Source organism: Gracilinanus agilis, chromosome 2, assembly GCF_016433145.1.
Source record: "Gracilinanus agilis isolate LMUSP501 chromosome 2, AgileGrace, whole genome shotgun sequence".
Lineage (NCBI taxonomy): Eukaryota > Metazoa > Chordata > Mammalia > Didelphimorphia > Didelphidae > Gracilinanus > Gracilinanus agilis.
This window is the reverse complement of record NC_058131.1, coordinates 152005542-152077630: the sequence shown is the minus strand read 5'-3', so window position 1 is coordinate 152077630 and position 72089 is coordinate 152005542. Positions and strand designations below refer to the sequence as shown.

Here is a 72089-nt window from a genome sequence, read left to right as displayed (position 1 = left end):
CCAGTCTGATTCGGTCATACTTCAGACTTTGTCATCTCTTAGAATGAGTGGTAGACTCCTCTAAGATCCAGAGTCTGAAATTCTTTCTGATTACAATTCCCTTTCCTTTAACCTCCTTCACTTTCTCCCTCAATCTAATCCTAGCCTTCATTCTTACCATGACCGCTAATCCTTTAACCTCTTCCTATCTGGAGTGTCTCCCCATACTCTGGCTTTATTCACTTCCTTGTTCAGCCATTTTTCAATCATGTTTGACTTTTTGTGACCCCATTTGTAGTTTTCTTGGCAAGATTACTAGAGTGGTTTGCCATTTCCTTTACCAACTCATTTTTCAGATGAGGAAATTGAGGCCTCAAGAGTAACACAGTGTCTGAGGTCAAATTTGAATTCAGGTTTTCCTGACTCCAAGCCCAGTATTCGATCCACTGAGCCATCTAGCTGCCCCTTACCCAGTTCTGATCTCATAGTTGGCTGCTTTAATGTTTTACTACCTAATATGCAACAATCTCTTGCCCCGGGACTTTCTGATATCTGCAACCTGCAAAATCCCTGTTCTTGTGTAACATCCCACAATCTACTTTCTTTGTTCCTTCTCCCAGGCTGCTAAGGAGTTACTAGAAAAATCATGAAATCAAGTGGATTTCACAAACTTACCATTTATGCAAGATAACCTCACCAGGGTCCTCTGCTACTTAATAGTTCTCCCATCTTACTCTCATCAATTCATCTCACCCTTCCATGTCTATCTTTAAAATGTGTTATATTCAATAATCTGGGAAGAGATGGATGCTACCTTGACTGACAGGGATGGCAGTTGAGAGACTCAGAATGCTCCCAGGTGCCATGAGCCAGGGGCACACATCGGTTGGCCCCACCCTATATATACCCCTCACAGCCACTTTAGAGGGAAGTCTCTGGACTGAGAGGTCTCTGGACTCAGAGGCTGAGAACTGGAGATCACAGATCTCTGCCAACCCCGGTGGTTCAATCTTGGCAGTGGGTGGCTGGAAGGGTGGTTGAAGGGTGGTTTAAGAAGAAAAAGGTAGTAATAAGCCTGAATCTATTTCCTGATAGACTATGAGAGCTAGTGAATCATTAACATTAGTAGGGAGAGAGCTGAGAGAATAAAGACCATCAATACATCTGCACCAATAGCCTTCCCTATTTTCTGGCTTGGCTGTGGCCAGGTCTGGCCAGAGATAGAGGAAGAGGTGAAATCTCAAGCCTCCACCTGATCAATAGCCTCCAGTTCTGATTGTTAATCAGTCTAATAGATAATAAATTGATAGAGTTTCCAATCCCCATTCCTTGACCTTGTTATCCTTTCCCTACTTATAGATAAAAGAGTTCAAGGACAAGTACCTTCCTGAGTGGTCTTTCTATTACGGCCCTTGGGAAGGGAGTCAAATGCAGTCAGATCCTGAATGTTATCCAAGGCAGATCAATAGCCCAATACCAATTTATCCAACCCCAGGTTGGGCCTGGAAAGGTTACCCATATATCTAACCTCTCAAGGGTCCTTACTTGGGCAGCTATTAAAGAATCCCTAACAGGTTCTCAACCAAACCAGTTAGAGAGAAGGGGATAACTTATAGCAGCAGCCAGGGTAATAGGAGTAGGTGTTCCACCAACTGCAGCTAAGGAGATCATAGACAGATACACATCATCATCATCATTATATATCTCTATATCTCCCTTATACCCATTATTTCTATAACAAATGTCTTCTCTCTTTTTCATCACTAATCCTGCACATTCAGTAGATGACCTAATCTCCTCCCTCACTGAGAAAACTGAGGCTTCTATCTTGTTCAATATCCTTTAGCTCTGTTCCAATAGGCATTCTCCTTCTTTCATCCATCTTCAATCTTTGCTTCTGGCTTCTTCCCTTCTGCCTACAGATGTGCTCTTTCCCACTGGAATCTCTATTGTTAAAAATGTTTCAGCACTCTTCCTCTCCCCCACCCAAAAAAAAACCCTAACAAATCTACAACTTTTCAGCACCATCTCTACTCTCCACTAGAACTTGGTCTGGGTTCTTGATCCCATTTCTAGACTTTGTTCCCATAATCATATTCTCCTTCTTTCATTCATCTTTAATCTTTACTCCACTCCTGGCTTCTTCCCATCTGTCTACAGATGTGCTCATATCTTTTATCTCTCCCAACTTAAAAAAACTTTCCCTTGATATAAATATCCCATTCAGCTACCATCTCATCTATATTCTCTTTATTCTAACCTTGAAAATGTTGTCCTGGTTATAAAGGAGGATTTCTGGGGGTCCAGGGGAGAAGGTGAGAGTAGAGGGGCTGTTGGGTGATGACATTATTGCTAAAAGAAGAACAGAAAAGAAAATAGCATTATGAAAACATTTTTAAAAATACACAGACAAGAGCAGAAGGAAATCCAGAATGGGACACAGACAAGCAGGAGAGTTTCATGGTGCTTGCCCATGAAATTTAACACACACTTGAAAAAATTATGTAACAAATTCACAGTTTCATATGCAATTTTCTGTTTGTATATTGAGATGTTTATGTTTGTTGATGTTTAAGTTCCTAATAAAAGGGAAATTTCATTTTAAAAGTTATTTATAGGAGGCAGCTGGTTGGCTCAGTGGATTGAGAGCCAGGCCTAGAGATGGGAGGTCCTGGGTTCAATTCTGACCTCAGACACTTCCTAGCTGTGTGACCCTGGGCAAGTCACTTAACCCCCATTACCTAGCCCTTACCACTCTTCTGCCTTGGAGCCAATACACAAGATTGACTCCAAGATGGAAGGTAAGGAGTTTAAAAAAAAAAAGTTGTTTATATTTCATAGTCTCATTCCTCACCCTTACCTCTGCGGAGGGAAAAACACCAAAGTTTGTAGCAGGATCTCACCCAAAGAATTGGAAGCTCAAAACTCTGTTCTGTTCAGGGGCATGAAAGTGTTTATTTAAAGAAGAGGTTCAATGTTGTGGAATGACCTAAGCAAGGGATTAAGGTTTATATATTTATTGAGGGTCTGAGGGCTTGTCACTTCCCATTCCTGGGGATTCTCCCACCTTTTTCTAGAATCATCCTCCCTTGGGCCTTCAGGGAGTTCCAGATGGAAAACCCTGGGAAAGGGTATAGAAGAGGGGTGTGCAAATTCAGGTAGAGGTATGTTTTCGGGTCTCACAGGGGCCATAGGGGAACTTAAGGACATGACAAAGGGGGTGTTAACTTGGAAAAACACAGAACTATTATAGTCATAAAAACCAAGTCTTTAATCTGGAAAGAGATAGGTCCAAAATAATTGGCTGCTACATAGAGCCAAACACCAAAATATTACACAGAGTCAAAACTCTGGGGCTCTGGGGACAGTATCTCTGGGCAGATCAACCTGCTAGAAGAGTCTCCAAAGAATAACAGAATTTGGGGATCTTATATACCTTTTGGGGAACTAAGAACAGAGAAGAATGATTGGCTTTACCATAGCTACAAGGAAATAAGAAGTCCAAGACAGGATTATCAGGGAGAGGCTGATGCTTTATAATGGATACAAAAGGGAAAGGTCCAGTCTAGAGCTGGGCTACCAGGGAGAGAACTTTGATACCATGGGAGAAACTACTAGGACAAAAAGGTATTTAACATTTGATTGGATCTATTAGACCCATGAACTAGGATGGCTAATTATTTTAAGGTCTATTGTTCAGCCTGAAATGGATGATTCTGGGACTTCCCAAGGGTTGAATTCTTAGGTGACAGGGGCAAAATTGGGGTTCTCAAAAAACCCAGTTGATCGGGGCATGTACAGGTTTAAGGGATTTCCCCTGGACTATGAGAGTCTTCAGTGCATATATCTTATTTTCCTTTCAGTTTTCCATCACTTTTCAACCTGAGAGATGTCTCAGTATCCTTCTGGAATGTCTTTATTGGCTGTGTAGGGAACATAGAGAAGGTACAGGATAGTATGTATCAGATTATACAAGAGTATTATAGATACATGATTAATACCTATTTTTCAATGTTTTTTAACTGGTGAAAAATATAAGATTTCAAGACACCGGGATCCCACTCCTGTCACTGTCCACCTCTATCACCTCTTTCCTCAATCTTTTTGTAACCTGGTTTCTGTCACTACTATACTAATGAAATTGCTTCCTCAAACATTACTAATGATTTCCTGGTTGTCATACCTAATGATTTTTTCTCTTTACATTTCTGTTCTTGGCGACCTCTCTTCCAAATTAGACTCAGTTGACCCTCCTCTTCTATTGAATTCCCTCTCTTGGTTTCAGAAATACCACATCTACCAGTTTAATTGTTTCCTTGTTAGTACTTTGGCCACTTCCTGAACAATTACTCAATCAACAGGCATTAATAAGAATATGTGAAACTAGAACAAGTTTTGGTATATGATGGTGATGGAATACTATTGTTCTATAAGCAATGATGAACAGGATGATTTCAGAAAGAACTGGAAAGATCTACATGAAATGATGCAGAGTAAAATAAGCAGAACCAGGAGAACATAATATACAGTAACTGAAATATTGTGGAATGATCAGATGTGATAGACTTTGCTATTAACAGCAATACAATGATCCAGGACAATTCTGAGGAACTTATGAAAAAGAATGCTATCCACATCCAGAGAAAGAACTGTTGGAATAGGAATTTAGATGAAAATATGATTTATCACTTGTTTTTTGGGGTATATATTTTGAGGTTTGGGTTTTATAAGATTATTCATTTATACAAATGAATATTATGGAATTAAAAAAGTAAAGTTTTAAATATAAAAAAAAGAATATGTGAAGTTACTCTGTGCTAGACACTAGAGCACAAAGATGATAGTGAGATAGTATCAGGAAAGACACCATATGCATATATAGACATAGACAGAGAAGATGGACTAGAAGCTGGACCTCTATACATGAATATTTGAATTTCATGAATATTGATAAGGAACCCCCAGATAAAGAAACTTCCTTTATCAATAAAGCTGAAGGACTTCTCTGAAATTTGTAGTATTGGAGAGTGGCCAAGAGCGCTGAGAGTTATTTGATTGGCCCCGGCTAACACAGCCATTATGTGTTAGAGGTGGGATTTGACTTCACGTCTTCTTGGCAATGAGGTCAAAATATATACAAAGTAGGTCCAAGAGGATTTTGTGACTGCAAAGGCAAGAGATTTGGCCTTTAAATTGAATTTTCCCAAGGGTCCATCCTGTCTCATCTCTCTACTGTCAATCTTTTTGACTCCCATGTTTTCAACTATTATCTATGCATCTGACTCCTAATTTTGTATTGCCAGTCATGATCTTTCTTGACCTTGAGATCCACGTCTCCAGTTCCCTTCAGGACATTTCCACTTAGAAACCTAAAAGCACTTCAAACTTTGTATCCAAATGTGAGTTTATTTTTGTTGATGGTGTCATCCAGTATCCAAGGCCCATAACCTTTAAGTTATGAATTCTTCCTCATTATATACTATGTCCTTTATTTAGATAGTTCCGACTGTCCTCGCAAACTTCCTACAAAAGATAAGAGCAAAAAAAGAGAAAGAAAATCAAGATGTGGTACTCCAGATCCTAACCTCAGAACCTGCGTTTATAATTGTTCAACCTGGAAAAACCCATTTAAAGGTGAAATGTGCCCCCCCCCCCCCATTATCGATGTCAGGCAAGTTTCACTTTGCATTCTCTTTGTTTACCCCTAGAACATTTGGCATCTTAGATGTGAATACCATAGCTTAGTATGAGTACAAGTCTGCAGGCCTGATTTCTCATTTAAGATTATTGTGGTTCAGTTGTTTCAATCATGTCCAATTCTTCATGACCCTATTTGGGGTTTTCTTGGTAAAGAGTCTGGAATGGTTTGCTTGTTCCTTCTCCAGATCATTTTATAGATGAGGCAAGCAAGGTTAAATGATTTTGCCCAGCTGGTATGGCTAATAAGTTTCTGAAGGCATATTTGAACTCAAGACCTCTTGCCTCTAGAGCCGGTGCTCTATTCACCACCTAGCTGGTCCCATTTAATATAGTCTTTAAATAACTCTTCAAACAAAACACCCACAAGCCATTTTTTTTTTCAGAAGGGGGATGAAGAGAAAGAACTGACAACTATATAATACTGAGAATAATAACATACAATTGGGAATTGTTTCCTCTCCATCTACAAAGAATGGAACCTTATATTCCAATGCTCTCATGTTACAGATGAAAAATTGGGGTCCAGAGCATGCAAGACATTTCCCCCAGGTCCCACAGGGGCTACGGGGCAAACTAGGACTCGACTTGATTGGTTTGCTGCCTGTAGACACAAAAAGAGCAGTGGGGTGGCAGCTGCAAAGATGGAAATAGGCATGGGGTTGGGAAAAATTCCGAATAAAACTGTTTAAAAACAGAATCCTTGCCTGGTAGAGAAATTGTGGATTTATTGGAGGTATTTGAGTAAAAGTTGGATCATCACTTATCAGTCAGATTGTAGTGGGGATTCATTGTCAGATTAGGCAATGCTGCCGCCTAAGATACTTAAGATGCTTCCAACTCTAGAATTCTGGGATTCTTGAGTCAAATCCAGCATTCTATACCCTATTGTACATGGGATGGTTTTCTTCAGTCCTCGAAGCCTATCACAAACTCCATTAGCCAATGTAGTTGGAAACTGTGGTCAGTGCTAAGCAGAAGAGAAAAGGGGAGCTGCTTGAGGACCTGGCTTGGGGGTTACCTGGTACTTTCCTTTATGTGGAAGCAGGCATGGGTCCTGGGGGACCTTTCCTGTTGCTAGGAAACTAGATTATGAAGTTTTTATTTAAATGGGAGATCTGGCATAAATGGGTGGACAGATGGAAAGCGGCAGCGCTAAGACAACACTAATGTGGCAGCAATGTTTCTAATTGGGCTGGAGTTTAAAGTCCTCTAGCTGGTCGTCTGGCAAGTGGGGCATCGGTGCCAGGGACAGAGGGTGTGTTGAAAAGGGCTCTGACACAAGCCATCAGTGTTGGTGGGGTGCTGCACACACCAGACTGAAGAGACTGGCATCTTCCTTTTAATTGGAACAAGTTGATAAACATGAATTTAATTTATTCTTAACTCGTTATCTTGGCACCCTTATCTCGTTTTCATTGGATTATTCAGCTCTGGCTATAAAGAGCCATTCTGTCTCTAAAGGTAGAGCATATCGAAGCATGCTAGCTTTCACTTCAGGGTATTTATGGTTTTATTTTGGGGTTTGGAGTTTTGTATGAGTGTGATCTTATGACAATGACCAATATGGAAGTGTGTTTTGCATGATAATACATGTATGGCCCAGACCAAATTACTTACCATCTCTGAGTGGGGAGAGGGAGATAGTTTGGATCTCATAATTCTGGAAAGTGTGTGTTGAAAATTATTATTTCACGTAATTGGGAAAATAAAATATCTTTGAATTTAAAAAATCTTAAAAGAAGAAAGAAAAAAGGTAGATTGTGTCTGGGTCCAAGAGATCTGAATTTTGTTATTTTTTTAAACCCTTACTTTCCTTCTTAAAATCACTATTAAGTATCAATTCCATGACAGAAGAACACTAATGGGTAGGCAACTGGGGGTAAGTGACTTGCCCAGCATCACACAACTAGGAAGGGTCTGAGGCTGCATTTGAATCCCAAACCTCCCATCTCTGGGTCCAGTTCTCTATCCACTAAGTCATGTAGCAACCCCCAAAATTGGTTTTTCAATCAAAGATAGCATTGAGTATTTTGCTCCCACGATCCGGCAAGTTCTAAGAGTTGGTGTTCCAGTGAGACCTGTTGTTGTTTATTCATGCCAGTCACGATCCCATTTTGAATTTTTTTTGTGGGGGGTGGGACAGAGATACTAGAATGCTTTACCATTTCCTTCACCAATTCATTGTACAGATGAGGAAACTGAGACAAACAAGGTTAAGTGACTTGCTCAGGGTCACCCAGCTAAAAAGTATCCAAGGCCAGATTTGAACTCATGAAAATAAATTGTCCTGACTCCAAGCCCAGAGCTCTATCCACTATACCAACCAACAAGATCTGATCTTTACTTATACAGTGAAATGGAAAAATATTTATTTGAATGTGCCTAATTTTCAGTAGGAAATGAAAAATAAACCTCTACATAGAATATAAACTCCTTGAGAATAGAGATTGTTTCATTCTTTCTATTTGTAACTCTAGTCTGGCACAGTACCCAGAAACTAGCAGGTGCTCAAGCAATGCTTATGAATTGAATGACTGGCAGGTTCTTAGTCAACAATCATGCTTCAAGTATGTGCCAAGCATTGTGCTAAATGTCAAGAATACAAAGGCAAAAAAACATGGTCCTTGCCTTTAAGAAACTCATATTCTAATAAACTATGAGAATCATGGGTAGCTATTCCATTTATTTACTTACAAACATTTATTTTTCATTTAAATGTAAAAATTGATTTTCGTTTAAATTCCAAATTCATTTCCAAATATATTCTTGGTCTCCTCTCTAGGGAACCCTCCCTTATAACAGAGAAAAAACAGTTCAGCAAAACTGACCAGCCTATCAAATGAGTCCAACTTGACAGTGTTCCTCAGTCTCAGTCCCCATCTCTCCAAAGAAGGGGAGGAATTGTATTTTCTCCTCTCTTTGGAGTGAAGTTTTGTCAATATAATCACATTAATTGTACCACCTAAAAGGGTGCAAAGACTGGACGATATGTTTTAAGTATATGAAAATTGTTGAGTAGAGAAACTCAGGTTTGTGCCTATAAAAGTATATCTACAAATTTTGAAATTATTTCTAATCATACCTGGTGCCTTAAAAATCAAACCAAACCCCCTCAAACCCCAAAATATTATACTGTCTTTACTTCCCCTTCGAGGACTATTAATATGATATCTTCCTGTTGTAAAGCATGCAGAATATTCCTAAAGTATGTTCTCTTTCAACCAAGGTTCACAGGTTAATTTGAAAAATTATTAGTCAGGGGGCAGCTAGGTGGTTCAGTTGACTGAGAACCAGCTAGAGATGGGTGGTCCTGGGTTCAAATGTGGTCTTTAACTGTGTGATCCTAGGCAAGCCAGTTAACCCCTACCAATACACAGTATTAATTCTAAGATGGAAGGTAAGGGTTTTTTAAAAAGTGCATTGTGAAACATATGTGTAACCTATGTTAATAATTATTATTAATTAATCTGCCATCTTGGGAAGTGGGGAGGCATGGGACAGAGAGAACATGGTTCATAAAATATTAGAAAATTATTTTTTCAAAGTTATTTATTTGTGGTTTCCATAGGAAACAATTATTAAAAATTATATTGATATGTATCTGGAAAAAAAAAGATAATGGACTAACATGCAGAATGAGACACATTTTGGATATACCTAAATGGGAGTTTGCTTTACTTGACTATAATAATTTTTTTTAATCAGAGTTTTGTCCCAGATTTAGGGGAAGGGAGGGAAGATGGAAAGGGGAAAAAAATAAAAACTTATCTGATTTTTAAAAAAAAGTAACAAAAAGAATCAGAGAAGAGCCCAAGGTTTTCCCACTTTGCACAACTTGCTAAAGCTGCCTCTATTACTTGAATTTCTTCAAAGCTAATGTGACTGACCCTCTTGAAATTTCCCCAAAATATAGAGTGCCTGTCAGATTATGCTCAGCTTCCTTCTCCTCTACCACAAACAATAGGAGGGAGAAATATCTTCCTTTCAAGCTCCCCATCATTTCATTTCTATCTCAGCAACCAATTCTTCTTATCGATAAGAATCAGATCCAGAAATCAATTTTCATATGTTGGTTTTTCTACTTTTTTGAGATGACATCATTCAAGAAAGTCAGGAAGTTATTAGCTGCACAAAATTTGGCAGAAAGAGAGAGGAGAGAGAAGGAGGGAGGTGGAGAGAGACAGAAAGAGAGAGAGACAGAGAGACAGAGGAGAGGAGAGGAGAAAGAAGAGAGAAGAGAGACAGAGAGAGAGAGTAGGAAGAGAGAGAGAGGAGAGAAGAGGGAAAAGGGAAGAGAGAGACAGAGAGAGAAGAGGAGAGGAGAGGAGAAAGAAGAGAGAAAAGAGACAGAGAGAGAAGAGAGGAGAGAGGAGAGAGGGAGAGAGAGAGAGGGCTAGGGAAAACAAAGAGAGAGAGAGAGCACGCTCCAGCAGATGTCTGGATAACTGAAGTTCCCCCTCATCACTATGCCATGTCTGCCAGGCTTGTGATCTGTTTTCCAGATCATTCATTCTTATTTCCTGCAATGTGCCCCACAGAGAACAATTACAGGGATTTTGAGTTACCACAGCATAAATATAATAAACAAGGGTTTTGTATACGAATCAATATTACTAGGTCCTCCCTTTCACTTTCCCAAATGATAGAGACTGTCCCTTAGTTATTACTCGGTGTTAAATTTCCATCTTAAAAGAAAGGTTTCCAGAGGAAAGAGTTATATTCCATTAAAGCAAACTTAAACAATTAATTCAATTATCCATGCAGATCCATCTGTTTTCCCTGGCTCTCAACATGAATTCTATCTCCTTTTGTTATATTCAAACCCTGAGAAATGTTGGTCTCACCTTGATTGACAAGGGAGGCAGTTGGAGAGATCAGAATGTTCCCAGATGCCGTGAGCCAGGGGCAAAAGTTGGTTGGCCTGAGAGTATAAATACCCCTAACAGCCATCTGGAGGGGGTTCTCTCTCTGATTTGGACTTTGGTCCCTAGATCTTTAGGTCTCTGAATCTTCCTAGCTCTTTAGGTGGTGAAGGGAGGAAGGGAGGTCCGAGAAGAAGAGAGTGGTAGGATTTGAATACTTCCTGAAGGCTGTCAAGGCTAACACATCACCAAACTGATAATAAGAAAGCTGAGAGGAAAGTTACTCCTCTGGTTTGGCAGTGGCCAAGCTGAAGCAGAGGGGTTGTGAAGAACAATAGCTCCAGCTTTACTAAATCAATAGCCTCCAGCCCTGAGTGATTATAGATTATAGATATTAGATTGGCAGGGTCTCCAATCCCCAATCCCTATCCTGATTATCCTTTCCCTAATTAAGATCATAGATAAAGTATTTAATAAGTACCTTCCTGAGTGGTCATTATATCACGACCCTTGGGGAGGGAGCAAACGCAGCCAGATGAATGTGATCCAAGGCTAATCAGAGCCCAATATTAATAATTGATCCAACCCCAGGTGGGACCTGAAAGGGTTACCCATCCACCTGACTGTTTGGGTCCTTCCTGAGCATCTGTTATTGAAAGAGGAAATTATAACAACTAGCAAGGGTGATTGGGGTTGGTGTTCCCCCATCACCAGCACCTAGGGAGAATACAAAGATACATCCGCCTCACTAGGTATCTTTATAACACTTTTTACTTGTTTTCTGGTTGATGTGTCTTATGCTATTGTCTTGCATACATGGAAAAGGCAATTAAGAGTCAATCAATAAGCATTTATGAAGCCTCTGTGTCAGCCGCATATCAAACTACATGAAAAAAGTGTTCCAACTCATAACCAGAGAAATGCATATTAAGGTTAGTTCTGAGATTCCACCCAAACCCATCAGATGGACAAAGTTGTCAAAAAGGAAAATGACAAATGTTGGAGTGCTATGGGAAAACAGGCACGTTGATGTATGTCCTGAAAGTAGAACCATGAGCTGGGCCCAGCCAGTCTGGAAAGCAGCTTGGGGCTCTCCCCTAAAGAAACCAGCCCATCAGCATTTATCAAGAGTTTGCTGGGTGCCAGGCACTATGCTAAGCACTGGGGATGTGAAAAGGGGCAAAAGATAGTCCTTGCCCTCGAGGAGCTCAGAATCTAACAGGGGGACACCATGCAAAGAAACCATCTACAGCCTAAAGTTTTTAATTTATGCCAAGTGTTGTGCTGAACCCATGAGGTACAAATACAAACATGCAGGGAGACAGTTTCAGTTTCTAGAGCTAACATTCTAAAGGGAAAGAACACATAGAGGGAACCATCAAGGTGGGTAGTAAGTAGGTGCTGCTGTTATCTCCATTTAATAGATGAGGAAATTTGGGCAAAGTCTGCCCAGGGTCGTGCAGTTAGTGTCTGGTGCTGGATCTGAATTCAGATCTTCCTGACTCTAGGCTCAGGGCTCTCTCCAGTGCACCATCTAGTTGCCCTATAAGGTAGGAAAAATAATAGCACCAAGCTCTCAGGGTCTTTGTGAGGATCAATTCAGAGATAGTCTTTGTAAGCTGCTTAGCACAGTACCCAGCACGTAGTAGGCACTACATAAATGTTTATTCCCTTTTTGTTTTTAAACCAGTACCATCCATCTCAGAATCAATACTTGGTTCAATATTGGTTCAAAAGCAGAAGAGGGGTAAGGGCTAGGCAATGGGGGTTAAGTGACTTGCCCAGGGTCACACAGCTAGGAAGGGTCTGAGGCCAGTTTGGAACCCATGCTGACTCTGTTAGGCTTAGGCTTGGCATATTCTATTTAATCTTTTCCATAATTTAGTCATTATGATCAATGATAATGCTGTTCTTACAATTTTTTGCCATGATGCACTCAGGAGTACATTTGTTTTTTATCAAATTTAACATTTATTATACTAAATGGTCCCCGAAATGTCCATTTTTATAAAAGTGAAAAGTCCTTCCCCCACCCCATTACCTCCTCTGCATCAACTTTTTCTTTGGGTCAATGGCTACCAGTTTCCTTCCTAAATATTTCTACAACTAAAATGAAAATTAAGAGACTGGATTAGATGGATCTGCCAAATCTCTTCCAGCTTTAAAATTCCATTCTAAGTCACTGTAATTTAGGAAGAACCGAAGGTTTTGAAGGAAACCATAAAAAGCCACGCCACCCCAATCCTACACATCATCCTAAATTGGCCGGTGGGTAGGTGGGTTTCTTCCTGCGACTCCTCTCTCCTCCTTTGCCCTTTCCAGGCTCCTGGCTGCGTTCTTGATGGCTGATAGGGCCCAAATGTGCCAGGGGAAGGGGGCGTTATTGCATGTATGTATATAAACAATGATACCAAGGGCTTTCAAAATCTCTCATTTTATTACTTTTTTCTTTTAGACGTTACAATTGTTCTGGAGGATATTCCCATCTGAGCGGAAGGCTGGGAAGTTGCATCCCTGGGAACAGCGAGGAGCAGCTCACTCCCAGCTGCCCCCTCCGAACGACGGGAAGATTAGGAGACGGGAGAGGCGAGAAAGCCACAATCGCTAGGAAGTCCAACTTGTCCGGCGTCCTCGACAGCTAAAGAATTCGTTTCCTCGGCAACTCCCCCCTTAATGGCCCCTTTCATGGTCCCAAACGACGTCAGCCTCAGACTTGGGTCCCCACCTTCGCAGCTGGCATTTGAATGCTCCTGGCGAGGCGGCTATTATATTTTTAATGCTGATGGACGGTAGAATATTTCTGACGAGGATGTCTTCCCATCGTTAATAATGGTCATGGCAGTCATCCTGCAGGACTTTAAGGTTAATCTCGGATCCTCCTGTCCCTCCTGGGAGGTGGGGAACTCCGATGCCCAAGCGCTCATCTGTGGTCACTCAGCTAGTGACGGCTCCGCTGACTCCAAGTCCGACGCTCTTTCCGCTACACCGGGCTGTCTGTCTTTTGGGGCGTTTAGAAGAGGAAGATGACGGGCAGGTTCTGGGTGAGGCACTTAGGAAGTAAAAGAGTGAACCAATGTAGACAACAGGGAGAAATAAATCTAATTTTATTTTCGCGAGCGTTTGTATTCCAAAAGTAACACAATTAGCCGGCTGCGGAAGGATTTGATCTTGTTTGCATAGGACTGCTGAAATATTTCTTTCAGTTTCTTCCGTAAGGATTCCAGAGAAGGAAGATGGTGACAATCTGGTATATTCAGCAGGACATGAAAAAATTCATTCCACATTTCAGAATTAGGAACCCTAAAAGTGCGACAAAAAATAAATGTTTTTAAAATAAGACCTTCAATAACATCAAAAAGATTAGATTTAATTCATTTCTTGCCTTTTGCTTAAATCCATACTTCAGAAAGAAGCAAATAAATAAAAAGGAAAATTGTGACTATAGTAATACAAAAGAATTTTAAAGATTGTTAGAAATAATTTATTTCTGGCTTGGGAGAGATTATGGCCAGAATCTGATAGTCTTCCATTTGGCCCATGTAATTAACTATAGGATGAGGGGATCAGAATGTGCTTATTTGGGATTCTTATGGTGGAAGTCCAAAATTTTATTGCTATTGCAGCTAGAAAAATAAATCACACCAGGTAACAAAGACCATCTATCTAGATCAGGAGTTTTCTTATCCTTTGTGTCAAAGACCCAACTAGCAAACTGGTGTGGCCTATGGATCCCTTCTTAGAACATTGGTTGTTTAAACTGGAAGAAATGCTAGATTTCACTTAGAGGTTAGTAAAAATAAAGATCTAGATCCAAGGTAAGGTAGAAATAATATGGAGAAGGTGATAAAAATAGTTTGCGCTTGGCAGAAGAGTTTCAGTCAGCTATGATCTGATATTCCCAAGACTCAAATTGAATTTGTTTTGAGGGGTGAATCCTGGTTAACCACATTAGTCAGACTAAAAATATTTAGGGCTATATATGTGACACTAACAATGTGCTATGGTTCAAGCAAGTGACTACAGAAAAACATTTGTTGGGGCAGCAATGTGGCACAGTGGATAGAGCACCAGGTTTATAGCAGGAAGGTCCTGGGTTCAAATTAGTTTAAATCTGGCCTCAGACACTTCCTAGCTGTGTGACCCTGGGCAAGTCACTTAAACCCTGATTGCCTTGCCCTTGCCCTTCTGATTTAAGAGCTGTTACTAGGATAGAAAGCAAAGGCTTAAAAAAAATGTTGCCGTGTTAAATTATTCAATGTAGAGAATTTATTAAAGACATTCAACAAAATACTCTTCTGGGTCTTTTTCCAGGTCAGTATAATCATGATTATATGGAGCTACTATTGAAATAAGATTTTTAAAATCTACATGCATGTTTTTGGTAGATGCTTTTCTCTAGAAATACCTTTTATTTGGAGATCTGGGATCTCGCCCCTGCTGGACATACAGCAGCCCCTGGGGGCCTGCTTCTGCTGTCTCTGCACGCCCTCTCCTGGTGTGGCCTGGTGGCCTCTCTCTGCCGGGGCTCACCGTACTGGTGCCAGACTCAGTGTGGACACCTGGCTTTAGCCCTGCTGGAGCTCATGGCTGTTGAACTGAAATTGTCCACCAGCCTCTGCTTCCACAGTAGCAGGGACTATAGGCATGTAGCACTAATATTTTTTGAAAGCAAAGACATTCTGGCAATAATTTTTTAAATCTTATTTGTATACTTGCTTGCTCACTTAGGTTTTGATTGCTTGACCAAAATGCATAAAATGCATCTGAAGTTTGCATTAAAAATGCAGATCGTAGGGCTTGGCAATAAATGTCTACTTACTTCCGAAATGTGATGATTAAATATTGTGGCAGATTCCTCATTCATTTAAAAACATTTACTAAGGGGGCAGCTAGCCGTGGCAGAAGGTGAGGGTTTTAAAAAAACAAAATGCTAAGCGCAGACATAAGAGAAAAATAAAGAATAAGTCAAACTATATCAACTACATGTAAAAGAATACAGAAAAAAATTAGAAATGCAGCCCGTGAGTACTGATGTCTATAAAGCAAGGGAAAATGGAACGTAATGGAAGCAGATGAGCTCAGCGTAAGCAGAGCAAGGTAGGACAGAAGGTAAAACTGGGAGCTGTTTTGGCTTCAGTGATTTTAGACTCACAGGATGGGGCACAATAAATGTGGATGTGACATCTTTTCTAGGGAAGATATACATGAAGAGTGAGACATGACTTCTGAACGTTAGACCCAAATATTTAAAAAGCAGCAGCACCCCTCCTTTAAAAGGTCCCACAGCAGAACGCTAGCCCCCCAGGCTCTCTTTACAAATGCTGGCATAATCCTGTCAGCAACTACAACAACAAAAAGGGGAGTTATTAGTATATTGTTCTTTAGAGCCTGAAAACGCTTAGTCCCACACTGGGGTGCTAGAGCCCCCATTTTATATGTAAGGAAACAGAGGATTAGGGAGGTAAACTATTTGTTTCACAGGGTCACACAGCATGTATCTGAAGCAGGATTTGAATCCTGACCTTCCTGACTCTGAGTCCAAAACTGTTCACCAGGCACACACTGCTCAGAATGTAAATACCAAACTTTCAACAGAAATATTAAGTCCATTAATAATTAAGCCCCTTTGGATGATGAGATACAGGAGCTGGGTGGAGTCGAAGACCTGAATTCAAATCTTAGTCTCAGCATTTACTAGCTGTGCAGCCTTGGGTAGGTTACTTAACTTCTCTATGCCTCAGTTTCCCCATCTGTAACATGGAAGGTTGGATTTGATGGCCTCTAAAGTCCCTTCCAGTTCTAGATCTATGTCTCCTGAAATTGAGCCAACATTTTTGTTCTGCAGAAAATCGTGTTATAGAGAGGACCCCCGTTTAACTACAGCATCTAACAAACCGCTTATCTTCTTGTCAGTTTCTAGTTCTTCTTTCCTTAAAAAGTGAAGAAGCAATAAATTTTTTTCCAAATGCATTAGCTTCTTATGAATGGACTTATGAATCCATTTCTATCCATGTGGAAATGAATAGATTTTGCTTATATATTTCCTTTTCATGCAACAAAAGGTGTTTTATAACAACAAGATCTACCTTTTGAAAACTCCTTCAGGCTTCCAGACTCCCTGGTCATTTTTCACTTTCATGTAGGTGCCAAAGAGCATGCAGTACGCTGTTGCAGCAATTCCAAAGTAATCAGTCTATGAACAAAACACGTTAGAAAAACAACACTGTTTATAACTTAACCGATTACTTAAAAATCAATTCATAAGGATTTCTAGCTCCTGGGGCAACTATTTAAAAAATGACCAATAGGAGAAAGGGGAGAGATTCCCCAAACCAAAAAATCCAAGTAGCTTTTCCCATGGCCTTAATACTTATCTCTACTGATTTTTTTTTTAAACCCTTACCTTCTGTCTTGGAGTCAATACTGTATATTGGCTCCAAGGCAGAAGAGTGGTAAGGATTAGGCAATGGGGGTCAAGTGACTTGCCCAGGGTCACACAGCTGGGAAGTGTCTGAGGCCAGATTTGAACCTAGGACCTCCTGTCTCTTGGCCCGGCTCTCAATCCACTGAGCTACCCAACTGGCCCCATCTCTACTGATTCTTAACTGAAATTCACTCTCAGAAAGAATTTATGCAAAAGAGCTTTAAAAAAATGTACAAATTAGTCAGAATCCCCAAATCATTCTGAAGGCCTGAGAAAAGAAATACCAAAATTCTCAGACTGAACTAATTCCATACCTGATAGTTCCAAGGTTTTTGACTGAGCATTTCAACACACTGAAAACCAGAGGTTTCACATCTTGCTGTAAATGTTGTTCCTTTAGGGAAAAGGGTCATATCTATACTCTGACCCAAGTCAATTAAAGCCAATCCATGAGATAAGTCATCTATTCCATTGTCTGGCTCTAAGAACCTGAATTTAGTTGAGGGGGGGAAAAAAATCTTGGTTATCATGGAAACAAAGAACAGATAAACAGAGAGTAAGAGGATCTCTGATAAGAAAGAATAAGACTTGCCTGTCTCCAATGATAAAATTGTCAGGTTTAATGTCCCCATGAATGATCTCACAGCTATGAAGTTGTTCTATCATGTGGAGAATTTTTATTGTAAAATAGATGGCCAGCGCTTGTGGCATCACTTTTTCAGGAGTGTTTTTGTAAAGGTTAATAGCATTCTGTAAGCAGAAATGAAGAAATGAAATTCTTAATTAGCAGCATGTGATTACACAAAGACTAAATAGGCTACCAATGCCCCCCAAATCCCTCCCTATTTTTCTTGCAAAAACAAAAACTCAACCTCCAACACTGAATGGAATGATATCAGCCACAAAAATCTATACTTCAAACAGAATTAAATATCCAGCCAAATTGAAAGATATAAGTGTACTTACTAGTAACGTTCCATAACTGTAGAGATCACCAACCAACACACTGCCATTATGGAAGAAATGCGCAGCATCAAACTGGATAAACAGGTGGCGCATGCTGGGAGGGAGTCTCTCTTTCAGCTGGGTTCCTATATAGAATTCCCAGGGGTTGGCAGGCTTCTGAACCTGTAATTAGGTACATAGGAACATTTACTGGAAAACCTATTATATATTCTGGAAAACATCAGAAGAATAACTAATCACAAGGAAGCCAAGTGATTTCAAGCAGATGAAAGAAAGGCAACTCTAAACCTAGAACTCATCACCACTCTAATGGGTCTTGGATGAAGGGCAGCTGCATCAGGGGACGCTATATCTGCTATATGAGTTGGAAAACAGAGAGAACTATATATGCCTGAGCTTAATATAGTCCCCTCTGTATTGGATATAGACCCACTTTTTTTCTTTGGGGGGTAGGAGAGGAGAGATTCCAAAATTATGATTTCATCAGGATAGGAAACTTTTGGAGGACCCTCCCCAAACTTTACTGAGAAACAGAAGCTATCCAAGCTGAGCTCCCCCTTCTCAAAACTCCTTGCCCTCACTCTCCCCACCCCTCTTTCTCCTTCATAATTCAAGCCCTTTCTAGAGAGAAGGCTCTTCTCATCATGCTCCCTCAATCCATGTCCTCTGGCTTTTCTTATAGATCCCCCCATATCTCCTCAACTCCCCCTTTCCCAATGTCTCTTCTCTCTTTAAAGGCTGATTTCTACCCTGCTGTCTACAAATATATCTAAGACTCATTTATCTTCAAAAAGCCTTTATAAGAATCTGCTATCCCCTGAAGTCCCTTACCCTTTCAAAGCCCAACTCCCAGAAACATTCATCTCCACTGTTAAAAGGGAATTTATACGGGTGACTGGGGTTTGACTGAACCCAGTCTAGGATGATGATCTGTCTAAGGTCAGTAGACACGCATTCTGATTCCACTTAAAACAGTAACAGGTTTATTGTAAGGTATTGATTTGGGTAAGGTAAGATATGTGGGCTAGGGATTCCCTATTATTGTTATTGTTATTTAAAAAACCCTTACCTTCCATCTTGGAGTCAATACTGTGTATTGGCTCCAAGGCAGAATAGTGGTAAGGGTAGGCAATGGGGGTCAAGTGACTTGCCCAGGGTCACACAGCTGGGAAGTGTCTGAGGCCGGATTTGAACCTAGGACCTCCTGTCTTTAGGTCTAGCTCTCAATCCACTGAGCTACCCAGCTGCCTTCAGGGTTCCCTATTATTAATAATTACTACCTTATTCCCACCACTGACCCTGCAAAGGGTTGCTTCTGTCCTCAGCAGAGCTGAGGATATTCTTAATCCCTCTCTGTCTCAATTCCCAATCTAATCTAACTATCCTAAGCTAAGCCCACATTGATTATAGTCTCTAGTTAAAGCCACAGATTGTTGTGGAGACAGGAACTGGTGCCAGGTGTGACCTAGTCACCCAGGTGTAGGCAAAGGCCACCAAGGTAACCGAGTAGTTCAGGTCACTGATGCTGGTCACTGGCGATTCCCTCTTGAGATGTCAATAGATGTTATATCAGATTCTGGGACCAAAGCTGTATATCAGGAACTGGCTGATTCCTCACAGGAACAGGTTGAAAATCAATAGTAGGAGAGAGCTTGGTTTAGGAGTTGTTTACTTCTCCAGAGTTCAAAACCAACTCCCTGATGACAATTACCTACTTCAGAATCCTAACCCAGGATTCCAAGATCTTCCCCTGTACTTCCTGGTTTCTTCCATTCCATCAGCCTTCTGTATCTCCACTCTGGTTTATCTTCTTCCCAAATTCCTATCTATCACTACCCATCACCTCTCCTTTCCCATCTCAAACCTTTGTAAAATGGCTGCCGATCCCATCACTCAATAGAAACTGCTCTTTAAAGTGAGCAGTAATTTCCTAAATCTGATAAGTCTTTTCTCAATCTCCATCCTTGACATTTATGCATCACTTATCCCTGCTGACAACCACGACTATCAAATCTATATATTTAGTCCTATCTCTCTCACTCTCTGGCATGCACTTCCAACTGCCTACTGGGATTTCAAACTGGATAACCTACAGACATTTCAAACTCAATATCAAAAACACAACTTATTATTTTTCCCTCTGCCTCCCCCAACTTCTTCCCTTTTTCAAGCTCCTCTCTTTCTGATTATATTTTTATTTTGAATATTTTCCCATAGTTACATGTTTCATATTCTTTCCCTCTCCTCAAGCCCCCCTAGCCTCCCTTAGCTGACACACAATTCCACCATGAAGCTCCTCTCTTTCTGTCAAAGGCACTACCATCCTGCTGATCATTCAAATTCATAGCCACTGAGTTGTCCTTGAATTCTTACTCTCTTATCCTATATCTTTAATCGGTTGACAAAATTTTGCTGTTTTTACTTCATCATCTCTAATATCCATTCCTTTCTTTCTACTCTTTAGTTGTTTTCCTAGATAGGGTTTTCTTGGCAAATATCCTAGAATGATTTGCCATTTCCTTCTCCAGCTCATTTTACAGATGAGGAAACTGAGGCAAACAGGGTTAAATGACTTGCCTAGTGTCAAATAACTAGTATGTGTATGAATCCAGATTTGAACTCAGATTTTCCTAACTTTAGGCCTGGCACTCTAACCACTATACCATGTAGCTCAGTCTCTAGAATCCTCTCACCTGGACTATTGGTCTCCCTGCCTCAATTTTTCCTCAGTCTAATCCACCTTCCAAATATCTGCTAAAATGATTTTCCCTAAATCACAGTCTGAACATGTCATTTCTCCATTCAATAAATTTTGGTGGCTTCCTTTTGGCTTTTAAAGCCCTTCACAAAACCCTGCTTGCCTTCTCAGGCATATTATAAATATTATATTGCTATTACTATACATGTAGTACAATATAATCTAACCTATAAGGTCTGGCCAATTTGATTTTATTGCTTTTACAATGTTCCCTTTGTGACAAAGACTTTGTGTCTTTGTACTAGCCATACTCCATGCCTGAGATGCATTCCTTATTCACCTCCACCTCTTAAAGAATTCCTTAATTTCTTTAAGATTCAGTCTAAGTGCCACCTTTTTCAGGAAACTTTTTCTGATCCTCTAGCTACCATTCTCTCTGGCATTGAGAAGTTAAATGATTTGTCCAGAGTCAGGCAGCTGGTATGTGGCTGAGGCAGGACTTGAACTGGGAATCTCTTGGCTTCTATCCATATCACATTACTAGATAACACAAAAAATACATATACAAAGTACAAAAAGATGTCAAGCACTTGGCTGAAAGAAAAGTCGACAAAGATACTCTGAAATTGACCTCTCTATAGTTCAAGTAACTCACCCCCAAACTCACCTTTAACATGACTTTCTGCTTGATTTTGGTGTCATTCAGATTCCACTGAGTGGCTTCGTAAACGTGGGCAAAAGCCCCCTCTCCAAGAAAGGAATCAACAAAGAGCAGCCAAGGACCTTTGAAATGGGGATATGAGTCAAAATGAGAAAAGAGCTTATACTAGATACACAAAATTTTGCAAAATTATTGCCACATTATAGAAATGTTTTTATAGTCTTGGATGAAGTTTTTGATAAGCAAGCTATTGCTTATCAAAACAGTAGCACTGTTTACCAGAGGATCTAGAAACTGCTAAAGTCCAAGTTTCATAAATGCTCCATTAAGAAAAGAATTTTATTATTAACAGGAATTTTTTTAACATAAGCAATTTTCTACCTGATTTCTAATAATGAAAAAGGGCTATAAACTTCAGATTATGCCTCATTATAAAGTGCAATAAGTACCCAGAGGCTAGGATGCAATAGGATATATTATATAAATGAAGAAGTATGATTTGCAGAGCAATCAGAAACATAACCAACACTAGACTGACTAGGAAACTCCAAATGTGTTCTCTGTTCTAAATACTATCCTATATCAATGTTAACTATTTGGTTATATTCTACAGTATTACAAAAGTAAAAAAAGAATATGCTATATCAATTCTTCATCGGTCCCATAAAAGTTATATTTTTGGGATATAACTTTTATATATATATATATATATAGTTTTCTTTTAAACCTTTACATTCTGTCTTAGTAAAAACTCTAAGATAGAAAGACAAGGGCTAGGCCTGGTACTCTATCTACTATCACTGAGCTACTCCTTAATATACATTTTTTTAAAAAGCCTTACCTTCCATTTTAGAATCAAAATACTATGTATTGATTCCAAGGCAGGTAAGGGCTTAAGTGGTTAAGTGATTTGGGCAGTTACACTAGGACTAGGAAGTGTCTAGGGTCAGATTTGAACCCAAGATCTCCCATTTCTAGGCCTGGCTCTCAATTCTCTGAGCCACTCATCTGCTCTCAAAGTATATATTTTTAAAGAAGGCAAGAAGAAAAGTTAGCAAGCTAATAATAGTCAATGATTAGGGAATACAAGAATAAAGAATGACCAATATGTCAATGATGCAAAATAAATATAAAAAGGTCTATATGAAATAATGTAAAGCAAAAGATCAATATAGGTATTCCTTTCACTAATACAGACACCAACGCATCTTTTCAACCTTTTCAAAATGTGTCTACATCCTTCTATCAAGTTTTTTAAAGGATCTGCTCTAGAAACCTTTTCCTTAGGTCTTTTATAACACTGGGGATTACCATTATCTCTTGCCTTTACTAGATGGTTAGCCCTATTTTCCTCATAAAAAAAAAAATTCTGTTCTGAATGAGTACATAAAAAGTCTTACCCCACTGGATTTCAGATTTTAGTTTGATGTTTGGAAGTTTACATTCCCATTCAAAAACATTGGGATAAGCATTTATTGGTGTAGATAATCGTGATAAAAGCTTCTGAATCAAATCTTCATCCCATGGATTCTCCACAATGAAGTCTTGAAATTAAAAAAAAAGAAAAGAAAGAAAAAGGCAATTTCCCGTGAACTTAAACATGTCAGAAACCAAAAGCAGCATAAAATATTTCCATCATAAAATGGAATTTGGTATAGTAAAACGTCAATCATAGGATTCTGTCTTTAGAGCTAGAAGAGACCTTAACAGTCATCTAGTCTAACTCCTGCATTATAATTATCAGGAGGGGTTTAATAACCTGCCCAAGATCACATTGTTTCTCTTAAATCATGCTATCTTTTCTAATTAGCTGTTATGTCAGGGAATGAGTCTCTGAATAAGAGATTCTCCCGATAACATGTTTAACCCTTTAAGCAGTAGACCACCTGCCCATACCATACTATATTGTGGCCTTCATTTATTTTTATTGTAGTTCCCGTTTCAATACATTCTGACTTGAAAAGATGCCTTTAAGAAACAAAAAGAAAAAGTCTCTAAATATCTAGGTTTAACATTGTGTCAGACATTTGTTAGGTGCTTAAAGGCTGCTCTCCCCAAACCAAGATTTAAGATATATTGTGGGACTATCCAGGGTTGGTCCTATTTTACCCTTTTCAAGGAGACTGGAAAATGAGGCAATTATGGATCTCTTTTCTTGCTGCCAGACAGGGTTATGGCATAGAAGTTTAAATCTTTATTCTAGTAACAGAGTAAAAGCAGCTGGGAAAGGGAGCTGTCAAGAGCATAGAGTTGGCAGAAAAGCTAGAAAATGTCTTTTTTAAAATATCACTTAAATGATCATACTTATGATAATTTGAAGTTTCTTCAGAAAAATAAAGCCTTTGAAATGTCCAAGCACATTCAATAGTCTAATTATCAAGGAAAGATTTATATTCCTATAGAAATGACAGATAAAACTATTTTAGGTACTCGAGAGATAGAAAGATTAACCAAGGCATGGTTCTTGTCTATGTTAAGTTTGCTATCTAATGGGGGACAGGACATATGGTTATAACAGGAAATAATCCACAGTTATAAAATAACTTAAAGGAGAAACAAAACTTGGGGTAGGAGAGGTCATCAAGGGTACATATATTCAATGGAGGCAATTTCTAGAGTCAAGCAGAAAGAACACTAGACTTGACTTTCAGAACACTCAAATTCTTATTTTTGACTGTTGCTATTTAGTGATGTAACCTTGGACTAATTAAATGACAATATTTTAAGGCCTCAGTTTCCTTATATGTAAAATGAAAGGTTTGGACTAGATGATCTCCAAGGTCCTTTCCAGTTCCAGCATTCTGTGAATCTGTTTTTCTGGGTAAATCACAGATTTGTTTATATCCCAGTAGTGATTTTCCTTACAGGAAGATATGACTATGTCACTCCTCTCTATGCAGTAAATTACAGTAGCTTCTCACTGCCTCTAGGATAAACTACAAACTCCTCTGTGCAGCTTTTGAAGTCTCCCTAGCTTCACTCCAGCCCATGAGGCCTTTGCTCTCTTCTTTTTCAAAGGCACCCTTCCTCATCCCCTTCCCTGGGCCTTTACACTGGCCACCCATTATGTCTTCAGTGTGCCATCCCTCACTAATGCCTCGGAGGATCCTTCTTTCTTCAAGAGCACTGCTGAGGTGTCACCTCCAACAATCAGTCATCTTTTCTGATCCCTCCAGTTGATACTGGCTTACATCCTTAACTACAATGTATTTATTCTTTTTCATATTTCTCATATACATATTTTAAGCTTTAAAAGTATAAAATGGCACTAAGACTTTTGGAACACCCTGGATACTTTCTGTCTCCCTGTGAGAACATAAGCTCCTTGTGAGTTAGGAGGGTTTCATTCTACGGATTTCTCCCTGGAGCCTCTAGGCTGATATATACAGTCTCATTACTTAATAAGTGCTTGTGGATGGATAGAAACTTATGATATGTCCTGGATCCATCCACTTAAAACAAATTCTCTACTAACATTCATAAAACTTGCCATCTATTTAAACATCACAAATTTTTAAAATTATGATTAAAGCATTTTACATATACTTCTAATATTACTTTTCTATTTCTATGTAAAAATATGAGTAGACTAGGTATGTTTGTAGGCATTATACACGTACTTAAAAAAAAACAAACAACTCTTACCGTCTGTCTTCGAATTGATTCTAAGGATCAGTTTCAAGGTAGAAGAGTGGTAAGGGCTAGGCAATTAGAATTAAATGACTGGTCCAGGGTCACACGGCTAGGAAGTATCTAAGGCCAAATTTGAAACCAGGACCTCCTGCCTCTAGGACTGCCTCTCTATTTACTGAGCAACCTAGATGTCCCTATATGTATAGTTTTTATAAATTTATAAGAATTATATTTAATAATAGTAAAAACTTCTACAATAAGAAAAATTCTAACTAAGAATAGCAACATTTCTTCCTAAAATAAAATAAGTTGCCAAAAAAATTGCTATTGATAGCAGAAATGAAAAGATTTCATAATACCACCACCAGAGTGACAAAAGCACACTGGGTATATATGCCTAGCATGTGGTTTGATTCCTTAGACTTGAAAGCTTGTACTTTCATTACTGCATGTTACTCTTATAGCTATATCCATGTAACAGCTAGTTGTCTTAGTTCAGGAAAATATTCTTATAAGATAAATAAAAAAAACAACACATTTATCACTACAATAGATTAAATGTTTTAAAGTACCAAATATGTATAAAGAGGTTCACTATAGTTTTGATATCACAGAATGAGAACTGATTGACTTGTCCTTTAAATGCTACCACTATAGGAATTACATGTCATACACTTTTCCTCCAGCAAATGGTAACTTCAAATAATATCAGAAAACAAGTGACATCTGATAACATTCAAATCTGACTTTAAATAATGTCTTTTCTTGACTACTGTCTCCTTCCCCAGGGTTCCCCTCTTGAAGCCCAGAGAAGTGTTTTAAAATGAAGAAAACCATCAGTTCATACCTTGAACACGTGGACTTTCTGATGGTCTACTCTGCATGCAATTGGCTAAGTGCCCAACACTGACTTCTGGTGGTTCCACTTCCATTGCGAGGTCAGTTTCAGTGAGTTTACATGCAACAAGGCCCTCTTCAACACCATCAGTAAGAGCTCTGGCCACCACATGCTGAGTGAGTGGGAGCGACGGCACATTGACTGATAAGAGGCTCTCTATGCCATTTTCTTGAATTGTACTGGATACATACATTTACGAGGCAGAAAAACATTAAACTTGAGTATTAGATATTAAAGCCCAGGAACTAGAATATATACCTGACTTATATATACCAAGTACTTTTCTATGGATTCTAAGGGATTCAAAAACTCCATAATCAAAAAGATTAAATAATTAGCTGTAGACATTTGAAGTCACTAGAATCTGGTCCTTCTATCTACATTTTGAGGGGAACATATCTGACTACCTACTGTTCCTCATTTACAGCTCACTCTATATAGCCCACCTTGATGTCTTTCTTTGCCCATCACTCTCTATACCTAGCTCTGACTCCCAACAAACTCTCAAAAGGTCTGTTAAAGTAACATCTCTTTTATGAAGCCTGACCCTTTGAATCCTTCCAATTCATGATGCCTGCCCCCTTTGGACCTCATATAGAATTTGGTTTGTTTTTTGGCAGTTGGAGGTTTTATAAATTTTTATTCTAATGATTTGTATATATGCCAAACACCCCACTATACCATAAGCTTCGTGATGGCATGAAACACTGTCTTTTCTAAAATTTTATCTAAACTTTCTCTCTTCATCACCTGTGCTCTGCATTCAATTCAGGAGGTACATAGTAATTATTATGTGAATATGAATCACCATACTAATCATCTTTGAATCACTGCTTCAACAATGCTACCAATAATTGCCTGATCTATTGTTCTGTTTCACCCAAGTAAGTTATTTTCTAAGGATGATACCTAATTGATATTTATATAATGCTTTATTTAAAGTTTACAAGGTGTTTTACATATATAGTATTATCTCATTTGAGCTTCACAACAAATCTGTGAGGCAGGTAATGTAGCTTTTTTGGGGGGAGGGGGGATGTTGTTTTGAGATAACCCTTACTTTCTGTCTTATTATCAATTCTAAAACAGAAGGACAAGTATTGGGCAAATGGTCTTAAATGAGTTACCCAAGGTCATATAACCAGGAAGTGTCTGAGGCCAAATTTGAACCCAGATCTTCCCAGTTCAGGCCTAGTTCTCTATCTACTGAACTACCTAGCTGCCTTGCCATCTGGCTTTAAAACCCAATGTTTGTCTCTAGAATGAGACATCCCCACCCCCCAAATCTGATAACAAGGCTGTGGCAGTAATGCTTTCAAATCATCATGGCATGAGGCCAGAAGAGGGTCTACCTGCTGCACTAGCTGGGGGGTGGAAGCCCTCTTTTGTCATGATTCCTCTACCCTGGCTAATTATCCCCTTGGCTTCTCAGCTTTAAAGAGTTAAGTCTACATATCTTAAGTGAAAAGTTTTCAACTGAAATAGGAACTACATATGCAGGTTAGAATTAAATGCTGTATTATAGATGCAAAATTAAAGATACATTTAGAAATGAAGCTAGAGAAATCTTTGAATGTGCCATTACCTTAGCTTTTGGTTTTTCGAGTTCTCCAAAAGTTTTTCCTTACAGGAATCATAAGTCATACCAACACTATTACTTCCGATCATATTTTCTAAAATTCAAAAACAGTTAATTAGAAAAAAAGCACATGATAAAAAAGATGATAGCTTATGATACAGTAACTGTGATTAAGTTCAATTATATTCCCTAATTTACAGTGTATACTGGATGTGAGGATTTAGAAGTGCTACAAAAGAGAGGCAATGTTTTCCATGAGAACTTTAAACTCCATTCTTGTAGTTCAGAAACAAAATAAAAATCATGCATGAGAATCCTAATGTTAACTTTTCACTTTAATAAGAAAAAGAATCTTCCTCTTTCCTTGTTGACTTCTCTTCTCACAATCCCTCAAAGAAAAATGACAAAAACATAGTCTAAACAAACCTTTTAATAGCATACACATTAATATATAAAACCAGAGATCATATTTTTGTTAGAAGGTGACTTTCCATTTATTCTAATGGATTTGAATATTTAAGTAGTCACAAAGGCAATGCCATGGCTCCATCTATTGAGCAAAACTCCTGAGCTGGGAGTTATAGGAAAAACATTTTTCAGAGAGTATCTAGGCTATATTGCTTTGTTTTTATTTATAAAATGCTCATGTAGTATGCAATTTTCTAAAACAAGTTTTTTGAAAACACCAATAAAGCCTCTGATAATGTCCTTTAATCACGTCTTAGTAGTGCAATAATAGTATAATAGTCATTAGTGATCCATTAGGATGAAGAAGTATATGGTTACTAAAGGCAATGAAGCTTTGCTATTCAAATTTTGTTTTAGCACCTGGACCTGAAAAATGCCCATAAATAGAAATAGAAATGACAATGATTCCCACCTATTATGGTTAAAAGCAATTTGACACAATTTCTACAATAATCAAGGCTGAATTATATTGTTGCTCAGTTGTTTCAGTTGTATCCAATTCTTTGTGACCTCATTTGGGGTTTTCTTGGCAAAGATACTAGTGGTTTGTTATTTCCTTCTGTAGTTCATTTTAGGATGAGGAAGCTGAGACAAACAGGGTGAAGTGGCCAGGGCCACACAGCTAGGAAGTATCTGAGGCCAGATTTGAACTTAGGAAAATGAATCCTCCTGATTACAGGTTGGCAAGCTACACAGGAACACCAGTCAAAAGAAGTATATGAAGCCATTCATTCAACAAACATTTACTAAGCACTTAACATTTATAGAACATTGTGTTATGTACTATGAAGACACACCATTGAGATAAGTGAGCTTTTGCTGTCTCAGAGCTTACAGTCTAATCTAGGAAACAAGATGTAAAACACTTCTTTTGGACTGGATCTGTGAGTTCATAAGTGTCAGGAACTCCAAGTAAGGGAACTTTCTTTACAATATAAACTGACATTTTCCTCAATAACTTAAAAATCCTAGAATTGGAGGTAAAATTGGAATTAGGGTCTATCATGGTTAGTGTTAGCTGTGAGGCATTGAAAAGTTAAATGATTTGACCAGGATTCATAGAGAGAATGTCCCAGGCTTAGGAGAGAAGCATTCTATCCATCACACCCTGATTACTAGCTATAGAACATTTATTCTTTAATTTTTTCAGTGAAATACAAGACATGCTATATGGTAGTTAAAAAAAAAACTTTAAAAAATTTAACCTTAAAAAAAAAACCACAACAACCTAACTTCTAATCTTAGTATCAGATCTAAGACAGAAGGGCAATGTCTAGGGCACATTGCTAGGAAGTGTCTGAGACCATATTTGAACCCAGGACCTCTTGATTTCAGGGTTGGTGCTCTATTCACCATGCCATATAGCTGCCCCTGTATGGTAGTTCTAAGAAGAAAAGTTGTTTCTCATGGAGAAGAGGAATCAGAGATTTCCTGAAAGCCATTTGAGTTGATCTTTAAAAAAGGGGGCAATAATCTCATAAAAGAGTATAAGATATATCTGAGGGCAATGTTCAGTTTGGCAGGGATATTGAGTACATGGAAGGAATTAATGAGATGAGGCTAGAAAGGTAGGATAGTGTCAAATTGTGGAGTCTTAGAAAAAAATTTAAATTTGATTTAGTAGGCATCAGGGAAAGCCTGAAGATTTTTTTTTAAAGAGTGATTTTAAACCTTTTGAACAGAGGAGTGAGGCTGACAGAATATTGAGTTCCTTGAGGGCAGGGATTGATTGTTCACTTTTATATTTGTGTCCCCAGGACCTGGCATAGCTCTTGGCACACAGGAGGCACTTAATAAATATTTACTGATCAGATCTGATCTTTAGAGAAGAGAGAGTACTTTGAAAATTGCATGAAGACTATATTTCATTTTCTTTTTTTTTGTTTGTTTGTTTGAAATCTCTTCCACAAAATGACTAATATTGAAAAATGTTTTACGTAATTCCATATATAAAATTCTATACCAGATTGCTTACTGTCTTGGGGAGGGAGGAAGAGAAGGAAGGCAGGAAAAAAGGGAGAGAACTGGGAACTCAAAAAAACAAAGACCCAAATGTTAAAAATAATTTTTATATGAAATTGGGGAAAAAACAAAATATTATTTAAAAAAAAAGAAAAATAATATGAAGGATAGACTTACAGGGATAAATAATGGAGAATTAACCTGCTAATCAGTTATTGTAATATTCCAGGTAAGTAGTAATAAGGATCTGTCCTAGGACAGTATCAGCAGATGGAGAGAGATGGAATCAACACGAGTTGGCTATACTGACTGTATATAAGGTGAGGGAGAAGGTAAAGGCAAATATTTTGCATACAAATGTATTATGCCTGATTTCTCTGGTATAGGAAACTCTACCACTGGAGAGTAGCAAATGTTCTAAAATTTAAGACTTAGAAAGTTACTTGGAAGGCATCGAGATGTTAAGGGTCTTGCTCAGGTTCACAAAGCCTATACACACCATACAGAGATACAGACACAGACAGACAGACAGACAGAAACAGACAGACAGACAGACAGACACACACACACACACACACACTGTACCATCAATTCTCAAACTTGTAGGTCTCAGGACACCTTCACACTTAAAATTATTGAGGACCCCAAAGTGCTTTTGTGTATGTGGGTTATATATATTGATATTTTTAAAATATTAATTAAATGATATGATAGACCACTGTGTTAATCTAAACAACATATTTTATGAAAAATTACTATTTCCCAAACCTCAGTGAGAAGAATAGAACTGTTGTGCATAATATCTTATTATTCTTATGAAAATCATTTTGATTTTGTAGACCCACTGAGAGGATCTCAGGGACTCCAGGAATTTTCAGATCATACTTTGAGACATTGCAATCTCTGAATCTCTGATCATGCCTCTCAGTTCTGGGCCAACATACATGGGATACAAATAAATATAAACTATATCCTTGATCAAGAAACAAATAACTACTATAAAAGATAGTATGTGATAAATGCCAAGTGAATAGCATTTATAATTAGGGCTAGTTTGCTTAGAAAGAAAGGATCATTTCCTAATGGGTGATTAAGGAAGAAGCAATATTTAAGTGGGACCTGGAACATGCTACCACTGAATACATGTCTATGTCAAGCTAGAGTTACTCCTATTATTTCCAGCAGAAACAGTCACCCTAAGTTTATGGAACTGAAATGGAAAACAGAACAGACAAGGGCAAACTTTTAAAAGAGGAGGCCAAAGGAAAGGAAATGCTCATCTGTCAGTCTGTTTCTAAGGCAACTCTTTTGGAGTTTCATTGTATTGTATCCTACTCATTGTATTTGTTAGATTAGGAATAATGTCGTGGGGTCAGATAGAATATTTCAGGGGGCTGCATCGGGGCCACAGGCTGTAGTTTACCCATCACTGTGTAAAAGTGAAATTTGGGAAATGTATCAAACTACATTTCCCGTGGTCCAACGGGTTTCCGTTTCCGGTTTTTGGGCTTGGGAAGGCTTACATCTTGACGCAGGGAAGGGTTTAAATCTCCTGGGTTAGGAGGGAGTGGCCTCTTTGGTGAGTAGGCCATGGCGAGGAAACAGGAAACAAAATGGAGGTGGCGGCAGTTTTGAATGCTTACAAGCGCGTGGTCTAATGATTTTATCTATCAACATGGCTTTAATTAAAATACTAATTTATATATTTATGGCAGCCCTTATCATTTTTAATTCTTACAACTGCCCTAAGGTATTCATCATAAAAAATGCTACCATAGCCAAAAAAAGGAACTGTTGGAATCAGGTTGCAGATTAAAGCATGCCATCTTTCACTTTGTTACTCCTTCATGAGTTTTTTATTGTAGGTATAATAAGTGTCTTCTGTCATGGCATGGAGAACATGGAAATATGAAGCATGAAAGTACTGGTATCACTAACATATATGTTGTAATTTTCCTCACAACATATAGTAGACCATTTATTGCCTTGGGGAGGGAGAGAAGGAGGAAGGGAGAGAATCTGAATTTCAAATGTCAGAAAATAATTGTAAACACTTGTTTCTACATGTAACTAAAAAAAAAAAGGTAAAAAAAGCCTTTAGAACTTTGTTTAATTAATCATACAACAGGTTTGCCTTAATGCTAGACTTTCCTCCATTTTACTGAGATTTAAAAAAAAAAAAAAAAAGTAAGTAAAATTTAAATTTACAAGCTCATAAACCAGAGATTGCGGGGATTATGTTCCTGCATTCTTTGATCAGTAATGATAACTTTAAATAATTGAGGCCAGGAAGTACTGAACACACATTAAAATAGATCATTGTTTAGGGACCTGACCAAAATCCTCCTGGCAGATCTTACATTATTGCTTTGTCTAACTTTTTGTTGTTATTTAGTTATTTCATTTAGTTCTCTCAGTAGTGCCCAATTTTTCCTGACCTCATTGGGTTTTTCTTGGCAAAGATATTAGAGTGGTTTACTATTTCCTTCTCCAGTTCTTTTTATAGATGCAGAAACTGAAGCAAAGAGAATTTAGTGAGCTGCCCAGAGTCACACAGCTAGTATATGAGGCTATATTTGAATTAATGTCTTCCTTACTCCAGGGCTGGAACTCTTTTCACCACTCCAAATTAGCCTCCCCTAACTAGTTTGGTTAACTACTGCTGATAAAAACTGATGTGTCGGAAAAAAAACCTTGACTGTAAGGCATGGGTAATCACTGATGTTGCAAAGTGATAGCATGTGTGAAGGAAGATTTCTGCCAGTTGATAATTAAAGGTTAATGAGCTTTTGGGAGTAGAAGATAAACTTAATGAGAATTTGCTTTAAATTCAAGTAAGTAATGATTTTACAGAGAGAAATGATTGACACTGAAGTACCAGTAAAGCATCCAAGCAGAAGGAACAAGAGCAGTACCCTTAAATACCCTTCAAAGAAAAAGATGAAAGAGAGAACCGCTAAGTTCCTCTACCTACCATGCTGTCTGCTCTTCTCAGTATCATCTTTATTGCAGACATTCTTTCAAGAATTTTAAGTCAATTATGTGATATTTATTGAGTAAATATACTTTTATGATTACCTAGTTTTGACAATTCAGGGAGACAGTAACATTTTAATGAAATGAAATTTAAATAAATGAAAGAGCTATATAAGTTGCTTGTGCAGGTTAAAATATGGTCGGGCTTAAAGTGTAGCTCTCATGGAAGTCAGTGTTAATCTGCATTTAAAAGGAGGCTGCTAGGTGGCTCTGTAGAGAGTGAGGCCTAAAGATTAGAAGAGCTGGGTTCAAAATTAAGCTCAGATACTTCCTAACTATGTGACACTGGGCAAATCACTTAACCCCCCACTGCCTAGCCTTTACCACTCTTCTGCCTTAGAACCGATACATAGTATTGATTCTGAGATGGAAGGTAAGAGTTTTATTTTAAAAAAACAAATTACATTTAAAATCAACAAGATGTACTGTGTATCAGGCATCAAGGATACAAAGACAGAAATGGAATGCCTGATCTCTGACCTCTAGGAGCTCACACTCTACTGGGAAAAAACACCTATGCAGACTTACAGGATGTTTAGATCCCTTAACAAAGTGGATAAGGTAATTACAAAGTCACTGGATCAGGGAGTGAATGGGGTGGGGGGGGGGCAGGGAGGCTTCATGTCTTGAGCAGAACTTTGCATGGAATTCAGGATTCAGAGATGGGGAGGTGAGAAGAACATGAATTCTAGCCACTGGGTACAGGCTGGAAAGAAAGGAAAATTACATTTTCTTTATTTCTTTAAAAAAAAACCCCTCACCTTCCACTTTAGAATCAGTACTATGTATTGGTTCTAAGACAGAAGAGTAGTAAGGCCTAGGCAATGGGAGTTAAGTGATTTGCCCAGAGTCACACAGCTAGGAAGTGTCTGAGGTCAAATTTGAACCCAGGACCTCCCGTCTCTAGGCCTGGCTCTCAATCTGCTGAGCTACCCAGCTGTCCTGAAAATTACATTTTCTCAATGTGATGGATATAGACTTCAATTCTGCTGGCCACAAGACAGTTCACTAATTTAATCAACTGATTTGTTTATTTATTTATTAAGTGCTAGGCACAAAGATTAAGTAGCCCTTTCCCAAAGGAATTTTTATTCTAAAGGGAGAAACACACACCAGGGCAATAAAAAAAATAAATACAAGGTAATTTTAGAGGGAAGGATTAGGAAATAATTCCATGTAGGAAATGGTGCTTGAAGTGGGCTTCAGGCAAAACTGGGCCTTCTAAGAAGTGGAGAGGAGAAGAGGTTCTTTGCAAATGTGGAACACTGAGAGTGAATGGAAGAACCTGAGGTGGCTTTAGAGTAATGACTCAGATTTAGATCTCCTGAATTTGAAGGCAATACTCCTTCTACCGTGCCTTGTTATTTGTTAAGGGATCTGAGAAAAGTGAATGACTGTCTTGATATAGCTGGGCCAAACTAAGATATATGTACCTTCAAATGCCACTTACAGTTTTATTTTACTGGCAACCCAAGATTGCAAATCTCAAAAAAACCAAAACAAAACAAAACCAAAAAAACCAAACCCAAGAAGATCCTATAAATGCAAGAACTACCCATCTATCTACATATATGTGTGCAAATATATGTCTATGCATATGTCCATATATGTGTACAGAGAGAAATGGGAGGGAGAGAGAGAGATCTTAGATGACTTAAGTAGAGAAAAGAAAAAGATACAGAAGCCTACTGAGTTTCTTTCTTATGATTCACACAATCCTTATTTAAGATTTGCAATCAGAACACTAAAGTATCAACAGTGGTTCACAAAGGCACCAAAATACAGTAATACCCACCTTTATCCTCCAGGGCTTGCCATGCATCCATGGAAATTTTGTTAAATGGTGTAGAAGCAAGTTGTGCAGCAGATGTAAAATCTCTTGTACTGTTAGGACTGGGTGCCAAAGTTTTATTACAGCGTACACTCCATATAGTACATTCATCCAAGGACTCTGCTGCCTGAGACCCCTCCTAGAATAGAAGAAAAATCAAAAAGTAATAACCTTCTCATTACCAGTGAAATTTTAAGCTTTGATAGCTTTTTTAAGATATAAAAAACACATGAATCCAGAGGCAATATACACTAACAGCTGCCAAATATAAGAAGTTATTTTAGCCCTATTACCATAAAAGCAGTCAATAATAACTCTTCCTACAATTGTGATTTTGGTTTTTAAAGGTATTATTTGGAATTTAATTAAGGAGTATAATTCTTTTTTTCTTTTAAACCCTTACTTTCTGTCCTAGTAACAACTCTAAGAATGGCAAGAGTTAGACAATTAGGTTTAAGTGACTTGTCCAGGATCATACATCTAAAAGGTATTTGAGGCCAGATTTGAAGCTAGGTCCTCCCAACTCCAGGCCTGATTCTCTATCCACTATGCCACCTAGCTGTCCCTGGTATATTTCTAAGACAACGGTCAAAGTCTGCCAAAAAGATTACAGTAGAGATGAACTTATCTAAGTCTATTAACAGCAGAATATAAAATATCAGAAGGAGATTTAGCATTGTTGTTTTGGGCTGCAATGTTCTAAGGTTATAGTACCAACTTGCTAGCAAACTGGCATGCCAGGCAGGTAGGATGAAGGGGAAATGGAGGGAAAATTTAATACAATTTAATTTACATTTATCAAGGACTCACTATATACAAACCACTTTTGAGAGATAAAGAAAGAGTCAATCAAAGGACTTGAAATCTGGTAAAGGTAAGACAAAAACAACTGTTCAAAATATATCTGTTTTGAACATATCTGTTCTAATAATTTATCTCCTGCATTTATGTAGTGCTTTAAGGTTTATAAAGTGCTTTACAAACATATACTTCCTTGTACTCTGAAGTGTCATTAAGAGGAATATAAATGTAACTACATTTATATATATAACTATAGGGGGGAATTTTAATGAGGGATATTTTTCTATTTTGTTTTGTGGCAGAAAAGACTTCATTAAGAATAGATATTTGACTGGCTGGCAATTTGGAACTATGCCCAAAGGGCTATAAAAGAATGCCTGCCCTTTGATCCAGCCATACCATTGCTGGGTTTGTACCCCAAAGAGATCATAGATAAACAGACTTGTACGAAAATATTTATAGCTGCGCTTTTTGTGGTGGCAACAAATTGGAAAAGGAGGGTATGTCCTTCAATTGGGGAATGGCTGAACAAACTGTGATATATGCGGGTGATGGAATACTATTGTGCTAAAAGGAATAATAAACTGGAGGAGTTCCAGGCGAACTGGAGAGACCTCCAGGAACTGATGCAGAGCGAAAGGAGCAGAGCCAGAAGAACATTGTACACAGAGACTGATATACTATGGTAAAATCAAATGTAATGGACCTCTGTACCAGCAGCAATACAATGACCCAGGACAATTCTGAGGGATTTATGGTAAAGAATGCTGCCCTCATTCAGAGGAAGGACTGCAGGAGAGGAAACATATAAGAAAAACAACTGCTTGAATGCATGGGTCGGGGTGGACATGATTGAGGGTGTGGACTCAAAACTACCACACCAATGCAACTACCAACAATTTGGAAATAGGTCTTGATCAAGGACACATGACAAAACTAGTGGAAATGTGCATCAGCCATGGGTGGGGGGAGTGCGGGGGGTGAAGGGGAAAGTAGGAGCATGAATCATGTAACCATGTTAAAAATGAATATTAATAAATGTTTGAAAAAAAAAAGATAGCATTGACTCAAAACCATAAAAAAAAAAAAAAAAAATAGATATTTGAGATTAACCTGAAAAACTATGTCAGGAAGAAATGAGTCAGAGATGGAAGGTAGGTGAAACGTTTTAGGCAGAAGTTTGAATAGAGGTATGTAGGAAGAGAATAGAAGGTACATTTAAGGAAAAGTAAATAATTTTGTTTAGCTACAGATACCAAGGATGAAGATTTTCTAATCATGATGGCTACAGCAGCTATGGCTTTTAAACAACTAGGCATACCACAAATCACTGAATCTAACTTAGAGCTGTAATAAGCAACTGATCTAAGTCTATTTCCAAAAGTTTGTGTGAGAACACTGGAGGCTATCCCTTTGTCTTCATGCACATATAGTAGGAATGGTTTGTCATGATCAGGGATACCTAGGGCTGGAGCTGATAGAGTAAGTGATTTCAATTTCTCTAATGCATGGATATGTTCTTTATTCAGCTTTAATGGTTCTGGAACTTCCTTCTTGGTTAGCTCTATCAGAGGTCTTGCGATGTAAGCATAACCTGGAATCCAGTTTCTACAGAAGCTCATTATTCCTATGATTGCCCTGAGTTGCTCTTTGGTCTTAGGCAAACTCAAATTTTGTATATCTTGTGTTCTCTTTTTGGAAATTCTTCTGGAGCCTTTCTCTAGGATGAATCCTAAATAATTTACTTTTTCCTTCACGAATTGAAGTTTCGATTTGGAAATTTTATGGCCCCTTTTGCCTAGCTCTTTGATCAAGTGTACGCTATCAGTGTAACAGACTTCAGCAGATGGTGACATTAGCAGGATGTCATCAACATAATGTACCATTTTGCTGTCAAGGAATGTTATCGACTCAAGGTCTCTCTGCAGAATTTGGCAAAAGAGTGAAGCTGAATCTGCAAATCCCTGGGGCAAACGTGTCCAGAAGACAGATTTACCCTCCCAGGAGAAAGCGAACAGCTTCTGGCTGTCTCTGTGCAGGGGAACAGAGAAGTATGCAGAGCTCAAGTCCAGAACAGTAAACCAAGCAGCTTCAGGTGGAATTGCTGCAATGATTTGCGATGGACTTGGTACCACGGCATAGGTCTTTTGCACATGGTCATTTATTACTCTTAGATCTTGAACTAAACGCCATTGAGTCTTTCCATCAGGAGATAATTTTGCTTTCTTTATTGGCATGATTGGTGTATTGTATTGCGAAAATCCATATTTTAATATGCCCTGCTCCAATAAACTCTCTATGATGGGTTTCACTCCTTCTATCGCTTCTTGACTAAGTCTGAACTGAGGAATTCTTGGAGGTAAGCCTTCTTTCACCTCTATCTTTACTGGTTCCGCTGACAATATCCTGCCCACCTCATTTGAATTTTTAGCCCACACATAATCTGGAATATCATCTGGAACTTCATAGATGTTATCAGTTGACTGGTATGATGGTTCCTCACTACATGTGTCTAAAAATAAAATGGGATGGTGTTTCAGAGATCTCTTAGGTATGTGTAAATAAATTTGCCCATCCGGTTGACATTGGATGGTTGCAGCCAATTTGCATAGAAGATCTCTTCCTACGAGGTTTGAAGGACATGATGGCATCAATAGGAAGGTGTGTTCAAGAGTCAGAGGTCCAAATTTTAACATTTTAACTTTTAGCTTTGGGACTTGTTGTGCTACCCCAGAAGCTCCTCTTACTCTTAAACTGCCTTGAAATTGACATTCTTCAGGTGGTTCTCGTAGTATGGAACAAGTTGCCCCCGTGTCGAGTAATCCCACATATTGTTCTCCCCCGATTTCTAAAGTAACTAAGGGTTCTCCACTATCATTGGACTTCACTGGCACTAAAGGTAATAAAGAATCCTCAGTATTCTGTGTACACTTGTCATTGATTCTTTGTTGCGTATGGTCTTTTGTTTCTAAACCATTAGGCAAGTTCAGTTTAGAATCAGGATTACAGAAAGCAGGCTTAAAGAGCATACTCTCATTGAGAGCTTGTAAGTCATTGTTACTATTGCAAATTCCATGTTGGCTTTTATTAAGGGCTTCAGAAATGGAAGTTTGATTTGTTCTATCTTCTACTCTGCTCTTTAAAGAATTGTCAAGCCTCAAATCAGCAATCTCTCCTTCAGTAGTTTCCGGGATTGTATGATAGTTAGATTGTGTTCCCTTCAACACTTCAGGTTCAATTACTGATTCATAAGCTGACTGTTGTTCCCTATTTTGCCCTACTGTTTTTGTGACTGACATTAGATGATTTTTATCAATCACAGTAACAGTCTCGATGTTATGTTCAGCCACACTGATTGTAGAAGAAGGCAACTGTTCCCTATCTCTTCCCCAAAGTTTAGGATGAAATTCTGTAGCTAAGGGGTTGAGAAAGGTGGATTTTGACTTTCCTACACAGCTGCTATTATCTTTTAAATCAGTGGGTTGTTTCTTTAAAATCAAGTTTTTGCCAATCTTTAGACTTTTTTGCTCTTTAACCTCTAACTGTGACATTGTGTCTAAAGCAATTGCATGGGAAAGAACTGTTGCATCTAATTCTAAATTCGTTTGCAAATTTTCTTGATGTGATTCTTTGCAATGGTTTGATTCATGCTTCCCACCCAATGTGTGTGATATGGAATGAGAAAGCTGATCCCTTATATAATCATCCTCCTTAATGCCAAAGATTTCTTTTGCACATTTGCATTATGTCTTCCCATTGCTCATTATCTACCACAGACCTATGTGTATCCTCTGTGTAGATTACTTTAGACACCTTTTCTATTTTGCCTCGATTTCTCATTTTGCTTCCCCCAATTCTCTTAGACTCTGCCACACCCAAATTACACTGATTAATAGATTTTAAATTAGAAATCTCGATTCATAATGATTTTTTCGGTTTCGTGCCCATTTGTATATATTTCTCCATTTCATCTAACGAAGGTGTTTGACTGTACTTTTTGCATGTGTGATTGCAGCAAGTATCTGTATGTTTTTTTTGATTACATGTATTTGATTCATTATTTCTAGCCCACTTTGAATTATAAAATGTTTTTCTATTATTTCTTAGATTATTGGGTTTTGAAAAATCAATTTGTTGCTTATATCTACAAAAACGAATCATGTGCCCGATCTTCCCATACAAGTAGCATCGGGGTGCTGATTTTGATTTTGGGGTGTTGTTGGCAGGTTGTCTAAACTGGTTTCTACTCGTTTGAAGAGCAAAATTCTTCACCTCTTCGATTTCTTTCTCCCGTCTCGACTGTTTCAATTGCTTCTTCAAGTCTGCTATGATCTCATCTTTCTCATTGTCAGATTGCCTAGCCATTCTCACTTCTTTCTGTTTGGAATCATGTATATATGCTGCATGATTCCTAATATCCTCCAGTGGTAATGATTCCCACTGTGGACAACTTTGCCTGAAGTAATTTTGTATCGGGATTGAGGTTCCCTTTACAAATTGTCTCCTTATATGATCGATCGTATCTTGGGAATGAGTATCTCTAAGTCCTAATATCGTTTCAGCAGCTTCAATAACTCTGTCTAGAAAACTGCTCGGGTGCTCTTCTTCCCCTTGCCTCAGTTTCTCAAATTTTTGCCATGCATTTGGCCTTTTTGCAAAATTTCTCATTGCTTCGATAAGATCAGCCCTGCATCTTAACAAGTACCTCATGTTGGCGTGTTGAGTGAAATCTAGATCTTGATGTACTAACGGCCATGATTCTAAATTGGGGTTTGTTCTAGTTTCGGTCAGGAATTTTTCCTTTTCCGAGGGAGTGTAAAATTCCCCCAAAATTAATTCGACATCGTCGAAACTAGGGTTAAAAAGTGTGAACACCTGCTTCAATTCTTTTAAACTTTTGTAAGGCTTTTCGTAGAATCTGGGAAAACGGCGTTTTAAAACCTCCATATCACTAGGAGTGAATGCCTTGTATGTTTTGACATGCACCACCCCCTCTCCAGGTTGCACAATAGTCCTGTCTACTATTGGTAGGACAGAGACCACTGCATTCTGTATTGGTTGATCTTTCTCTGTTTCCTTTTTCCCAAAAAATTTTGATTCTACGATTTCAAGTTGTAAGATGGTATGTTTATCGAGTTCATTCCCTTCATGTAATTGCCTCAACACTTGGAACAGTAGTTTTATGTTCTCAACTAGTTCCTTGTTATCATTTCCTTGTTTTGAATCAGATGCCTTATAATAGTTAAACAGATGAGTCAGGACTGCTTTTAAAATTGCCAAAAAATGCCATATAGCCAGAACAATTGCTATTGCTGTTGGAATGAAGCATATGCATTCAGCTAAAGTGAATGCAAACCATTTATAATAGTCGTAGATTTCTATTAATTGTTGTATCATGTTTGGTACTTTTACTAGCCAAAATGCACACATTCCCTGCATAAAAGACCATATAAGCAGCGATAGACTGCTTAATATAAAAATCAATCTTGTGCAATTCATTTTCTTTTTCTATTCTTCAGAAGATAGGTTTCGTATGACTTGGCTCGCCAGAATGTTAAGAGGGTAATTTGAGGAAAGGTGTTTGGGATAAGGGAATTGAAAGGAGAATGTTGGAGACTTGGTAAGTGGATAAATTAGGCTACAGGTAGGCTGGGATTAAAGGAGATTCAGGGTATAATAGGACTGAAGTCAGGAGTATAACACAGAAGGGAAACAGAGATCTTTTGGGGAGAAGAGAAGTTAAACTAAACAGATTAACACAGCAGGCTTACAGACTGGGACTTAGACTCAAACACAAGCAGAGGGAAATAGACTAGACTGAAATTAACAAACAGGCTTTAGTTAATTTCACAGGAAGGGACCTATTTTTAAGTAACACCTTCCTTCAAGATGGATGCCCCAGCTACCCTCTAAGCCCAAGTATGTTGTCTCTTTCCTCTTCTTCCCTCTTGATAACTAACAGACAAATTACACTAAATAGGACTATTGAAACACAAAAGGATTTATTTGTTTGAAGGATGTTTTTCAGGAAAGTGGATTAAAGGAAAGCCCTATTAGTTATCTCAGGAACCTCAGGTGGGGGAAGGGAAATAAAGATGGAATCTGAGCAAGGACCTGCCTTACTCAGTTTTACAAAATGCTATCTAAAGGGAATAAATAATGATTTGATTAAATTATAAATAATGCTGTCAATTAGATAACTCTTCACAGATTTAACTCCTCTCTAATTTCTCTCCTTATAAACTCCATAGCCACTAAGGTGAGGGAGGGAAGACAGGGTGGTATTAGGAAAGGAAGATATAAAGGGTCTATCTAAAATAATAATTTCTTAAGTAAATATATTAATGCTAGGCTAAATTTCAATATTGAAGCTAGATAATCTAAGAGCTCGCTCATTGACTTCCTCCCTCCACGGAAGATCCAGTCAACTGCCTCTCTCCTCAAGATTCTAAAAGCCTAACTGCTTTTGGAACTCAGCCAAAGCTAGAAAAAACTATATCCCCCAATTCTGTATACTACATTTTGTTTAGCTACAATGGAGGCTATATCTAGGTGAGTAGTAGAAATCTAAAAGAGAAGCTGATGTCACATGATAGTGGGTATTGACATCAGTCTAAGGAGCTTCTATTTCATTCAATAAGCCACTTAAAATTGAGTTGGGGAGAGATAGCATTTGAGCAATATTTTGGAAGAACTGATCTGGCAGGGATATATAAAAACAGATCAGAATTGGGAGGGACTAGAGAAAGGAAGAACAGTTAGGAAGTCTTTGACATTATCCAGATGAGAGCTAATAAGAAATCTGAACTATATTATAGCAGTGGGGATGGAAAAGGGAGGAAAGGTACTGAAGTCTATATATGTTTAAGTCTATAGGCCTTTACAACTGATTAGATAGATACAGGAGGTGAAGAAGAGTCCAAAAATATGGCAGAACTTAGAATTTGGATGACTGGCAGAATGGAAGAATCAATGAGAGAAGTAAGAAAGATAGAAGGAGAGGCAGTTTTGAAGTTGAGGAAAATAAATTTGTTTTTGGACATGTTACATTTTAGGTATTAGAGGGTACTGGGGATAGGGTACAGCAGGAAAACAGAGGCTGGAGGTTGGAGAGAGATCAGGCCTACTAATAGAGATTTGAAAGTTATTGCCATGGAAGTGATAACTGAAACCATGGAAGTGGATGAGATTCCTGAACAAGACAGTGGAAAAAGACCATAGGGCTAAGGACTAAGGTTGAGTACTGGTTAAAAGCAGCAATGCCTTTTGGGTTATTCATGTAGCAAATGTACTGGAGTTTGGTTGATACTTCATAATTTTGGTTTAATCCTCATTTTGTATTTTCCCCTTTGACTTCAAAGTTGAAGTTATATATCATTGCCCAGATGTGCCTTCACACTGCATGTAAGCTCCTGACAAGGAAGGGAGGAAGCGTACCCATTGGGCTTCTGGGCAGAGGGGCAGGTGATGAGAGAAATGTCTTCAGGCACATGTGGAGAGGGGGAAGACAGAAGCCTCCCCCCAACTGGGACATGCATGCTGTAGGTTGGCCAACAATTATATATTTTACTCCATAAATTTATCGTAACTAATAATCTTCCTGCACTTTGAAAGGGAAGAAGAGTGACATTTGGACTTTTAATTAACAGTGAGGAAAGCTTTCAATCTAGGTGTGAAAGAGGAAATTGGGTTTTCTTTCTTATTCATTCTGAAATCCCTTTAGGGATATCTTAACTAAATTCTGACAACTAGATTCATTAGTTCTTAGCCTTCAAATTATCTGTGAATGAACTCAACAGATACTTTTTTTGAAGCTAAAGGTACTAAAATGAATTAGACATTTTTTCACATCTGTAGCTGCTACAGATTTTCGCTAACTTCAAATCCCAAAGTTTCAGGAACCTCATTCCTAAATTGATGCTCTAAAATGTCTTATTTTACAGGCCTTCAAATATACTTATACTTACACACACACACACACACACACACACACACACACACACACACACACACACACATGAACATACACGAACACACGAACTCACACACACACACTCTGTAATTATAATAATTGTCAATCCACTCTCCAGTTTCTCATTTTCAGTTCCAGGGCTATTGAACAATGCTGGAGAAAACACAGGAAATCCACTACAAATTAGGTAAACTCAGCTGGGCTCTTGCTGACATGTGGAAATTCTTTTAACTCTAACCCTCTTTTGCTCATTCTATTGCAAGGTTTTCTAGGCAAAGACAATCTAGTGGTTTTGCCATTTCCTTCTCTAGCTCAATTTATAGATGAAGAAACTGAGGCAAACAGGGCTAAATGACTTACCCAAGGTCACACAGATAGCAAGTGTCTGAAGCCAGATTTGAACTAAGATTTTCCTGACTCTAGGCTTGGTTATCCCCTATGCCACCTAGCTACCTATTATCTCACAGGTCATATTATTTATTATAAGTCTTTTCTTCTTTCCTTTCACCTTCACACTTGATTTTCAAGAGAAGGTTGATACTGAAGTATAGAACTCCCTCATTTCCACATTTTATTTCTCAAAACCTCTTGGCAGTACCAACTACTTGCTCCTTCTCTTTCCCCAGTCATAGGAAGTAATTCTTCAGGCTAATTCTTCTACCTCGATCTTTGATTCCATTCCTTCACTTCTCTCCTAGATCTAGATCCCAAGGTCATCTTCTCTTGCAATCTTTCCCCTGGCTCCTTCTCATATCTTTAGTAAACATTTTTCCCCAAAGGAATGAATGAATAAATAAATAATTATTATGGTTTCCTTGATGGCTGTGGCAAAGCGGTCGAACAGTTTCAAGTTCATTAGTGTATGAATGCTAACTTTCTTTCCAATATACTTACATTTGGTTTTGAAGTAGATCTGCTTGAAGGTCGTTCACCAAAGAATCTGATTCCCATGGTTTTGTTTTTAGGCTGTGTTAATCTAGAAAAGATTGGTAATTTAAAAAATAAGTCTGACAGTTGCACAGAAAAAAAGCCAAATTTGTAAACAAGACAGGTTAAATAAATTGAAAAGATGATTGAAAAGATGAAGGTGATAGGAAAAAAATCAGTTGTCCTGTTAATTGAGATTCTATTAGCATATAGCTATTTTTACTCAGTGAAAAAGATGCATTCGTGTAAAACTTGATGAAACAAAATAAATTTAGTTGATTTTTGTTGTAAAATGAGAAATTTACCCATTTGGGGGGTGGGGTGTTAGGGAATCCTACATATTCCACTAAAAGGTCTGGCACAAAAGAATTAAAGTATGGTGGCAATTTAAAAATCATGTTCCCTCTCTGCACCTAGCAGTCCATTCTCTCTGACTGTCTGTCTGTCTGTCTGTCTGTCTGTCTCTCTCTCTCTCTCTCAAAAAAAAAAACAACACAACAACAAAAAAACACCCTTACCTTCCATCTTGGAGTCAATACTATGTATTGGCTCCAAGGCAGAAGAGTGGTAAGGGTAGGCAATGGGGATCAAGTGACTTGCCCAGGGTCACATAGCTAGGAAGTGGCTGAGGCCAGATTTGAACCTAGGACCTCGAGGCCGTCTCTAGGCCTGATTCTCGATCCACTGAGCTACCCAGCTGCCCCCTCCATTTTTTCTTTCTAAGATTTTTATGTAGCTTTTCCCATCCCTAGACAATGTGACTTTGTCCCAAGTCATCAAATTTCCCATTTCTTTATCTTCATAAGAGAATTTTTAATGAATTAATGGAGCTGGACAATCAGCTATCATCTATTAGTGAAGTATAACAATATTCCCTACTTAGAAAATAGCTTCCTTTTGAAGCTTCAGGTAATAGAAAACCATTTCCTACTTTTTAAATGTCATGAGTCCAAATATTACATATTAAATTTTATTTATAATGATGGATGTTTATGTACTATACATGATATAGTATATTATATACTGTAAGATCAACTGATAGTTCATTGATTAGAGGCTAAAAAGTACCTCTGGTGGCATCCAGTCCAATCTCCACTTTTTATACATAAGGAAACTGAGGCTCTAATAATTTTAAATGATTTGCCCAAGGACATATAGGTAGAAAGTAGCTGATTAATTTGAAATCAGGTCCTTTGAATCCAGATTTAGTGCTTTTCTTCCTGTATCACATAGATTGCCTCATGACCAAGTTTAGACAAGATAATTGCTAAGACTCCTTATAGCTCTAAATCTTGTGATCCTATAGGAATAAGCAATGTTCTATTTTCCAGTCCTAAATATTGTAACTATGTTGTTTTACCCAGCATTCTCTTTACTTCCATCTTCAAAGATGGAAAAAGCAGGTGGCACAGACGGGACATCATTAACTCCCCAAGCTCCAAGGGGTTGTATGGTCTCTGCAAGACAGGTAAGTGTGATCAAAATTAGTATATTTTTTGTTATGTTTTATTAATTAATAAGAAACCAATTAGGTGTTTTGATTTATGAAACCAAAGTAATCATATCAAATTTTCAAGTAACTAGTCTAAGTTTTCTTCTTATAAATAAAGCACAAATCAGACGTTTATAAGTTGCTTTCAAATAGAAATGTGCTTGAAAAAGCTGTATATAATTTTTATTAAATGACTTTTATTTGGCTATGTCTGACAATTTATTTTTGATTAATATTTGACAGTGGCCAACACTATTTATCTTTTAAAATTCTTACTTTCTGTCTTAGTGAATTAAGACAGAGGTTAAATGATTTGCCTATTGTCACAGCAGTTGTATCTTAGGTTGGATTTGAATTCAGGTCTTTCAGACTCTAGGTTCAGCTCTCTATCCACTTAGGCCCTTAGTTGCCTCCTATTGGTCTACTATTGTTCCTTAATTTCTCATCTCACCAACTAAATTGTAATTCCACCCAGACAAGGAAGCATGTCTTTATAATTCTTGATATTCTCCATAGACCTTAGTACATTGTGGGCTCATAAATATGTGTCTGATGAAAAGGAAGTAAGTCATACTTTGGGAATGGTCCTTAAATACATCATCACTTTGATTCAGGGAGGAAAGTTTATCTTCTTCAACAGAAACCTCAGGATGTGAAGTTTCCTGAAACATATTCATTATGAAACCTTAAAAGAAAGGAAAAGTTCATTACAAAATAGGATTGCAAAAGAATTTTCATTAAGCCATGGCAAGATGAAGTCCAAAAGGCCCCTTACCTAGTGCTTCTTTGGTGTGAACTGTGGGTGAAGGCTGGACTCTTGATGGTGTGGCCTGTATCATTCCTGCTGATGTGTTGGGTGTTACATGAGAAGTACTTGCACCAAAAAATAAAGGTGTTTCAGATGCTAATGTAAAATGTTTAAGAAAATGTAGTGTCAGAACAATAAATTAAAACTTTTGGAAAAAATTTATTACTACTAGGTAAATTTTCATTTCAATCACAACCACTTTCATTTATATGGTACGTTTTTCTTCAAGGCACTTTTACAGAAGAATCACCTGGCCAAGAACTTGGACATCTGGACTCTAGTGTCCTCTGTGTCACTGCTTTGTTACATCACCTCGGGGATGGATCTTACCTACTCTGAGCCCTCTCAGCAGTAAAAGGAATAGATTCGATTCAATGAACTCAAACACCCCTCCTTGGTTCCAGTTATCTCTGAGATGAATCTTTCTTTACTCTTACATCATCACTGGGATATAAACTCTATCAGTTTGTAGAGAAGTTCAGCAACTTGCTTGTGACGGCAGCAAGCTAGTGGTAGAGTTAGAAAGATTCCTGATGTCCTGCCTCTCAGCCCAGTGCTCTTCCCACTGCCCATGTATTACACAATGAGCACTTATTAAGCACTTTATGACACTCAGGAACTGTGTTATGTGCCTGGGAGACAAATACAAAAATAAGACAGTCCCTGCCTTGAGGAACCTACATCCTTCAGAGGGGATATTGCATGTACACAGATAAGCAAATAGAGGATATATACAAAGTAATTTGGGAGTGGGAAACATTTAATTAGGGAGCTTAGGAATGATTTATTCAAAGTGGTGGGTGGGTTAAAACTAAACGCTATTTGAAGATTTACCACTTTAAACTGGATCAGAGAGCAGGTGTGATGAAGCAGCAGTAGTTCCGCCTGCTCTCTGATCCAGTATGTTTAAAGTGGGAAATATTCAGGGGCTATTTATTTTTTTATCCCACACAGTTGTAACACTTAAAATTAGTCTTCAGAGGAGCTAGTGGTCCTAAAGTCACAGAGGACAAACAGTCTGTGAGAATATTCAGTACTGAACTGACAATGTAGAAAGACTTATTCATGTAAGAGGGGAAACGAAAGGGTGCTTCATATTTTAAACATTATCAGATGTAAAGCTCATCCCATGTTCAAAGACAGATTAGCTGCCAAGGAAAAAAAAATACCAAAAGTTTTACAACAGTCCCTACATTTTAAGTAAATTCAATCTAACCCTCAAGCTCATTGAAGAATAGAAGTTACTTTTTCCATTGCAACAAAACAGTGTTTTGCAATCAATAATGAATTGGTGATAACTTTTCATAACTTGGTTATATGAGTAATTACCTTCTTTAAATTTTGGTCCAGTATACAGATTTGATTCATAAGTATTTTTATTCACATATCTAATGGAAGGAAAAAAAATAGTTATCTTGAGTATAAACAGTTACTATATTAAGAAATCTTCAAGAAAGAAGTAGTTAGACTACAGCAATAAATTTCTCCTCTTCCTAGCCATTCTTGGTTCCAAACCAGAGACGGAATTTTTTTAGACTTAAGAATATACTTGGATCAATAGAAATATTGTATCTCAAAGAAAAATATCCAGTAATAAATACTTGAGTGGATGTGAGATCTCAATTTGAATGTTTTCTCTAATTCTATGTGTTTTATAAATTTGCCACAGAAGGCACACCCAATGTGCCTGAGGCCTTCTTTACTTTCTCTTAACACTGCATGGAAAGGAGAAGAACACTAGGATTCTCCAATGGTTAGCTCTCATTTCCCTTTCTATCATCTATTTCAGTGACGGCATTTCTACTATTTCTTTGGAGTTCTTTATTACATATTGCAGCCTGCTCACAACTGCCATGTGCCTCTCCATTGTTCTCTGTGTGACATTTGTTTTTAATTCTTCGGAGACTTTCGTGTTCCATGTCTCTTCATCATACACCACCACCAGTGGAATACCAGGCACCCCAAGAAAGAAGTATTAAATGCTAGCCCCAAAATAAGGGATTAAGGGGGCAGCTGGGTAGCTCAGTGGATTGAGAGCCAGGCCTAGAGATGGGAGGTCCTAGGTTCAAATCTGACGTCAGACACTTCCCAGCTGTGTGACCCTGGGCAAGTCACTTAACCCCCATTGCCCAGCCCTTACTACTCTTCTGCCTTGGAACCAATACATAGCATTGATTCTAAAAAGGAAGATAAAGTTTTAAAAAAAGCAGAAATTAAGCATCATCAATGGCTAACTCCAACAATACTTCTAGAGCCAGGAATAATTTGGTAAAAGGAACACTTTTCTAATCCAATATGATTAAATCATTTACAAAGGACATAGCACCAAGGAGAGGAAAAAAAAACTCAATAAAAATATATCTCAATTTAACTTAAATGCCTTAATCATATGGGGCGGAAATTGCCAAGTTTTTAGTTGTTCAGTGAATTAAATTCCATATTATATCACTAAAAAGTGTTTTGGACTCTTCCTAATTGTCTGATTATCTTTTGCCAGATTTTAAAATCAAGTGTTCTGGAGTTCAAAAACAACTGACTTGGAAACAAAAATGGTACTTAGCATATTTGTCACACATTATTTTCAATATATTAGAGACGGATGATTAAACTTTGGGGGATTCCCTTAAATAGCAATAACTGCTAAGAATAAAAGGATATACTGTCTCCTTCTGATGTGAGAAAATGGACAGCACTATAGACAGGCATGCTCTGTCTTTAGAAATTTAGAGAAAATGTGAAGAAATGTTATAGGAATATTAATGGAAGGAAATGAGTTTATTTAATTTGGAAAAGAAATGCCTTTGAGAGTGACTGGCTGACAACATGAGTTGTCTGTAAATAGCTGAGGATCTGTTCTGTGAAAGAGATTAGGCCCACTCTGCTTGGCTCAAGAAAGTAGAACTAGTAACAAAAGGTAGAAGTTGAAGTGGCAGATTTTGTCTTGATATCTAGAAAACTCTGGAACTGAACTATGCAGAAGTTGCCTCAGGATATATACTGGGTTCCATTTCCCAAGAGTTAAGGCTTGATGAGTATGTCATAGAGGGAGTTATTTTTCAGTTATGGGTTAGACTAGACAGCTACTAGATTTTCCTTCAACTCATCTGTGTTAGTTTGGGAAGAAATCTACAGATTGTTATGTGTAACTTTAAATTGATGTACAAATAAATAATTAACATGTACTATACATAAAGTTTGGGGCAGCTGAGTGGCTCAGTGGATTGAGAGCCAGGCCTAGAGACTGGAGGTCCTAGGTTCAAGTCCGGCCTCGGACACTTCCAGCTGTGTGACCTTGGGCAAGTCACTTGAACCCTACTGCCCACCCTTACCACTCCTGGGCCAAGGACGGTCCCTAGCCCGAATGAAAAAAGGAGGAGGGTTGGGCGTGGGGCTAGCAACCCCACCCTGTAAAAACTACATCTGGTAAAGAAACTGCAACCTAAAGTAGGGGCAGCTGGGCTAGCTCAGTGGATTGAGAGCCAGGCCTAGAGACGAAAGGTCCTAGGTTCAAGTCCGGGCTCAGACACTTCCCAGCTGGGTGACCCTGAGCGACTGTGTGTCCCATTGCCTACTGGTTGTGGCCCTATCCTCCTAGAATGGAGACCCAGGATAAAAAAAAAATACATAAAGTTTTAAACTTGTCCCATGTCCTTGATATAAGAGGAAGAATGCTTTTGGCAACAGTCACTCTGGAGAAGTGACTGTACAAGTGACTGTAGCTGTGCTGATAAGGAAGATCCTGGGCAGTTTTGCTTGGGTAGAGGTATGATGATTCCTAGAAACCATAATTGGGGGAAATTTCAGGGATGAAGCAGTTTTATTCTGATTCATCCTTAAAATTTGTGCTATATACATATAGCACAAGGCTCAATGAGAAAGCTAGGAGGCAGATGTGCCACAAAGCTGTTTTCCAGGCAAGAACGTAACTCTGCACAGAGAAGCCTGATGTTAGTAATGTGGGAGCAGGGACTAATTAAGTCCAGGATGCTTTGCTGCCAGACTCTAAGGCTAGTATAAAAAAATTAAGAAAAGCCCCTTGGGCTATAATCAGAACTCTATAAACTATGAGGCATTTTTTTTTGTACTCTCCTTTCATTGCTAGGCTCAAAAATACTTTTGGCTTGAATCTATTGAAAATAAAAGGGCAGCTATCTTAAAGTGGTGGGAGAGAAAGGAATTGGTATGGTGCCAAAAAACATTTATTGAGGTTCTAGAAAAGAGAGAATGGCATATTCTAGGAGAAATACTGGATTTTGGTCTATTCCTTCCTCTTCTTGCCAATAGTCATCCTCATTTCCTCAGAAATACATATAATGTAGAATTAAAACCAAATGACAATCACAGATTTTAATAACTAATACAGTAAAAATTAGAATTCGCAAGTCAAATTCACAAGTCAAACATGCCAACTTGTAAAATCTCTCAAAATTAAAATCAGTATATGGTTTTACTTTGTCAGAGAGCACCTTAGATATTAATCTCACACAATTCCCACTGGGAGACTGAAGGAAATATGTATGAAGAGACTATGAATCAGAAACTTTGTCTGGTTTAACAATTACCCACACATATCCAAGTTAAGACTGGCAAGCAATGATAATTTTGGTTTAACAGTCAGATTTTCCTTAGTAAATATTAAGAAGTATCAAGCTGAGTTTTAATATGGGGAAAAAGTTGGATTCAAGAAGGAACCATGAAGCACAATAAACACAGTGCTTCTTTTAGAGAAAATCTTGAGGTTGGGGGAAGTTTTAGAATAATCTAGTCATTCAGTAATGCAACTGTTTAAGTATGCAAAGTAAAAAGGCTATTTTATACATACTGTTCTTTAAGTTCCAGATCATGAGAAGACACTGAGAGCTTTTGAAAAGGCGCAGGCATAATATTCATGTTACTGCTTTCAGCTTGTACTTGTTGGCAGGCCTGACCCAGACCAGGGTATTCTTGAACTCTGTTGGCATCGTTTCTGTCTTCTTTAAATGTGAAGTCTGTTCCTGGCTGGGGCCTCAGAGTTAGGGGACAGGTAACACTTTGGCTTAACCTTGGTAACAATGAAGTAGCAGTAGTAGTCTTTGCTGGGATTGGTTGAATAGGAGACACCTTTAGCTGTTGGTCTCTTATATTAACTGTGGGCTGTTGACTTCTGGCTTGATCTGGTCCAGTCGGTTCTTGTGGCAAGCCTGCACTTGACCTCACACATACCGGATGAGCCTTTTAAAGTGAATTTAAAAAGGAAATTAAATTCAAAATTACTAAGTGGTAATTTTAGTTCTGTAAAGATATATATTCCTTTAGGTAAAATGTCTCCACCTACTGGATACTTTTACTTTTTTAATTCTTTTTGTTGGTGTTTTTAGTCTGGAACTGGAGAATTCTAATTTTACTCTATTAGTTATTAAAATCTGTGACTGTCATTGGCTTTAATTTCATATTGTATATATCTCTGAGGAATGGGTACAGTTCTTGGCAAGAAAGGGTTTGAAATGAATTACCATTTACAATTACAATTCCCCCCTTCTTCACATATAAGGATAACTTTGGTATCTTCTTAATCACTGATATCCTACAACTATTCTTTCTAATTACTAAATACTCTTCAGTTTAGGAAGCAAAAAAAGTTTCTTCTATTCAATTATTTCATTACTAGTTGCATACAGTAGGTACTTGATTGATGGATTATCTTTGGGAAGAAAAAAATGAAACAAAATCACTGATCCAAAATATGTGTGAAAGGAGGTGTAGATATTTTGTTAAGGGGTGGCTGTATTATTCAGTTTACCAATAAACAAGTAAAATGATTTAATGCAAAGGAAGAATGATTTATAAGTCCAAGATTATTTCTATTGGCAAATAAACTTATGGTCTTGGATTCTCTCTTAAAACAAAGAGAACATTTTTTTTAGACTGTCTTATACTATGGTTAATGAAAAGCAAATTGAACTAGGAGTCAAAAACACAGGACTTGACTTGAGTTCTACTTCTAAAAGTCATTTGATGGTGGGGAGATTACTTGACCTCTCTGTGTCTCAATTTCCATAACTGCAGATTGGATTAGGATCCATCATAGCTCTAACAATCTATGAATAGCAAGGGGCAGCTAGTGGACACAGTGGATAGAGCACCAAGCCTGGAGTTGGAAGGACATGGGTTCAAATCTGGTCTCAGTCACTTCCCAGGTGTATAACCTTCTGAGTAAGTCACTTAATCCTGTTTACTTAGCCCTTGCCCTTTTATCTTAAGCCAGAAAGAAAGGTTTTTTTTTTAAAAAAATCTATGAATAGTAAATATGAGAATGATCAACAGGGAGGAACTTTATAGAAGTCCTAGAGATTTGCTTAAAGCACACAGAAATTAAGAAATTTGCTCAGTCACATAGCTATTAAGTTAGAAGTCAGTTTTAAACCCAGGTTTACACTGGCTCTATTTTATAATCTGATATTTAAGGTTCAACTACAAGTGAAAGTAGAGTCTAAACTCCCTTCCTTATTCTGTTCCTACCCTTACAGTTTGCTGGGGATATCAGGAGAAATTATGGCCATTGCTATCACACTACCTAATCTCTTGTTCAATAGTGACATAATTAATACTGAAACAGAAAAGAAGTCTAGCTGGCTTAATATTGGATTAAAAATTTTTTTAAACTCTGAAAACTACTAACCAATAAAACAGAGCTGCCAAATATTATAATAGGGAGACTAAGGTAGCTTTTAACACTAAGGACCAATTTTGTTTTTAGGAAAAGACATAGTCCTCGATACAGAAGAGGACCGCCATTTATAATTCTAAGGTCAGAGAAGAGTGTCTCCCCTCTGTGCCTTCCTTCTCCTTTTTAGAATCCTTTTCCTCTTTCAAAACTTAGCCCAGGTGCCAGCTTGTCTGTAAGGTACTCTCTCATTCTCCGAGCCTCTCCTTCAGCCCAAAGTTGACAGTAATTTTTCTCGCCCCAAATTACCTCTTATTTTACTATGGTTCTACTCATGCACATACACGCTTAGCCAGTCACTTCTATCCTGTGCAGTGTAATCTAGAGGGTAGGGACACTTTAGTCTTTTTGTCATTATGCTTCAGGGCATCATTCGTAATAGGCTGTTAATGTTTGCCTAGTTGAATTTACCTCATATCTACCCTGGAGAGTAGCTGCATTTCCCGGTTTAGTCTTCATCACTTCAGCCAACTGCTTGTGAAGTTCATCCATTTTCTGTTGTAAAAGCTGCTCCTCAAAAGCATCAGCTTCTTTCCTTTTTAAATATTCTTTATCTTCATTCACTTGATGTATAAATATATTAAAATGTAATAATTTAAAGCTTTACATACAAAACAAAGTCCTTAAGGTATATCAATCTGTACAAATTCAAAAGTGATTTTCAGAATGGAATTTTTTAAAACTGTAATAATTTCTATACTTACTGCTCGTTGATATGTGATTCTTCTCCTGATAGAACATATCAAAAGTCTAAGGAATATAGTATTACGGATACAGATTGTATTTAAAATTTTCATTACATCTTTGTTGGTCTATCCCAATAGTATTTTTAGGTCCAGAGTCTCTTAATTTTATTTACACATGCATGCACACACACACACACACATTTGTTCATCCAATAACCATACATACTAAAGTTCCCAGCAACAAATTTGGATCACCTTAAGAACACCTGCTGTGAGCATAGCATATAACCATAGCAAGTCCTTGAGAAACTCAATGAGAATGACACCTTTATAAGATTTAAAAGGAAATATGGTAATGTGCATTAAAAGATCAGTCTAGAATCGTGTTGGCGAGGATGTGGCATGGGTACCAGGGTGGCATGGAAGGAGTTTAAAAAGTTCACCAATGCTGGTCTGGAATCATTTCTAAAATGGCAATCAATATTTATTCATTACCATGTGAAATGCCACTATTTACAGACTAGTTTTTGACAGTGCTCATAGTTCTGAATCTGACTGAATGAAGCATGTAACTTAATATTCTGTTATTTAGTTTGGGTGTTTTGAGGAGAGGGTTCTGGATTTCATCAGTTGCGGAGAAACTTCCAGTGTGGAAACTTTCTCTACCAACTGTAGATCACTGTGTTTTATAACTGATAATCTTATAGCTGTCTGGAGCCTTGACAAGTTATGTGACTCATCTGTGGTTACAGTGTTTGAAGGTCTCAGGTGAAGGGATTGTACCTAGGTCTTCTTGACTCCAAGCCCTCTGCCAGTAGACTACACTGCCTCTAAAATAATTTTAATAACAAAAACATATTTTTGCTCTCTAGTTTATGCTCACTTAATGCTGCTGACTACCAATTCAGAAGTAACAACTTGTATGTGTGGAGGGGAAGGTTGGGAGGAAAAACTAGAACATAGTGGATAGAATCCAACAGGTTCTCTTGTTCAATGTTTACTGAAATTTGGGTAAGTTTATTTTCCTTCCTTCAAAATTCACATTATCGTAATAAATTCAAAACACACGAAATCCTATGTAATGTTTCTGTATCAGGAGGGGAAGACTGCTGTACAAAGACCACTCTCCATAAGACAGATGATTCAACTCACTATAATTTACCCAAATCCTCAAAGTATTAAAAAAATTTTTTTTCTTTCCTCAGTAACAGTATTTACCCCGGAGAAGAGCCATGAATTTAAATACTAATCATGGAAGTTTTCTTCATATGAAATAATTTAGGGGGCAGCTGGGTGTCTCAGTGGATTGAGAGCCAGGCTTACCCTTACTGCTCTTCTGTCTTAGAACCATATATAATATTGATTCTAAGATGGAAGGTAGGGGTTATAAAAAAATATATAAAAATAAAAAAAAAAACACTTTACCTAGAGATTTAAGAACACTACTTGCAGAAATAATAAGATACTGAATACTTCAATGCAGTCAGGATTTCATTCATGTGTGTATTTTCCTCTGCTGTTATAGATCTTCTCCATCTTCCTAACTGATGAGACGCTTATCTATATCTTCACACATCAGAAACCTTCCTCTTGATTTTTTTTTAACCCTTTAACTTCTGTGTATTAGTTCCTTGGTGGAAGAATGGTAAGGGTAGGCAATGGGGGTCAAGTGACTTGCCCAGGGTCACACAGCTGGGAAGTGTCTGAGGTCAGATTTGAACCTAGGACCTCCCATCTCTAGGCCTGGCTCTCAATCCACTGAGCTACCCAGCTGCCCCCTCCTCTTGATTTTTATATGGCTTGTGGTACCAGTAGAGGGCTAGAAGACTTCAGTTGTCCAATTGCTATTTTTCACTCTTGCTACATAATTAGCCCAAGTATTTCTGGAATAATTATTCCTTTTGTCACTTTTGCATACAAGCCAAAAGAGTCCTGAAACTACTTTATCCAATAAATACTTGAGCTCTTTTTCAAGAGGAGAGGGTTAGCAATGATGGGCAATATCAATTTAGAAAAGAAAGTCATTTCTAAAATCCTACAGAAGAGCAAAGTGGAAGATTATAGGCATTATTGCTTCATAATCCTATGTAAGGTAGAGGAGAAAAATCTATGGTGCTCTTGGAATGAGACCCAACTAAGACAAGCCAAACCAAGTGTAGCACAAATAAAACTTCCTGGGAACAAAAGATAAAGGATAGAGTGTGTCAAACTAAGAAACAAACATTATATCAATTAAACAGAGGAAAGTTAAAAAATTAATTCTGATTAAAATCTTGGACATTACTGATATCAGACTCCTGCTTGCCCATGTTCACTCTTCTCTCAAACTGAAGGTGGCAGTGTATAAGATAAATGTGAGAAAGTTATATATGAAAGCCATGAGTCACTTGTTTTCACCACTATTTTAGGCTTAAATATTGGATGATAGTAAGATTATTCATGTTAGAAGTTCATATTTTAAAACAATGGAGATTTCTCAGGCTTAAACAGAATTCTTAGACTTAAACAAATTTCTAAGATTTAAAATAAAGGAGACAGGAAAGTTGTGGCCAATTTGGTGACATGCAAGTTGATCTAGCTTAAGGAAGTGTTTAAGAGGCATTACTAAGATGGGAGCAATATATTCAATCCATAACACAGTGAACTATTTGGGAAGAAATTCGCTTCATTTGACTCAGGACCCTGACAGAATCTCACAGACTATTCCAGTGAGCCCTGAGCTGCTTATCTTGTTAGGATTTAGGGGAATGCTCCTCAGCTCTCGTGACAGTATCTGAGTGCTCCTCTCTTTAAGTATTCCTAGAACAAGTTATTATGCAACATAAGTTCAATTACATGGCCTCTGAGATAAGGAATAAGATTAAGTCAAATAAAAACACAATTATAAATACCCCATTCTTTTTGTTTTCTCTGCTTGTGCTTCTGAGCTCTCAGTTCCTCAAAGGATAATTCGGAATCTCCAAAAATAAGCTTGTCCTTGCAGTACATACAGACTTGCTTGATATCACTTCTGGATGCCAAAGAAGATTGCTGGACTGAATAACCTGATTTGGAAATGACGATTCGTTGTTCTCTAGAATGGAGAAATATGGCACATCCATTTACTACTGCAGATTTCATCTTATTCTTCTCTAAAGCAAATCAAATATTTATGTATGGGCAGTACTTACAATTTTGATTCTATACTGTTAGTAGATGACTGCATTGCAGAAGGAAGTGGACCCTAAAAAAATTGTAATGTATTCTTGTATTAAAATATATTTTTATCCAATCAACTCTGCCTAATAGTTTGAGATTGATAAAAAATTGAGTAATTTTTCTTTGCCAAGTATGTATGCATATGTTACCACTATGAGTTGAGGTTTTTACTCAGTGGATTTGCCTTATAAAAAGAGACATGTGATACCAGCAGTTAGGAAGCCAAACATAAAATAAAATTAATCTAATAAATCACCTGATGTGGGAGAAGGGTATCTAAATTCTCTTAAGATATTCATCAATGGGTCTTGGGCTCAAATATGGCCTCAGACATTTCCCAGCTGGATGACCCAGGGAAAGTCACTTAATCCCCATTACCTAGCCCTTGCCATTCTTCTGCCTTAAAACTACCACACAGTATTGATTCTAAGACAAAAGGTAAAGACTTTTTCTGTGACAAATTTTTCACCCACCTCTAAGGGGTCCTTTGTAATAAAAAAATTATTTTTTGACACGTAATCTCAGAATACCAGTGAACTTTTAATTAACTACATTTTAAAACTTCACCTTAAGACAAAAATTCTCAAATGCCTACTTGATTTTCATATCCCAAATTTTATTAAGTGATTGATGGGCAACAACTTTGGGCAATACTATTCCTAGTCATCCCATGAATTTCTGACTACCTGACTTTTAGGAAGGCAAGCTGGGTCACCATTTCCTGGAAGTGTTCTTATTGTGGTCATTTGATTTACAATTTGAGAATTGCGAAGGGGTTCTGGGGCTTCAACTGGAGAAAAAGAAATAAATGGAATGATTAGTCAAACAAAAACTCATAAGCAAAGCTATTCAACAAAATATTATAGCTATATGTGAAATAAATTTAATGAGGAAGATCATAAATCATTTATATATAGTCATAGACCACATAACTGCTTTTGTTATTAGTGAACATTTCCTAGAGATTATCTTCTAATTAGTTTAATTATTCTTCTGATCAGTTCTCATCATTGCAGGAAATGAAAGGAGTTTTAAAACATTCTAGTAAGTTCAACTAACAAGGCAGGCCATTTTGAAACTGTTGTTGCAATGTAGTCTTTTCTAGGATTTGAATTTATTAATTAGTAAGTAGCATTCAACATATAATTTAGCATTTAATTTGAACTGAACAAGCTTGTTGATTCAATTGCATCTAATTCTTTTTTATGTTCTGTATTGCCTCACATAGTTCTCTGTTTAATAAATATTTAATGTATTCAAAACAATATGTTCTTAGTAATGACTATTGGATTAGATTCCTTCTAGCATTTTGCTCTGCACAATAAGTATTTGAGTTAAATTTCAGAAACAAGATGGAATTATGAGAAATTATGATCTCACAAATTTATGCTTTTTATGACCTTTCATTTTGAAAATTATTCAATCTAACAATTATTGGATATATAGTAACTACTAGATGCCCAACACTATAAAATATATAATAAATTTAGGCGATCTTTGAATTAAAGAACAACCAACCCAATTGGACAAATGGTTATTGTGAAACAAAAAACAAAACCAACTTTTGAGTTTTTTGAGAATATATTGATTTAGAAGCAGAGGAACAAAGAAACTCTGAAAAGCAGGGGAACTAAGCCCAGAAGCTGGCCTGCCTATCCCCATCTATCACACTCCACATAGCTAAAAACATCTTCCCACGTACATCCTGAATTTTTTCTCTACTTAAGTTTTTTCTTTACACTAATGGAAATTCCAAACACTAGAGATTTAGTTCTGCTAATAAGTATCTTAAAGAAATATAAAAATCCCTAAGATTAAGGTGCTAGCTGCCAATCATTCACACTTAAGTGTGTATAGTGTGAATGAGCAGCCTTATTAGGGGAATGGTATTGTGTTTGGGGGACAGAGAATTAGGTTATTTTGTAAAATGAAAAACTTTCAGGGGGATGAACAAGTAGCGGGTACTGAATTGGGGGAAAGGGGAGGGAGTAACATGAAAACAATAGATATTTAGGGGAAAATATATCAGGAAGTAGAAGGATGTTAAAGAAATTTCATCAACTTTAAAATTTTGCTTAGCACTATCCTTATATCCAGTAATGGAAATCACTTAGGTATTTGGCCCACCTGACTCCCAAGATCCAGATCTCAGGAAAATACCTCAGACATACTTTCAATAGATTTTTACAAACTACCATAGATCAAATTTAATACACAACTGAGTAATTTTGCAACCAAAGCTGTTCATAGTTTCAGAGGCTGACTATGCCAAACATATTCCTTGTTCTTAAAGAATTCTATCTACAGGGAAAGAACCTATATTCTCCTTGGAGGATCCTAAATCATCTAGTAGAGCATTCTAGGTATTTAATAAATGCTTGAGGTGTTGAAAAAAAATAATTCAGAAGAAGACAAATTAAAGCCTATTTTTGCCTAAATTAGTAGCAACTTCAACTTTGGAAATGTAATTTTACCTTGAGCTGGTAAATGTGTTCCAGTAAGTCGGTTCTGGAATAAACTAAATAAAAAAGAGGGCAAGAGTTAAGAAAAAAATACAACCAAAAGCAAATGTTACTTTTGAACATACATTGAAAGGAAAAGGAAAATGAAATGAAACAAGATAACCTATTAGACACTAATAATTTCACATGAATCAATATGGAATGAAAGCATTGCTTTGGAATAAACAAACTTAATAAATGTTCATTATATCATATAGATTAATGGCTCCATTGATGGGTCTTATTGCCAAGAGTACTCTTTACCCTAACAAAGATGGTAACCCCTCTATAATTTATACTATGCAAGTCTTGTCCATGACTTCATATAAAATTATCTATAAATGATCTATCTTAAGTGCTACAGGTCTTCCTCTCATTGTTTTAATATGTCTTAGTTGGTTGTTCAGCCTCTGAGCAGTTCCTATATCTTTTATACCTCCTCATACTTGTTATACAACAAATCATTTTTTTCTGATCACATATGCCCTTAACAGCTTCTTCTTTTTCTTCTTCTTTTTTTTTTTTTTTTTTTTTGGTCACTTATATGACCATAGATTTAGAATGGAAAGAGAGCTCACTTTTTGCAAACAAGTTATTATTGGCAATCTGCTACAGGTTACTTATGTCCCTCACTAATCTTTCATCCCTCTACAATATTGAATTATTTGATACAGTCACTTATAGCCATGTAGAATTACCCCAAGAACACTGGCTACAAGTGACTGTATCAAGTAATTCAGTATTGCAGATGGATGAAAGATTAGTGAGGGAGTGGGGATAGCGGGGTGGCTCAATGGATACAGAGCCAGGCCTGGAGACAGGAGGCCCTGGATTTAAATCTGGCCTCAGACACATCCTAGCCGTGTGATTTTGGTCAAGTCACTTAATGCCAATTGCCCAGCCCTTAATGCTCTTCTGCCTTGTAACTGATGTGATTCTAAGATAGAAGATAAGGGTTAAAATAAATAAATATCTGCAGTAATATGCAATGTAGGGGATCACTGAAATGTTCTATACTTCAAATTTGTGAATACTTCTCTCCTCCTACTCAATTCAGATCCACTTTAATGTCATCTTTAGTGCTTATTTAAGGTAGGCACTAATCAAGCTATCTATTTAACTTTAGGTCAAAATCTTGGCAAATACCTTGGCTTTTCCAATGAGAAAGGTTAAATAGATTTTTTTTGAAAAGACTAGGTCTCACATAAGAAGCCCTTATGTTCAAGGTAATCAACATTTCATCCATAGATGAGTATCTTATATACCAGTGATGGCAAACCTAAGGCATGGGTGCCAAAGATGGCATGCAGAGCACTCTCTGGGGGCACATAGCTTCCCTCCCCTCCCCACCCCAGTTCATTAGTAGAAAGACAGAGGGCCTTGGGTGGAGCTGCTCCCCTCTCCCTCTCCACCATGCCTCCCTGCCATTCTGCCTAGTAGCCCAATGGGAGTGCTTCCTCCCTCCCTTGGTGGGTAAGTGGGAGTGGGGGCAGGGCCCAGCACTCCAACTCTAAAAGGTTCACCATCACTGTTATATACTAAACACACACACACACACACACACACACACACACACACACACACAATACACTTATTTATTATATAATTGCTTAAAGGGAACGCCTATTCAGATTTTGCTTAGAGCATGCCCGTGACCTTTAACAAGTGGATTACCTTATTAGGGGTTTCACTTAATGTTGCATCAAAAAAGGAATTTTATATAACTGTGGCACATGTTAGTGAGATACTGTTGAGGAACATTTAAGAATGTGTCTTGTTATATCAAGTTAAATATTTTTTTGTAATCAATGATAAGCAGAGCAAAATGTTGTAACTTCTAAAACTAAGTCAGTTGTGGGACCATTAAAGTGTCTGCTGCAGAATTGTCTGCAAATGTTCCTTTCTCATGCTTTGGTCAAGTATACCCTTGATACATGCATAAACTATTTTCAAAATTCTTAGGTATATGAAAAAGTACTTAAAAGGGCTGTTGTAACCTCGGTCACTTCCCCAACCCACTTCATTTTTCTGGGGAATAATTTGTTAAAAGTGACTGAGTGCCTTTAAAATTCTGCCCTTGAGAATTACTCAAACAGTTCACTTTGTACTTTTTAGCCATAGCTAACAGAGAAGGTAAATCCAACTTATAAGCAATAGCTAAGTTTGAGATGTTTAGGCAATATTTATTTGCCAGGAATGAGTACTTTGTTGAATAATGTGGAGAATAGTGCTGCAAAAGAGAGTACATAACCAAAGCATATTCATAAATATAATAAGTTACCTGTACTGTTGATGCAATATTTCTGTAGGTTCTGCCTGGTTTTGAATTCCTTCAAGAAAAACAGCATTAGCACGTTGTAGATCTCCTTGGACTTCAAGGTACTGAGCCCAAGCTAAATACAGAGTTGATGACTTGATACCAATCCCTTGACTGTGTATATATTCATAAAATTGACAAGGTTCGCTGTTAAATTCAGCCTAGAGAAAGCAAAAGAAAACATAACCTACCTTCAGATGTTTCATAGTAACGCTGAAACTACTATGCCAAATTAAACCCAAGGTCCCATTCCACTTAATATTATTGCCAGGAATCTTAAGTGTTATGTCACAGAAGGGCACAGTTAACTTCTAATGTCAACTATACCAATTAAATATAATTCTGATTTCCTCAGTTGCCACTTCTGATCATTTAATCCATAAATCTGAATTGTCTTTAGTTTATATTTCTTCTTGTCTTTAAGATGATTCTCATGAGTTAATTACCTATTATGTGAAGTAATATTTTAATTGTCCTAAAATTTCCTCTGTCAAATTTCAAAACTCTCTTGCCCAAATTGGAACACTAATGCATTGCTGGTGGAGTTGTGAATTGGTCCAACCATTCTGGAAGGCAATATGGAACTATGCCCAAAGGGTTTTAAAAGAATGCCTGCCCTTTGATCCAAACATACCACTTTTGGGTTTGTACTCCAAAGTGATAATATGGGAAAATGCATATACAAAAATATTTATAGTCACACTCTTTGTAGTGGCGAAAAATTGGAAAACAAGGGGGTGTCCATTAACTGGGGAATGGCTGAACGAATTGTAGTATCTGATGGTGGTGGAATATTATTGTGCTGAAAGGAATGATGAACTAGAGGATTTCTATGTGAACTGGAACGACCTCCAGGAATTGATGCAGAGTGAAAGGAACAGAAACAGAAGAACATTGTACACAGAGACTGATAGACTGTGGCACAATTGAATGCAATGGACTTTTCTACTAGCAGCAATGCAATAATCCAAGACAATCCAGAGGAATTTGTGAGAAAGAACGCTATCCTCATCCAGAGAAAGAACTGTGGGAGCAGAAACACAGAAGAAAAACATGTGATCAACCATGTGGTTCCATGGGGATATTACTGGGGTTATGATGTTAAAAGATCACTCTACTGCAAATATGAATAACATGGAAGTAGGCTTTGAACAATGATACATGTAAAATCCAGTGGAATTCTTGTTATCTATGGGAGGGGGCAGGAAAGAAGGGTGGGAAAAATCATAAATCATGTAACCATGGAAAAATATCCTAAATTTTAAAAAAAGAAAAAGAAAAAAAGTCTCTTGCCCAGTCCCAATGTTTTGGGACTGGTTAAGAACAAAAACAAGAACACAAATGTACAATCCCCTCAATGAATTGCAAAATAATGCCAAAATTTTGATCATGTCTCTGATTAGTCTTTGCCACTCTAAATTAAAAAGTTCAAATTGTTTCCTTTTGACTTTTTAGACAGGCCTTTTATCCACTGATTTAATTTTAGTTGTCCTGATATATCACAATCAAAAAATTTACTAAGTCCTTTGCATCTTCCTCTGATCTTAGGTACTCAGTGCTCTGATCTAAACCATTTGTAGAGATTTTGGTTTTTCCTCACCTTCTAATTAACCCCTAATTTTTCCTAACCTTAGACATAGATATTTAGCTAACCCTGATATTCTATAATTTTATTTTTTATTAAGAAAATTTTCCCATGGTTACATGATTCATGTTCTTTCACTCCCCTCCTCTTACCTCCTTCCCATAGCCAACATGCAATTCCACTGAGTTTTTACACGTGTCATTGATCAAGACCTATTTCCATATTATTAATATTTGCACTAGGGTGATCGTTTAGAGCAGGGGTTGGCAACGTATGGCTCTTTCTGCAGGAGCCATAAAGTCATTTTTTTTTTCAGGCGCTGTTACAGGAGTGCGCACTGTGAGCACTGTACGGCTCTCACGAAATTACATTTTAAAATATGTGGCGTTTATGACTCTCACAGCCAAAAAGGTTGCCGACCCCTGGTTTAGAGTCTACATTCCCAATCATATCCCCATGAAACCATGTGAGCAAGCAATTATTTTTCCTTTTGTGTTTCTGCTTCCACAGTTCTTCCTCTGAATGTGGATTGTGTTCTTTCTCATAAGTCCCTCAGAAATGTCTTGGATCATTACATTGCTGTTAGTAGAGAAGTCCATTACATTCGATAGTAGGGTGCAACTGGGTAGCTCAGTGGATTGAGAGCCAGGCCTAGAGATGGGAGGTCCTAGGTTCAAATCTGGCTTCAGACACTTCCCAGCTGTGTGACCCTGGGCAAGTCACATTGCCTACCCTTACCACTCTTCTGCCTTGGAGCCAATACACAGTATTGACTCCAAGATGGAAGATAAGGGTTTAAAAACAAAAACAAAAAAACATTCGATTGTGCCATAGTGTGTCCATCTCTGTGTATAAGGTTCTCCTGGCTCTGCTCTTTTCACTCTGCATCAATTCCTGGAGGTTGTTCCAGTTCACATGGAATTCCTCCACTTCATTATTTCTTTTAGCACAATAGTATTCCATCACCAACAGAAAACACAATTTGTTTAGCCATTCCCCAATTGAAGGGCCCTGATATTCTTTAAAAAAAAAAAAAAAAGCCCCTACCTTGCACTTTAGAATCAATACTGTATATATTGGTTCTAAGGCAGAAGATAGGTAAGGGTTAGGCAATGGGAGACAAGTGACTTGTCCAGGGTCACAAAGCAAGGATGTGTCTGAGGCCAGATTTGAACTCAGGACCTCCCATCTCTAGGCCTGGCTCTCACTCCACTGAGCCACCTAGCTTCCCCCTAACCCTGATATTCTTTTTTAATTTTTTAAAATGTTTTTAAAATTTAGAATGTTTTCCATGGTTACATGATTCATGATTTTTCTCACACATCTTCCTCACTCTCCCCCTTGGAGCTGATAAGCAATTCCACTATAACCCTGATATTCTTAATAATATCTACATTCAGATAAATTTTCTCCACTAACAGTGCAGTTTCTCTTCCCATCTACTTTTCCATCTCTCCTATAAGTCTTTCTTTGATTTAATGATTTTATTTTGTAAGTATAATATTTTCACATGCTATGCACAATTGACAGAAAAGATGGAAAACCAAGATAAAAAGTTCTCTTATTAAGATAAGCAGTTCTAGTGTTTTAGGCATTTTGATTAAATATAATGATGTTTCAGTGATACTCTAAAAACATACTCACAAATTTTACACAGCTATTAATGAACCTTGGATCATTGTGGTACTTCTTCTTATCCAAAAATGTCTTGATTAATCGTTCTAAGAGTGTTGATAAATGTCCTGTATTTTGAGCAAAATTTTCTTCTGTCCACTGTACATATCTGGAACAAGAGTATTTTAAAAAATATTTATGTCTGTTTGTTTTTTTTTAAAAGGTAAAAGTAAACCAAATACTGACCTTTCCCACTGATCAAGTGGATCATCTCCCCTGTAGCTTTGTAAATGAGCTTCAAACATTCTAAAAAAAAAAAAAAAAAGGAAAAACTATGAAAACCAGGTGTTAGTATGAGTTAGTTAAAGCAAAAAAGTGTGTCCTGGTTTTCTGCAATAATATGGGGAAATAATAAGGAAAAATAAAGGCATAAAACCAGGGCAGGATGAGAAAAGGTATAGTTGTGTTTGGCTCAAACAGATTATAGGTAAAAAAAGAATGTGAGAAGGGATCCTGGAATCAAACTGTAAATGGCCTTGAATGCCAATAAAAAGTGTTTCTCTTTCCTGTGTTAGGAGGGAGATTGACTGAAATGTAGAAAAGAATCCCAGAGCTGAGAGCTGGAATGAATCTGAGGCCTCACTGTCCAAACTGTAACTTAAAAACAATCCTCTACATTGTATTTAATAAATGGTCTTTGCTTATAGATCTCGTGTGTGTGTGTGTGTGTGTGTGTGTGTGTGTACCCCCTGCTTCCCAAAGCAGCTCATTTAACTTCTGGCTAGATCTCGTGTGTGTGTGTGTGTGTGTGTGTGTGTGTACCCCCTGCTTCCCAAAGCAGCTCATTTAACTTCTGGCTAACTTTGTCAGCACTTTCTCCCTAATATTAGGCCAAAATTTATCTTTGCAACTTTTCTTCACTGCTTAGTTCTATAGTCTGAGGTCAATCTTTCTTGCATGTGACAGCTTTTTGAATACTTGAAGTCAGGTAGCCTACTTCCCTAGAAGTCTTTTCTTCAAGCTAAACATCTTCAATTCCTTCAGCAGACCCTCCTATGGCAAGAACTCCAGGGAGCCTTCAACATCTGGGACATCTGATCTCAATATCCTTTCTAAAATGGCCAGCCCAGAATGAAAAGTAGCGATCCAGACGTGATCAGAACATGACAAAGAAGAGTGGTCCTGGGCACAAGAGCATTTGTATGGTGCTTTGGTTTGCAGGATCCCTTGGATGTGGGGTTTGCATTTGGTCCTCACCAGGGGCCTGGGCAGCAGCAGCCACTCTAGCCCCCCAGGGTAAGGCTCAGGGTCACAGTAAGAGCCTCTGCTTTTGTGCCTCTGATATACCATCTTCGTGTGTAAGAACTTTAAAGGAGTTTCCTATGGATGTTGTTAATATATACAATGCGCTTTATATATTTTTTACATCAAAAGAAAAACTAGCTAGGATATATTAGGAATTGGTGGGAGAGAGGGGGAAACTGAAGTAGAGAAGAGACATTATTTTGTTTTTTTCCTGGAATATAAACTTGAATTAAGGCATGGATCATCAAACTCTCAACATATTAATGTCAAGAGTTTTCTGGACTCTGAATCCAGTTCAGTATATGCTTCCAGCTTCCGAGTTTAAGAACCTTTGCTTTCTTTTTTTGGTTGCTGTGGCTTGATGGTCTCGCAGCCTACAAAGACCCCAAGCCTTCTTTTCAGATCAATTGTTGTTTAGCCTTTAGCAACTTTGAAGAATATATATATATATACACACACACACACACACACACACATATATACATACATACACACATATATACAAACATACACACATACAGACATACATATATATACATACATACACACACACACACACACATAATATACAAATTTTAAACCTCTCTCTTCTGTCTTAGAATCTATCAAGAATTGGTTTCAAGCTAGAAGAGTGGTAAAGGTTAGATAATGGAGATTAAGTGACTTGCCCAGGATCATCCAGCTAGGAAGTGTCTGAGGCCACATTTGAACCCAAGACTTCCTGTCTCTAGGCCTGGCATTCTGTCCACGGAGTCATCTAACTGCCCTAAAGTGTATATTTTTTTGAACTGAAACTCATTCCCTACTTTCCTATGCTTCCTTTGTATTCTAGGCAAACTGTATTACTCAATGTTTCTTGAATATGTTGTCGTGTTCAGTTATTTTAATCGTGTTTGACTCTTTGTGACCCTATTTAGGGTTTTCTTGGCAAAGGGAGTAGAATAGTTTGCCATTTCCTTCTCTAGCTCCTTTTACAGATGAGGAAACTGAAGCAAATAGGTTAAGTGACTAGTCTAGAGTCATACAGCTAGTAAATGTCTGAGGCTGGATTTGAAGTCACAAAGATGAATTTTCCTGACTTCCAGGTCTGGCACTTAATCCACCCTGCTACCTAGCTTTCCTCCTTCAATATATACCCTGCTTGTATTTCTTGTGGTAAGAAAGTCCTGGAAACAAAATGAGGTCCCCTGCTTAGGAAATGGCTGAAAAAATTATGTATATGAATGTAATAGAAAATTATAGTGTAGTAAGAAATAACAAATAGCAGGAATCAGATGATAGTCATAACAATAGCTAGCATTTATGTAGCACTTTAAGGTCTGCTAAGTCATTTGTATTTATAATCTCATTTGATCCTCACAACCCCACAGTGTAGATGTTCCCCATTTCAAAGATGAGGAAATTGAGGCACAGAAGTTAATGACCTGCTCAGGATGGCATAGCAAATAGTGTGACTAAGTTCTTTACCCTATATATTAACCACCTAGTTGCCTCTAATAAACATATTAATGAGGTAAACATGGCAATACCTGTATAAATTGAGGCAGAGTAAGTAGAACCAGGAGAACAAAATAGATAATGACTATAATAATGTAAGCGAAAAGAATACTGACAGAAACCAGAACATGAAATAATTGATCCAACTCTTAGTTCTGGATAAAAGATTTATGACCAACCATTCTCTCCAGAGAGATATGGATCCTTATAGACTGAACGGTCATATTACTGTTCTGAATGGTTTTATTTAGCTGTTTACAAAAGGACAGTTCAGTGACACATAGTGCATGAGAGATAGGGGCAAAACAGGGCCTTCATACAGGCAAATAACTCATGTTAAAAAACAAAAGGAATCAACAAAATAATGACCAGGTGGCTTCCCTTCTTCCACTTGGGAACATCCTATCCCAATATCTCTTGTCTAAATCTTCAATTCTGAGAGTCCAGATTTCTATAAACCCTTCGTAAAACCATTTCAGATATCCCTTCTTAACTGATGCAACTACTCTAAATCCTATGTATTATCTCTCATGGCAGCCTACTTTACTCTACAGGTATTTGTATTCATGTAATATTATAAAAGGAGAATGGACCTCACATATCAGATTGTTAATGGTAGATTTGGACCTAGAATCCAGCCAACTCAGGGCATTGCACAGGGTCCATCCTATTCCCATTTTCACCACTAGAGTACAAATTCTTGAGGTTAGGGCCTATGCCTCTTCATCTCGGTATTCCCATCTCAGAGTTTAGCACACAATACTGTCTACAAAGAAGTACTTAATAAACATTTCTTTAGTTTTGGAGCTGGAGGGAATCTTGGAGAACCCAGGACCACCTGTCTCCAGGTTTGACTTTCCAGCTACTGAATCACCTAGCTGTCCCAGGTTTTGTCTTCCTATTCTATCTTGCCTGAACTTTTATGGCATTGCTCTCCATTCTACCAGCACACAGACTACTCAATCTCAACAATTTCCTTAATTGGTTCATCATGCATACCATATCCCTCTGACTGTGAATCTACCTAAAGGCTCAGTCTCTCTACACACTCTCACTTGGTGACTTCATCAGTTCTCATGACTTTTCTCATCTCTGGGCAAATGATTCCCAAGTCTAAATATGCATCTTACGTCTCTCTCCTAAGCTCCAGCTTATCATCTCCAAGTACATATTGGATGTAGGCATCTAAAAATTGACATTTCCAAAACAATATTCATTAATGCATCCTCCAAACCCATTCTTTGGCCAAACCTCCCTATTTCTGTTAGTCACCCAGGTTTTCAACTTCCATTATCACTCTCACTTACCCCACATATCAATGGCTAAACATGGTTGCTTCAACCTCCACAATATTTTTTATTTCTCTTCTATCTTTTCAATACTATAGACACTACCCTATATCAAGATCTCATACCTATTACTTGGACTATATCACTAGCCTCTAAAGAAATTTTTTTAAGTCTTATCTTAATCTAGTTCATTCTCCAAATAGCTGTCAGTCACTTCTCTACTCAAACTTGTGGCTCCCTATTGCTAACTCTTTGGTTAGCTTTTAGAAGCTTCCACAACAGACTTCTAACCTACCTTTCTTGCCTCCTTACATATTACTATCTTTCCTGCACTCTGCAGTGTAGTAAAACTGGCCTTCTGGAAGTTTCTCACATACCATACTTCATTTCCAGTCTATGTTCTTACACTGGCAGTGTCTCCCATGACTAGAATGCACTTCCTTCTTGCCTCTGCCTCTTAGAATCTTTTCTGCAGGACTCAGCTCAAGCATCACCTTCCATACCAATGGTTCTCATTTTTCTTGTACATATTCAATTTATTCTTTGTCATGAGTCAGGAGACTGGCACATGTGTATGCAGGTGTCAATTCCATAATAATTCATGGCATACCTAGTGAAATTCAAACACAGTAGTATGTAGTGGCCATCCTTTGAGATCAACATTTCTCCATGAAACCTTTCTTATACCCCAGCTGCTGGTGCCCCACTCAAAATTATCTTGTATCAGTTAGGGAGAGACTTCAATCAATTTAAGTATTAGGCACTTGCTCTGTGGCAGCTACTGTGCTAGTTGATATGGACCTGCCCTCAAAGAACTTACATTCTATCAGAACTGTACATATATGAGTATATTCAGAATAAAAAGGTGGTTTAGAAAGGGCACTAGCATTGGGGGGTGGGGGGAATGTGGTAAAATGGAATTAGTGGCTAGATTCAAATTGTGGCTCTGCTATGTACTACCTCTGCAACTCCTGGCCAAGTCTTTCTGGTACTCAGTCAGAGCCCACTCCTCAATAAACTTCATTATATCCTATTACTTTAAAGATCAAATATAAAACCCTTTGTATGATATTCAAAACCCTTCATAATTCATCCCACTACCTTTCCAGGTTACTTACAAACCCCACATATATACTCTGTAATCTAGTGATACTGGCTTCCTTGCCATTCTATTCTTTGCACACTCCATCTCTAGGTTCTAGGCATTTTTACTGGCTGTTCCATATCCCTAGAAAGCGTCTTCATCTCTTGGTTTCTTTGGCTTCATTTAGCTAATATGTGCAATGCCCAATGTCGGCAAATTCTGGTCCCTGCAGTTTAGGAACTTTCATATAAAAAAAAAAACAGGTATGGGGCAGCTAGGTGGCTCAGAGGATTGAGAGCCAGGTCTGGAGATGGGAGGGTACAGATTCAAATCTAGCCTCAGATACTTACTTCCTAGCTGTGAGATTCCAGGCAAATCACTTAACCCCTATTGCGATGATGGTAAACCTCTAACAAGGGTGTCAGCACACGAGTAGCTGGCTATTTTCAATGACACGCAGACAGATGAGTCTGCATACAGAGAAGTATGGGGCCGCATGCTGAGGATGAAAAATTTGCCGTAGTGTAGACACACTGTGCACTATAGATGACAATTCTACCTATATTAATTTACCTATTTTGGTTTATTAAATACAGTTATATATTACAATCATACATTTTTGTTATATAAACTATAAAAATTGCGAAATTATGGTGTTTGTTTTTTTTTTCTCGAAGTGATACACCACCCGAGTTATGCTCGTTTTTTTTGGCGAATTTGGAGCTTCCGGCTTTGACAGCAACAAAAGGTCGATCCATAACCCCAAGGCGGTGCCCTGGGCTCGACAGGCTACTTGAGAACTTCGCCCCTAGTGTACTCAGGAGAGCTGGGTTCGAATCCAGAATATGTCATTTGCTACCTGTACAAAACTGGGCAAGATGCTTCACCTCTCTAGGCCTCCGTTTCCTCATTTGTAAAACGGAAGCTTCCAATTCTTAATCTTAGGAAGTAAATCTACCCGTTTTCTCATGATTCACTTTAGTATCCCCTCCTCCACTCCCAACCCCCTCCAACCGGACTCACAGCAAAGCACGTTCTCGGTCGTCCATGGTCTCCCTACACGAACAAACACACAAAATGTATAGAAGTGAAGCCACCAGCCACCGGATTCAAATCTCCCGCGCAGGCGCAGCCAGCTAACCGAGCGTTCCTAGCGCGATGCTCTCATTGGCTGCTGCCTGAAATTCCACCTAACCAATCAAAAGCGCAGTTTCTGGGAGCGGTTCCTTCCTCCCTCCTCAGCCTAGGCCAGTTCCGCCCCCGTCCCCACCCATCGGGCCTCTAGCATCTGCGCTTGCGCGCCGCTCTCGCCGAGTACTTAACCGCTGTTTAGGAGGTTTAGAGTTAGAAAAGTCTTGGAATTGTATTTTAGTCCAGTCTCCTAATTTCACTGAGGAGATAATTGAGGCCTTAAGAGTTTACGAAAATTTCTCAGGGGCCCAGGCAGATTCATGATTTGAGCCCACGTCCTCTGATGTGATTCCAGAGCCTTGGCTTTCCTCTGGAGGGGAGGAAGGGGTGTACTGTAGGGAATGGGCGTTGAGGCAGTGGTCGTGTTTCAGAGACCTCTCGTTTTACACCAGAGGAAACGGGCTAAAAGAGAAGTGAAGTGA

The 72089-nt window shown here is 37.9% G+C and overlaps 1 protein-coding gene across 1 annotated transcript; it reads right to left on the bottom strand.

Annotated features, from left to right (window-relative positions):
• Positions 1-13645: 13645 nt before the first annotated feature.
• On the bottom strand, positions 13646-71525 carry BUB1 (BUB1 mitotic checkpoint serine/threonine kinase). Its single transcript, XM_044663449.1, has 25 exons — positions 71500-71525; positions 65548-65607; positions 65332-65470; positions 62067-62263; positions 59759-59802; positions 57971-58074; positions 57257-57309; positions 56978-57159; positions 53812-53963; positions 51520-51908; positions 48027-48085; positions 46665-46793; positions 46464-46574; positions 45758-45854; positions 44365-44446; positions 34662-34836; positions 27407-27494; positions 25771-26000; positions 22691-22834; positions 21297-21412; positions 17932-18093; positions 17558-17715; positions 17280-17454; positions 16628-16734; positions 13646-13841 (listed from the first exon to the last, which is right to left on the bottom strand). Exons 1-25 carry the CDS (start codon positions 71523-71525, stop codon positions 13646-13648), a joined length of 3375 nt encoding a protein of 1124 aa, XP_044519384.1.
• Positions 71526-72089: the final 564 nt, after the last annotated feature.

Coding starts and splice junctions, on each gene's coding strand:
- BUB1 (XM_044663449.1), bottom strand. CDS start 71,525: ATGGACGACCGAGAACGTGCTTTGCT. Junction 48,086..51,519: donor GATCTGGAACTTAAAGAACA/GTATGTATAAAA, acceptor TCCTTCCATTAG/ATATGTGAATAAAAATACTT. Junction 34,837..44,364: donor GATCTACTTCAAAACCAAAT/GTAAGTATATTG, acceptor CTTCTATTCTAG/GAGGGGTCTCAGGCAGCAGA.